Genomic DNA, 67,445 nt, shown 5'->3' with positions numbered 1-67,445 from the left:
CGGTCGGACGGCAAAGCGCAGGTGGATGGCGGCGGCTCGAGTAGAGAAGAGGGTTAAGAGAGAAGGAAATGCATCGGACGGATGAGGATGCACACATGAATCTCAAATAGTGGAATTTCTAGAAGAAAAAAGATTTCGCAAGATATATAGGATACCCGCTCTGGCTGTACTGGCGCAGTCCGTTGATCGCGCGGGCTGCCCACCCAGCCCAAGGAGTGGCCTCCTCCTCCTGGGCCGGGCCTATCAACCTAGCGTGCGCGCAGACCACGCACGCCACACACCACTTCTTCTCAGTCTCAAAAAAAAAAAAATCACAACGACTTCTTCTTCGTTTGAAAAAAAGAAACCCAACAGGTGCGGAGGTGCCCGTTCCAATTCGCCAATGCCCACCGCTACCATCCGGCGGCCGCCGCGCCGCCGTTCTAGCTCCGCCGTGGGGATGGTCGCCGGAGCCAAGGGGAAGGGGAAGGGGAGACTGCGAGCACAAGGAGAGGAAGAGCAAGGCCTGGACCACATCAGCGACCTTCCCGACGCCGTCCTCGGCGACATCGTCTCCCGCCTCCCCACCAAGGACGGCGCCCTCACGCAGGTCCTCTCCTCCCGGTGGCGCCGCATGTGGCTCTCCGCTCCCCTCAACTTGGACCTCCAGTTCCATCCCATCCCCCTCGGTGTGATCCCCCACATCCTCTCCTCGCATCGGGGCCCCGGCCGCCGCTTCTCCACCCCCGTGCCCTGCTACTACTACGAGGAGGAGGAGCTGAGAAACCTCTCCGCCGCGACCCTGGACGAGTGGCTCCTCTCCCCCGCCCTCGACAACCTCCAGGAGCTCCTCTTCGGCCACGAGATCCCGTGTCGGGATCGGGGGAATCCTCCGCCGCTGCCCACATCGGCACTCCGCTTCTCTCGCACTGTTCGCATTGCCACATTCCGTGTCTGCCGTTTCCCGGATGGAATCAATGTCCGCTTGCCACTTCTCCAGGAACTGGGCCTTTCAAGAGTCATCATCTCGGAGAGTTCTTTACAAGCCTTGCTTGCTGGCTGCCCTGTCCTGCAGAGCCTGATGCTAACTTACAATGACAGCTACTCTCGTGTCCGGATCGTGTCCCCTACGATCAGAAGTATTGATGTGGCATCAGGTTCAGGCTCGAGCGATCTCAGCCTGCAGCAACTCATCATTGAGGATGCTCCCTGCCTAGAGAGATTAGATCAGAAAGCTCATTTTAAATATGGCAAGGTAATGAACATCTTGGTGATCTCCGCGCCAAAATTGGTATTTTGGGACTCCTCTATGATGGCTATCCCAGACTTCAGATTGGCACCACCGTTTTTCAGGTACACGTCTCGTTCTCACTTGCATCTTCATTGGAATCCTCAGGTCTCTTTGAACACTTTGCTTCATCATGGTGTCAACCTTTGTATTTTCCCTCGCACTTTATCGTCATAGGAATCTCATGTTCCTTTGCTTCATCATGGCGTCAATCTTTGTATTTTGTTCTTAATTCAGGGGTTGCGCCTTGTTACCATGACAGCGGTGGTGCGCAGAGTGAAGGTCTTAGCTTTGTCGAATGCCAATCTTAGTTTGTATGTGGTTCTTAACATCATGAGATGTTTCCCCTGCTTGGAGAAGCTGAACATTCGTGTGAGTAAACTCACTTGTAATTCATTGTTCATCTGCATTAATTATTTTGTAGCTTGCTGTTGCATCAATACTTGTTCTAAAGTAGGTTGTCACTATTTTTATGTCTGTTTGACCTTTTCAGACATTACTGAAAGGGAAGAAAAATGTGTGGGGTCCTAAATGCCGAAATCTTATCAATATCCGTGACATTCACCTGAAGAAACTTCTGTTGACAAACTATGAAGGCTCTGAGTCACATGTTAACTTTGTCAAGTTCTTTGTATTGAAAGCCAGAGTGCTAGAGTCAATAAGGTTTGAGCTAGCATTTAGCCAAGTTACCAGTGGTTGGATTGAATGGCAGCGTAGGCTGCTTCAGTTTGAAAAGAGAGCTTCCAGGAGTGCACTTTTGGATTTTGTGTCTTGTAATAGTATGTGCAATACGAATTTGTGAACAGACAACCCCATTTCCAGGTATCATAACTGGTCCTGATTTCTTTCCATGGATTAAGGCGCTAGGCTATACTATTTTTCAAGCACTTATCGTCACATTTTGCAGTGTTTTGGTGTCTCTTGTTGTGGGTGCTTTCTTCTGCCTTCAGTATATCAACGCCACTGGAAACGTGTTCAGCATGAAAGGCATGAAGGCAAGGGCTCAAGGCTGTGGCATCCTGAAGATCAGGAGTTTGTTAGTTGGCCTTTTAGTTTGTTCTGATAGCTAAGAGATAGGATAGTTGTTGGTGGATTAGTTTCACTATTAGATTCGGTTTATTAGAGATTTGGTTTGTCTGTCATTGCTTGGAAGATAAGCTGCACCTGGATTGCTATTACATATAAACTGATGAATGTAATGGCTGAGGATATGCTGTGCCAAATCAATTGCATAGGTGCAATTTTGCCTTATCCAGACTTTTAGCTTGGGCTATTCTACGCTTCATTCAAATAATACATGATGAACAAGAGTACCCTGTCTTGCATAAATGCTAGCCTCTCTCTGGTCCACGCCTACCGAGTGGACTGTGGTGCTCTACTCATTAATCTCAGCGTTTGCACAGGGGAGAATGGATACTTGGATGCACACCGTTTGCACAAGCAAACTAGGCAATTGCAGACTCATTTGCTTGCCCATTGACACGTGGGCAAGAATTGTACTGTCTGTAAATCATCGAGGAGTTCCTGCCTCTTGCCGGGTTCGACGTCGAAAGGGGCCTGGCAATTCTGAAGTTTCAGTTATACAGAGTTGTTGTTGTCCTGTTTGTGTTTGGAGCACGCGAGCGAACAATTGCCATTTCTAACAATGTGCGGTATAATTGCACACATCTGACTTTACAAACATGGCGTGGGAGCGACTGAACATACCAAGATTACTAGTAGTACATACTATGTGGAGCTATGAATCTAAGACCGACTCCTAGACCAATGGAGTACAAAGCATGATCAAAAGTGTTATCCTACTGACCTACTCTCCACGGCTCATGGTTCTTCTTTATTTGTGATACAATCGCCGTCGTTTAGAACGCTCTTCATCTTCCCGCCACAATTGTCAGACTTTAGACCTGAGGAGAGACAGAAACGTGTTCAGTAGTACTCCAGGTCAAAACACGGAGCACTCGAGTCTTGAATCTTCCAAACCTTCGAATCGCCGATACGTCCAGATCGAGGCGGGGCAGCATGGTGTTGGCCTACGCGCAGTCAAGCTCTTCTTCCGGCGCCTGCAGTGGCGGCGGCGGCGGCTGCGTCACCGACCGAGAACCCACCCTTCCCGTGAGCACGGACAGGTTCACAGTCCACACTCCCGCCAAGAACACCAGGGACAGGATGGCGACGGCGCCGACCTTGTCCGTCGACACCTCCTCCTCCTCCGCCGCCGGCTCCTCCCGCACGACGGCGCGGACCACGTGCCCCGCGCAGAACACGACGGCGGTGAACCCGACCCACCGCAGCTCCCTTGCCGTGGCCGCGCGCCACTGCACGGCCAAGATCGCACGCGCAGGCGCGGTCGCGGCCGGGGAGAGAAGCACGGCGGCGCAGCCGAGGAGTAAGGCGACGAACAGTGCAAGGATGGGAACGAGTACGTACCCGCGGTCCACGGCCGCGGGCGCGGGGAAGAGCAGGAGCACGAGCGCGGACGCCGCGGCGAGCGTCACGAACGCCCCTGCCCGGCGCATGGCCGCCTCGGTCCACGCCATTGCGTTCCTTCTCCGGTGGCGTGGAGGCAGAGGAGAGGAGGATCTTGGGCTTGGGCGCTAGCTTCGCTTGTAGAGTAGGGCAGTAGGCTGCGGACCAAGACCAACCCCTACTATATGAGAGCACGAGGTGCCAAATCAGAAACCACCATATGGGAGCAGAGTACGCAACACGCAAACCGAATTTAACAAGAAGCCGTCGCGGTCGGCGACAGCTCCTCATCTCGTTGGATCACGGGCTGCCTCTCTCTTCGGACTGCGCAATAATGTTGCTGGCGTCGTCCCCTCATCACCACCTGCGCCGGCGTGCGGAGCCAAACTCCAACGCAATGGTCTCGCCGGGAAGCGCGCACTGCTGCGCTACTGCACTACTTCACCTTATTTTACGCAAAACGAGCCACTATAGCGAAACTGTTTTGGAAGCCGAGTCCAAGGGCTCGTTTAACAGGATTGTGGCTGAAACGACTCTGGTTTTAGCTTCTCTGGTGGAACAATTTTTTCTCTCCAGCTTATGTGGTTAGAAAAATGTTTTGCAAAACGGTTTCTCCTAAAAATTGAAAATGGGCAAAATGGGTAAAATATCTATAATACTTTTTTTTTCTTTTCTTCTTTTCCCCTGTCTTTCCTTCCCCTTCCCTCTTTCTTATCCATTTGACTCCAAAGGCAAAGCCACCCATCGCCCCTACCTTGCATGCTCCCCCACGCTGATGGTGCCCTCTAGCCGGTGGCGGTGCCCTCCAAGTCCACCTCGTCCCCCGAGTCACTGGCCCTCCAACCGGCGCTGCCTCCTTCCCCATGGCGGCGCCACCCTGCAGCGCGGCAACACCCTCTGACCTTGCCTCGTCCCCCATGTCGCCGGCGCCCTCCGAGCTGCCTACTCCCCCGCGCCGCCGGCGTCCTTCGGCCCCACCATGGAGGGGGCAAATCGGGGACTTTGCCCCGTGGATGAAATGGAGCTTCGGGGAGCTAGTTTTTTTTTGTCTCCATCGATTCACTCCAGAGAGTGGGAAATGCAGGGCTTCCGTCGTGGAGATATTTTGCTCACGCTTCTTTGGTAGGGCTTCGCCAGAATCCAATGGTGAGGCTGGTTGGGAAGCCCTGCCAAAGGGGACCTATAATGAACTAAAAGCTAGATGAAATTATTATTATTAGCTTCACCGACTTTAGCTTTACTGGTGAATCTATCGGAGAAGCCCTCCGAACGGTCCAAAAAATGAGATCCAAGCGAAGAATTTTCGGCTGGCCTGGCCTCATCTCGGAGGATTGCGACCGGCGGACAACCGATGAACAGCGCCTTATTCAAAGATGACGAGAATCATGGCTCTGGAAAGAAAATACGTCTGCGTCGTCGGCGACCCTAGGACCAACGCGGCGGCGGCGTACGACGGTACGAGGGCCACCTGAACTCTCGGCTCGGTAGTCGGTCACAGACTGTCTGCACTCGTTTCGTCAGTCACGTTGCTCACGTACATATTGCCATTTGGGTCGGCAAACTGTAAAAATTGCACTACTCACAGCAGCACCTACAAAAGCATCGAAACAGATGGTGCCAGCGGAAGAGAATAGCAGAGGGTACACTATTTCATCTCGTTTATAAAAAAAATCTTTTCTTCTTCTGGTAAACACAGATAAAAAGTATGATGCACAAGTACCCAAGTAGAAAGTACAAATTTCCTGTCCAACAACGACACAAAAGTCTAGCCTCACACCTTTCATTATCCTCTCGCCTAGTATTTATCAGCAAACGACATTGACAGAACCAGCTCCAAAGAGAGGCACAAGTGGGTTAGTACTCCCACATTATATAATCCATCCGTTTCAAATTGTAAGTCATCCTAACTTTCTTAGAAAGTCAAAAAATTCAAATTTGATCAATTTATATAATAAAATACTAACATTCATGGTTTCTTTATTAAATATATTTTCATAATATATCTATTGGTGCTATAAATCTTTATGATCCTTCTTATAATTTTGATCAAACATAAAATAGTTTGACTCTTCAATAAAATTAAAATAACTTACAATTTAGAACGAAAGAAGTATATACTAGCTTCTTTGCCCCTTCCAAACACGCTCCAGCAACGATGACGGATCGGCGGAAGAACCCATTGTAATCTACTACTTAGTAGCTGGAGAAATGCAATTTATGTAGGATTCAGCGCGCACGACGTGGATGGTTCAATTCAGTATCCATCTCGATGCGATGCATGCTTTGTCCAGAAATGAGGATCTCTTCCGAGTTGGACCACCGGCAGCTGGATCATTTCTTGGCCAGCCAGTCAAGTTGGCCTGCCCACGTTTTCCGACCTGTTCGCTTCAGCTTATTTAGCCGGCTTATCAGCCACCAAATAGTGTTTTTCTCTTAAAAAATCAGCCGTTTCAGCTTTTCAACCAGTTTATAAGCTGAAGCGAACAGGTTTTCGTTGCCGCCCGTGTATTTGAAGACTTGACTTTGGACGGGCGCACGAGTAGATACAAAGCGGTCTCTATCATCGATGATTCATCAGGACATCTTCCCGCGACACGTCAGAAGTGACAAGGACGCTGTCGCGTACATCATGTCTAGTGCTACGGGCAAGCAGAGGGACCGGCCTCTTCCCGGACAACATGAAGTGCAGTCCTTTTCGGCTTCTGGTGACGCGAGGCCCGCCGCCGGCGGCCCGCCGCCGGTCTGTGGTCCTAAACTCCGATGCACTCCTCGACTATAGGGCCAACTGAATGTGCGTTGCAGCAGCACCAAGGTCTCTAATTTCTCAAGAGCGCCTCTCAAGTTAAGTGCTGCGCGTATAACAGGACAACTCGCAGCAGGGACACAACGGGGGCAAAAAAGCGCAAGCATGGTCGGTGCATCTGCAGGGAATTCAAAGATCGCTGCCACTTGGACGGCTGACCCGCGGGGAAATTTCTTGGAGGACGCAGGACAGACACTCACACAGGCACGGCGACATCAGCGGCTCGGTCGGGCGGGGACTGCCCGGAAAATGGCCGCGGCAGCGCAGAGTCTCTGGCTGAGCCTGTCCGGTTTGATTCGTCTCCGTGGGTAACTCGGCCACTGCACTGGATTCTTGTCTGGTCGGGGAAGATCTCCTCCTCGGCTCCCCTCCCCAGTTGGGAGGCATGTTTAGTTCCCGACTTTGACACTATACAAAAAGAAGATTCTACATCACATCAAACTTGCGGTACATGTATGGAGTATTAAATGTAGACGAAATCAAAAACTAACTGCACAATTTTGTTGTACTTTGCGAGATGAATCTTTTGAGCCTAATTAGTCAATATTTAAACAATAATTTACAAATACAAACAAAACGCTACCGTGTACTACAGTGCTACAACAGTGATTTTGCATCTTTAAAATTGGGCAACTAAACAAGACCTTGGTTGAAGTACTGCAGGCTGTAGAGAATATTACCCCCAGAGGCCAAAGTCCTTGGCTCCTTGCGCGCCGGTGAAGTGGTTCCATTCCCGTCCTTGCCTCTACCGGTTGCTTCGTGAAAACTTCCAAAGGTGGGAGCACACACAAAAAAAAAGTTCCTCTGCAGGCAGTGCAAAAGTTCCTGCGGAACGTCGCACCTCGCTTCATTCGACATCTGGCGTTTCAGCATTGGTCCAAACTTGAGTTCTTTCTCTGCTCACATCATCGTATTTTCTTCTCCTTCTCCTTTTCCTTTTTCCCTTTTTTCAGGAGGTTGCACACGTGGGTACCACAAGTGGCGGGACGACCCTCACGAGCTCCGGCAAAGACAACATGGACCGGAGCGCAGTTTCCAAGGCAATTGCGCACCTGATACTCTCAACGGAGCTCGCATTCTTTCTGGTTCTGAACTTCTGATCCCGCTTTGCACATGGACCACGATGTACGCATGCAATTCGCCTCGTTTATAGGAAAATCCTTTGTTTGCAAACAAAACATGGATATATGCACACGCACGGCATGCATTACTACGTAGTAAGTACGTGCTCGCATACAAACCTCCATCGAACAAATTGTGAGCAAGCTCATCTGGTTACCCATTCGACATGGGCAAGAGCGGACGTGGCGGCGCAGTTTTAAAGTTTGCTCGCTCTTTCCGGACACCTTCGTCCGCGAAGGAAAAAGAAAAGAAAAGAAAAGAAAAGAATTCGAGAAGCAGATATCAACGCAACTTGCGTCAGACAGTACGAGCTGAAAATTAAATATCATGCACCACGTCGGCCGTTGTCAACTGTGCCTCCGAAATGCGACGTGTAGCTCTGTGTTTACAGCCGTCCAGCCACACCGCTGCTCGCCTGCAATTTCGTTGATCGGAATTCAGAATCAAATCTATGGCTCCGTTTCTTTTCGCTTATAAGCGGTTTATAGGTGAAAATAAGCAAGAATCTTGTCAAATATTTTGCTTATTTCTACCGATTCTCGCTCGTGGTAAGCTACTTTAGATATTTGAACTACGAGAAGTAAAAAGTAAAAAGTTAGAAGTGAGAAAATCTTCGCTTAGATTATAATCCAAACAATCCAAACTTGACTAGAAGAAACATATACAAACAGGACCTATATACCCCGTTCGTAGAGATTAGGGAACCTTGCGATGCGATATGACTTGAGAAGGACGGCCGGCTTGGCATTTCTGGGTGAAAGATACAGCGAGCTCATTGATAGAATGATAGTGCCAAACGGGCCTGCGTTCCTCAACGCTTTCAACGGGCACGGACCGGGAAACTGCCTACTACTGATAGTAGTATCATTGGAACGTTGCCATAACGACGTGCATTTCATCCGTCACCTCGTCGTCACCAAAAAAGAAGAGGAGATGATCTTGCAGCAGGTAAGCAGCAAGCACTGTCATCACGATTCACGAAAGGTCACTGTCCCCTGCATACTTTCTCAGAAGTTGGGATTTCCTTTCGAGCAGAGCCGTCACCGACCACCACAAGATTGCGGCCGGTCCGTTATGAACCTTTTGTTTTCCCCAATACTATAAGTAGGATGCGGACCCTCTGGTGTCGAACACGAAGGCCGAAAAAATTATGTTATCAGTGTCTTGCGCAGCTATTTAAAACACACACAACTAGCATATTATTAAAAAAAAACACCTTCCATGCTGTCAGCATTTCTTCAGAAAGGACAAGGGATTCGGTTGTGTTTTATTTTATTTCAGCATAAACGGGCATGCCAACAACGTTAAACTGAATACAACAGACTGGCTTGCATTATTGGAAGTTGGTAGAATATGCACAGTTACTAGATCGTGTATGAACTAGGGGCTATTTATGAACCTCAGCTTACAATTGAAAGTTGTGGGGCTTGATTGGTCGGTTGGTTTAAAAGGCGATTGATAAATTGAGCGCTTGATGAAAGTTGGATTGAAATGAACTCCAAAGTTCAGTCACGACCAACTTACTACCATACCAATACTGTACTGGGGTCTCATTCCAACAATATACTGTACAAAAGGGGGGAAATGCTGTACAGAGGATGCACAAAAGTGGTGGAACACTAGTTGTATCAAAGTAGTGCTACGATCCGTGGCTCCTGTTCTTTATTTATGATACAATCGCCATCTTTTCAGAACGCTAACAAGAGGCTCTTTCTTCGTCTCCCCGCCGCCGTCGTCAGGGCTGTGGAAAGAACGAAGAAATACGTTTAGTACGAGTACTACGTCTTCAGACTTGCACAGACTCAAGATAAGAAAAACGGAGTCATGGGATATTCCAAACCTTTGCATCAACAAGGGCACGTGCAGGCCAGGGCGCCATGGCGTTGACCTCGCCGCCGTCAAGCTCTTCCTCCGCCGCCGCCGGCCGCGGCGGTTGGGCACCCCTTCCCGTGACCATGGACAGGTACACTGCCCAAACGGCCGCCAAGAACATCAGGAAGAGGAGCAAATCCTTGACCTTGTTTAGCGACGTCTCCGCATACGCCGCCACCTCCGTCCGCACGTCGCCGGCCACGTAGCATTCCGTGCCTTTTCAACGATCGATACGATACGAATCATTTGCTCCCGGCCATACGACCCGACACGCACTGCGACGACGAAATGGACGCTCTTGTCAGGATTCAGGCATTCAGCACCGGTCCTGGTAGCCGTCTGTCGCCGGATGCACTCTCGCCCTGACCAAGCAGCGATCAGCCGAGCTAGCGCCGTTGTTCCGCGTAGGATTCCAGCCGGTACGATCCGGCCCTGACAAACGAAGACGGCCGCCGCCAGCTTCTCATCCCAGGGACAGCGCCACGAGGTCACATTACTTCAGTGCCGTGCAGAATCCTGGAAAAGGACGTTTCCAACCGCCGCGCCTGGCTATACGACTTTGCAAGTCAAGCGAACAATTTGCAAACAAGACTCGCCTGCCTGAAAATCCAAAGTATTCAGCAAGGGAATTTTCAGAGTTGTGATCGGAGCGAACGCGACCACGTGACGAGTGACACATGAACGGAGGAAAAAAGATGGTGCCGATCGAATTCCCGGTGGACAAGTCAACCAGGCATCCAGGCGGTGCAATTTCCCCACGATGAGGTGAGGTGAGGTGATGCCACCTTCGAATTCGTCCCCTCGACTTCTCGAGGTAAAAAGACTGACAAGATACGAACGCATATATGATGTGATGCGTTAGTGGAGCTACATACCCGTCCACACTCGCTAGTCGTTACTCGTCTGCAGTTGAGAGAATAAAATCTACGCGCTCGTTCAGAGATCGCACTGTCAGTTGCGGCATGACCCGGTTCAAGACGACGGCTTGGTTCCATTAGTTTTTTACGAAAACATGACGCTCGGCGATAACGACGGCTTGGTTCCCATGGCGAAGAAGACGCGGTAGAGACGGGCGAAGAGATAAGACGCGGCGAAGACGACGAGTAACGGCTTGGTTCCCATGGCCGTGCCACCGCGCAGCGAGGTCGCCTGGTCGCGTCGGACCGAGTGCCCACGCGCTCATCGCACGCCGCGACTCAGTACTACACTCTGCCATTGGGAGGGTACGGACAAACTTTTCGCATCCAAATCCAAATAATTGGTATCTACTCTTTACCCTCCCCAATCTTACCTGTATCCAATAAATAATTAATTTTGTATTACATATATATATATACATATCCAATTGATTAATTATACCCTCCCATTGTAATGGGTATATAATTTTCTAACCATACTTGAGCCTGCTAATAGGGCGGGGGCAAATGGGGATTTCGGGTCGGATTCTCGAGTGGGATTCATTTGCATGGGTAGTAATGGGTTTAGAGGCCAGCGGGTTAGGGTAAGGTGAGTCCGCTACATTTGCGGGTTGGGGGCGGGTTAGAACGGATCATTGTTGACCTCGCGTAGTGGGTTCTCACAGAGTCACGGGGGCACCTATCCTCTCGACTCTCGTCGCTGCACTCCCGCAAGGAGAAGGCTACAACGCCGCCCTCATCCCCTCCCTCCCACGCGAGGTCCTCCTCCAGTCCTCCACGGCCACATCGAGGTACTCCTCTTTCACCTCCCCTCTCCATATGCTCCTCCGCATCACCCCTTCCTCTTCTCCTTAACGGCTCACTTACTTCCTTTTCTTGCTAGATCTGTGTGCGTGTGTGTGTGGGGGGGGGGGGGGGGAGGTCCATAATGAGCGCCGAGGGCCGCTGAAAGAATTTGATGGCGTCTCCGGTACCAGGGAACGGTTGGGGCTCAGCGCCAAATTGATTTAGCGCATCTCGATATTGGCGATTAAGATGTAGACCTCGCTGCCAAATATTAGATTCATGATCCTCAAGAATTTTCTCTTGAGAAAGGTTAACTTGCCTCAACTCAGAGGTAACCTTCTGCTTAGCAACTAAATCTTTCACCTATGAGGTTACGGTCATCTTGGTTGTCTCAAGTTCCTTACAAACTTGTTGATAGCATTCCGCATCTTTCTCAATAGCCGCGCGACGATTTAGCAAAGCTTCTTCTTGATGTTGGTTTTGATTCACTAAGGTCTTAACCTCAAGAGAAAGATATTTATTGTTACTTTCCATCTGAGCAATCTAATCCTTCAATTTCTGATTCTCCGCTTTAAAGTCATCTTTTTCAATGCGAAGGTCTTCCATTTTATCAAAGACCTTCAGGCAACCAAGTTTCCTAGCAATAACACCTTTCATTGCATAGGTAGTCATCAAAGTGCAGAGTTCAAGACCATTGAAGCCCTGAATGATAGCTTCAAATTCTACGAGCAACAATTCCTAGAATTTAATAGTTGAATAAGGGTAAATTCGGTATGTAAAAGTCGGTTGGTCTCCCTATAAAAGGGGAGGCACCCCAAATGTTAAGGGTTCACATTTTTTGAAGAAATACAGGCCCTAGAGAGTTTGGTTTCCCACTCATGTGCTCTTTCCTTAAGTGTTTGGTGAAGAGCTCGCTCTGAACCAACACTGACAATCTTGCAAAAATAGGTGTATATCTTCTGCTCATCTGATTTACACTTCTCAAAAGTTTTAGGTTGTTACTGTTAGTGTTGGTTTCAATGATAGATTCTGGATATGCACTGTCAAATAGTCAACAGTTACCGCTATATGTGAACTGCACTATAATTTTACAGTAAGATAACTTCGTTAATATAATGGTTTACTATTGCATATGTAATTGATAGAGATAATTTTGTCACTATCTGTTACCTTGCATGTCATGGTATATGTAATTGACACTAAGATAACTTTGTTGCATATCATCATGGTATAATTAGTTGATAGTTGGCTGTGAGTCAGAATCGATATTTCGAGAAGCTCAAATGGATCCTAAATGTATATGATTAATTTCCAGTTGTTAGACATTGATATCCTATACTAGGTGGGTCTCTTGTTCTCAATGAACCGGACAACCGGTGTTGGACAAAAAATGATTTCTCACCTTTTACTGGACTGATTATTGCGGCAGTGCACTGACATGGTGTTTCGGTTTCAACTTTGAATCTTTTTTGCAATATTTCAGTAGAATATCTTAGTCAGCAATGTTACTTGGTTAGTATATAACATGTTGCCATCTTGATATGTTTGGCCTATTTGCTTGTGTTGGTTCAGTAACAGCAAATGTACTGATAGAGCCTACTTGCTTGTGTTGGTTCTAGTTGATATATTCACCGCTCGAAAGGTTTGACAGTAGCTCAAGATTTTGATGATATATTTGGAGGGTGTTTCGATCCTGAGCTAAAGTTTAGTCCGTGTCGCATCGAATATTCGGATGCTAATTAGGAGGACTAAACATGAGCTAATTACAAAACTAATTGCAAAACCCCTAGGATAAATCGCGAGACGAATCTATTAAATCTAATTAATCCATCATTAGCGAATGTTTACTGTAGCACCATATTGTCAAATCATGGACTAATTAGGCTTAATAGATTCGTCTCGCGATTTAGCCTAGGGGTTGTGAAATTGGTAATTAGCCTATGTTTAATACTCCTAATTAGTGTCCAAATATTCGATGTGATAGGGGCTAAACTTTAGCCTGGGGATCCAAACACACCCTTGGTCTATTGATACTTCCCATCCATTTACTTGCAGATTGCTTTTCATACATGTCTGGTTTTATGCTTAGTAAAATGCATGCTCAACCTGCTAGTGAACTAAACATGGATTTTTCTATTTTAACCCTTTTAAATCTAAATTTTTAATAATAACCTATACCGAGCTAAATTTTCAAAAACTAGCCTTTTGGTCGCACCCAAATATTTTGACGTGACAAATACTCGCACCATCTAGTTTGGTGTGACCGAATGCCACACTGGAACGGAGGCTGACATGGAAGAAGCTAGGTCCCTCAGTCGCGCCAAGCGTGATGGCGTGACTGCGTCCATGCAGATGCGCTAGCCGCTCGCTCTGTCCACTACTCTAGTCATAGTGTCAGTGTACCGGCACTAACTTCCAAGGCAAAAAGGCAGTGCCAATTGCCAAGTTCATGTGATGATGACCATGCAGTAGCACTAGTATCAATGAGGAAACAAAATGCTAGGCTCACTGTACGCATAGAGCTGTATCAAAGAAATTTTTTTTTTTTTGCATGTAGTCATGATAATATTAATGAGCAGTACTTTTCTTATAAACATATATATGTAGGAACTCTAAAGCTCAATATATTAATAAAATGACACCGTATGCTTATAAGTTATAAGTAAATATATAAGTATTTATTTTTTTACTTACCATATGGAGTAGTGTTATCTAAATTGCTTTGACTCCTGTCAAAAGATAAGTATAGCTTATTTTTTTTTTATCTTTGGATTGTCATACGCATGTGTTATGTCCGGCATCACCTTCCATCGACTTAGGTCCTGTTTGGATCCACCCACTAAAGTTTATCTAGCTAAAGTTTAGGAACTTTCTTTTTGTTAGCTAAAGTTTAGCTAGGGGTGTTTGGATCCTCCAGCTAAATGACAGTTGAAAAGGTATTTTTCTATTCTATCTCTCACTCCTACTTTAAATACTTTCCCTTCCGAGGGGCAGTTTAGTCTTTTATCACTTTAGATGGGTTCATAGCAGCTAAATTTAGATAAAAAAGTAAGTTGTACTTATCTCTTGACAGGAGTCAAAGCAATTTAGATAAAAAAATAAGCCGACAACTAGGCTCGGCGCCGAGAGCTTCTTCCATTCCAAGTAGCAGATTGGATTTGTTCGGTTATTTTGATATTTTGTAAGAGATTAGTTAGGAGATTTGCCCGCCAATGCCATTGGTTACACATACTGGTTAGAAAAAAAAAAGATCGACACTTCTCCCCGTGCCTGTTCATCTGTTCTACCACCCCCCCTTCCCTCCCTCTCGCAAACTCCGTTTCGTCTCCTCGGAACGAAGTTCGCCGTGCTGGCTCATGGTGCTCAACCCCATCACCGCCGTGGAGGTGGTCGTCTTGTGGCCGTTCACAGAGGACCCCGCCGAGGCCTTCCTCGCAATCATGACGGCCTCGCTCGCCGACCGGCGTGCCTCGCGGTTGCCACAAACAGGGTCGTCAAGTACTGTCGCACCACCGTTGGCAGGGACCGGGCTATGCTCCGCGCCCCGAGGTTCCGCTTCGACATGGCCTGCAGCAACCTCCTATCGGTCGGCGCCACGGTGTATCTCATGGATGACCGGAGGAAGCTCTGGCGCGCGGAACTCACCGCCGTGGAGCCTAAGGTCGAGGGCAGGGACATGGCTTTCGCGCTCCCACAGGGGGAGATCAGGTGGCGCCACTACTTTGTCGAGTCGCTCGGCCACGCCCTCCTCATGGTCTCGGACGATCACCACAAGCGCCTCCAGCTCTACAGGCTCAACTGGGACGCGAGGTGGTGGATGCGCATGCCCACGAGTGGCCTCAGTGATAATGTGTTGCTATTGGGCCGTGTGGGCTCCGCAGTCGTGCCGGCGTCGGCCGCCGCAGGCCACTTGCCTGGCATGGTTCTGGTGGTGTGCCAGCCATGGAGGTCGACGATCCTGCATATGGTCTTGAACTTTTGTGGTGGTGGAGGTGAGCAACCTTGGTTCTGGACGGAATCGCGGCTCGAAGCTGGACTGGATGATGATTAGTTGGTGATGAGGAAGACGATGCCGCAGCGGCCGGACCAGTTAATCATAGGTGACTTCTTTTGGTTCTTCCCCGCCATTGATCAGAGTGATTATTTGTTGGTGGCAAGATGGGTGTCTCCCAGACTTCTTCCTTTGATGTCAGGAAGCAGCACAAGCACAAGCCAGGTCGGGTTAGGTGTAGGATGACTGAGGTTAGCTTGAACTTGTTAAGTAGTTGTTTGTTCAGTACTGGTATAGCTAGTTGAAACATGTGCATCCTGGTTCTGCAAAAACGATTGAAAATGTGTAACATTTGACTTTTTATCTCGCAATCTGCGTTTGTTTTTTATTCTAATTTGCATGTGGTTAGTTTCAACCAAGAGCAAATCAATTCCAATTTAACATTTGGTGGAATGATATACTCCGCTCTGATGTCATTTAAGCGGGTGAAAAACTCCAGCAATTGGTCACTGTAGCCGTCGGGTACTGTAGCTCGCAAAAAAAAAATCCTAACCAAGGATAATAGAGACTATTTGCACCCGTTCCTATAATTTCTGGAGCTGGAGTTTGCATCGTTAGCTAAACACGTTCGTAGCTCCTATTTTTTTTTGGAGTCGTGGAGCGGAGCTAAAAAAGTAAAGTTGGTGGAGTGGAGTTATTTTTTTAGAGTGGAGAAGTCCCCAACATGCCCATAAGTTAAAATGATTGTCATTATATTCCAAGTAGCAATGGTCAAAAGGCTGCACGCCAGCTTCAAAAACCACTAATTAATCATGTGAGGAAAAACTAGACTTGCTAGTTAAAGCAGCCAAGAACTCCTGCAAGGCTAAGTTAATTAACCACTAATCCTAGAACTGTCCTGTTACCATGCATGCATCGGCCACATATCAAAAAGCATCTCAAGCACAATGAAAGTATTGATGAAGCACAGCGAAATAAAATATTGCTATGAATAGTAGAGCCACTGTTGCAAGAAACCGACATTCCACAATTCAAAAGCGAGATGCTGCTGATTCGCTTGGGCCCCTCGCGCTTTCACCCGTGTGCTGCTGATTCGCTGTGCCCATGTCACCATGTGTGTGGGACTGTGTGGGCGGTAGGGCAGCCGCGCTCCGCCCGCGGAGAGTACGCGCTGGGCGCCCCGGCCGGTTGGTTGGTTCGGTGGTTTCGCCGCGCGGGGCCGACGCGATCTAGAAGACGACGATGGTTGGCGCCCACATTCTCGCTTCACTTCCGGGAAACCGTGAAGCCCGTATCAGCGTCGGACGCAGGCGTATATGGAAACAAAAGGGAAGGCATTGCTGGCGCGGCTGCAGTAGCAGTGCCCACGTCCGTGGGAAAGGAACGTCCGTGTGCAGGAGCCTATGAATTCTCATGGAACTACTACTGCTCTGTATCCTCCATTCACTCGACAACGACTCGTCCAAGAGGAGCCTAAAAGTTTCCTCGTCCCTTCCAACCACCTTCCAGCACCGATATGATGATTCCGGAACATGTGCAGCACGTAGCCACGCACCGTATGACCGTACGTATGCCTACGTCCGCATTCCCCTCACGCTCGAGCGCCCGGTACTATGCCTTGTTTAGTTGCCCAATTCTGGACAACCAAAATTACTGTAGCAACACTGTAGCGTTTCGTTTGTATTTGTGAATTATTGTCCAAATATTGACTAATTAGGCTCAAAAGATTCGTCTCGCAAAGTACAACAAAACTGTGCAATTAGTTTTTGATTTCGTCTACATTCAGTACTTCATACATGTACCGTAAGTTTGATGTGATGGTGAATCTTCTTTTTGCATAGTGCTAAAGTTGGAATTTTGGAGTGAACTAAACATGACCCTAGTTACCTTCGAAAAGAAACCTTGCGAGAGGGGAGGCACATTGAACGAGAACAGTCGCTAGAAGAAGAAGCGAAACAGCGCCGGATTCAATCATTCCAAGACGGCAGGCATCAAAGCCACCAACCTGGAAACTGCATGCGAGTGGCGACAAGAAACACCTTTTAGCAACTTATTCCATTCACAACGGTCACCGCCGCTGCAAAGTTGCTCTGCAGACTGCAGGTAGGTCTTCTCGGAAGTTACGAGATGCTCAGTCTGACGGCTTTCAGGTTAATCACCAGTTATTTTTCCAGTCTGAACTCTGAAGGGTCTGAAAACTCACCAGGATCAAGATGTGCACAAATTAGCAGAGCGCCGTTCGCACTTTGTTGTACTCTTGTATTGCAGACAGGTCATATTTCCAGAGCCAATGCTCTTGAGCTCCCCTTGCTCTGAATAGTAGATTGGGTTTTCCATCCACTCGCAGCTTATCATACACTCTCTTTTTTTTTCTAGTAATTTTTCCACCGTGAATATCGACATGCTTTCTCAGAAGTTGCACGGTGCAAAATTTGGACCGGAAAAGAATCTGAAGTTTTTCTGGTCTGGTAGTTGTAGCAGTCAGTATCGTCCTGTAGACTGAAAACTCCAGCGGAGGTGTTCTGCTAGTCTGTTTGCCCCATGGCGAAGCGAAAGGGTGAAGCGAAGAGCTTTTCTTAAATAAATCGAAGCAGATCCATCTGAGGCCATGTTTAGTTACTCCCAACTTCCAACTTTGACACTATGCAAAAAGAAGATTCTCCATCACATCAAACTTGCGGTACATGCATGGAGTACTAAATGTAGATAAAATTAAAAAGTAATTGCACAGTTTTGTTGTACTTTGCGAGACGAATCTTTTGAGCCTAATTAGTCAATATTTGGACAATAATTCACAAATACAAACGAAACGCTACAGTGTGCTACAGTGCTGTAACAGTAATTTGGCACCTCCCAAATTCGCGAACTAAACAAGGCCTGACCCTGCCTGCCACGAAAACAGCAGTCACATGATTCCCCAAGGAATGAATATACACAAAGCAGACGGTTCTGACTAGTCCTGTCAGCATTTGGCGCTAGTTTAAATAAGTTTCCAGCGCCTGACAATTTAACAAGCCGAATTACCGAAACCTGCTGAGGGCGAATTACAAGGGATGATGCAGGAGTAAACAATTTGCACACGAGTGAATGGCGTTTGTTTTCTTGGTTTCATGCCATTTGGCGAGTTTGTTTGGGGGGCTTGCTGGCTTCATGTCATGTGGCTGCTGCCCCTCCTGCAAATGAGAAACTACCATTTTCCAAACACCATGCCAGTTTCAAGCTAGTAAGGATGCTGTAAGGAAGGATCCTTGCAATTCTTATGCAGGAGGTGTTCGGTGGTTATAGCTCCTGCAACCTGCATTATACTTGGAGCCTTGGAGGTCCAATCTGAATCTGAATGACCATGTCCCAGCATAGAGTTTCAGGGAAACATCATACCCCTGTGGTGCGATTTTGTTTTTATAAAGTAAAAAAAATGTCTTCCTCTTCAGCTTCAACTATTCTTTTGTTCTTCAGCATGCGATAAAAATTAACTCATGATTAATCCACTACAGAGATATATTAATGTTGCATTCCCACCATTTCTATCCTTGTAAAAAAAGAAAAACATCAAACTGGTTAAGGCGTTAATCAGCTAAAAATGGCAGTTTGTCTATGCATAGGAAGCATCAGAGAAGCATCCGGTCCCTGCAAAAAAGAAAAAAACGCCATTGTATGCACAAACAGAATTATCTCAGACATTTCTAACGGGACGACGTAAAACTTCCCGCCAATTTCCTTCTTCCACACCACCACCAGCTCCCAGCAATTATATAAAAACACGGCTTCGACGGCTTTGCGCGATCACCCGCGCACGCACTTCGAAACTTAGCTCCCAAATCCATCAGCGCCATCCGCCGCCCCCGCTATGCATCCGGGGCGCAACGGCCATGGGCGCCGCCGTGGCCGTGGCGCCGCCGACGCCGCCGGCTTCATCGTCACCGGGTTCGCCGCCGTATTCACCGCGGTGTCGTACCTCCTCACCGTCATAGTCGGCACCGGCATGGGGGACAACGACGCCGGTGGCAGCGGCGCTGTCGTCGTCTTCACCCCCGGCACCCAGTGCCAACTCATCCTGGCCTTCGCGGTCATGTCCGCCGGCCTGCTGCTGATCATGAACGGGATGCGGTTCCGCGACGCGCGGCCCCCCATCTTCGTCCGGCGCGTCGTGGACGCCGCCGCCGCCGTGCTCTGGAACGGCGGTGGTCCTGAAAGGCTTCTCCCGGTGCTGATCATACTCGTTTGCTCGGCTCTTGAAGCATGGTTTGACTTCTTCTGACGATGACGCCCAGCGAGATGCAGAGTTTCAGAACACAGTCTACCGGTACGTTGCCCTGCCAATAATAGGCAAGAGGTTAATCGGTTAGGAAATTAATAGGGCACTCCACTTCAAAAACACATCTTCAGTTCTTCACTCCACCAACTTTATCCTTTTGTAGCTTCACTCCACCAACTCTGGGAAAACATGAAGTTATTGTACATGTTTGGTTGGTTGCAGTGTTCCAGCTCCAACTCTGCAAAAACATGGAGTTGTTGTAGTGTTCCAGCTCTAGAAACCTAAAAATTTGCTGTGAATAGTCTATTTTACCTTTGTGAATGGTTCCGCATGTCAGTCTCCTCTTCTCCCCGTCCCATCCTCTGCTCGCGCTTGGGGACGTCCCTGTGGCGCTGCGGGAACTCGAGCCGCAGGCACCGCTGCCGCCGCCCGCCCCCATGCCGCCGCCGAGGCCCCCGAACCCGCCGCGCGGGCCACCGCCGAACGGCCAGTGCGCGCCGCCGCCGGGCCCCTGGTCTTTGCCTTCTTTCTGTTACCTGTGCAAGGTCGTCAGTGCAATGATTTATGCTCGCAAGCCTGAATGTTTATACCCAACAATTCGAAGTTTACTCGATAGAAAGGCACAGGAGATAAAGTCGTTAGCACACCAGGATCATCCAAGCCTGCAGACCGGAGATAGAGCGTTTCACCGCCAGCCATATCACGCATCTTCTCCGTGTCAATCAGCTCGCCGGCCCAAATCAAGCACCTCGTCATGCCGCCCTTCGTCCCGCTGCTGCTCAGATCAGCATAAGCGTACGCCACACACGAACAGTTCTTGGCGCACTCCGCCGCGCACTCCTCAGAAGTCCGGTTCCGGACGAGCACGAACTTGTCCGGCGATTTCATTTCCGGCAAGGCCAAGAAACCGTCACCGTCGCCGCACCGCAGCGCCTCCTTCCGCCGGCACCCTCGCGAGAACCTACCGCCGCTCCACTCCTCGGGGTTGGTAGGCTCGAAGCCGTCAAGGCACCTGCACGCCGTCGACCGTGAAGCCCATCCAGGGGGCGCGTCCCGTTCCAGACGAACACCTGGAGGGACGTGTCCGGGTCCGCGCCGTAGGTGAAGCTCCCCGGTGAGGGGTCGTCGGGGCCAGTGCGCGCCGCCGCGCGTTGACGACGATGGTGTCGGTGGGGTGGGCGAGCGCGGCCGCGGCGCGGGCCAGCAGCGCCCGCAGCGCACCGTGCGCCTTGGGGTTGGGGGCGGACCTCCTGAACCGCCGCGCGCACCACCACGGCGGTGGCGACGAGCGAGCCCAGGGAGCTCCAGCTCAGGGCCGCCCGTGGCTTCATGCCGTCGGTGGCAGCTCGCAACGTCAGGCCTGCATCTCTCTCTCCGGCCAGCAGCACCGGCGCGGCGCCCCCGCGGCCGGCCAAGCGGGGCAGCGGCGCTTGTTCCGGCCAGCTGCAGCGGCGCAACCTGCCGCCTGCGAAGCCCCGCGGCCTGCAGCCCCGGCGCGGCATGGGGCTCGGAGGCGGCGCCCGCAGCCATTTTCGCCGGAGATTGGGGCCGGAGGCGCCCAATCCACAGGCGGCGGTGCTAGTTCGAGGAGGAGGCGACGGGAGGATGGGAGGGGCCGACGGGAGAACAGCGCTGTTTTGTTTTCCGCGAAGCGGTACGTGCACGGTGGGTAGTTCTACGTGAGGTCAGTAACTCGTGTTTTTGAAACACTTTAAGGTACATAAGGGCTCCTTTGGCAGAGCTTCGGCTCCGACTCCACGCGCTTACCGAAGCACGGAGGAGTCGGAGCCACACCAAACGGCATCAATCGCGGAGCCGTTTTTTGGCACATTTGGGAGGAGCCGGAGCCGTTTTAAGCCCGCATGGTGGAGCCCAAAAAAGTGACTCCGCAGCTCCGGCTCCGGCTCCGGCTCCGCACGAGGAGCCCCTCGCGAGGAGCCCTGCCAAAGGAGCCCAATATGGATCTGGCCTTTAGCTTCAACTTTTTTCTGAAGCTAAAGTTGGTGGAGCTAGACGTGTTTGACTGCAAGTTTTTTAGAGTTGGTAGAGTGGAATTAATTTTCCTGCAGTGCAGTGCTACCAAACACCCCTTAATACCTTTGTGTTTTCATGCTTTTTTTTCCATGTGTGTATGAGTTTTTTTTTTTAATTTTGGGATTCATGGGCATGGTGTTTAGGGATGGCAATCGGGCAGGTATAGACCCAAGACCCGTGGGTTTCAGACCCGACGGGAGCAGGGGCGGGTCCAGAATCCGCCCCGTGGGTCTCGAGTTCAGGGCCCTGACAATTGGCGGGTGCGGGGGTGGGTTTTTTCTCCCCCCTCCCCGCGGGTGACCCTCGGAGCCTCGGCCCAAACAAATAGCCTAGCCCAACAACACAACCCTAGCTATATAACTTACTCTCCCACTCTCAGATCGGACTCTCCCTGTCTCCCTCTCAGTGTGCCGCACGCGGGCGCCCCCGTCTCCCTCGCCTAGTCCACCTCCGCCGCCGGGTGCCGGCCGCCCGCGCCCCTCGCCCCCTCATCCCGCTAGTCGCCCATGAGCGCCGCTAGGCCCAGGCGCTGGCCGTCCATGCCCCTCGCCAGTCGCCCCCTTCGCCTTGACTCCCGCGAGCGCCGCCGGACGCCCACGCCCTCACCCCCGGCGGACCCCCCGATGCTGAAGAGGCGGCGGGCAGCGGCGACAGACGCCGGGCGGAGCGCGAGGGCGGCGGCGAGCGCGGCCCCGAAGGAGGACGGCGCGACGAGGAGCTTCTTGACGAGGCCGGCTAGCGGAGCCCCTTGGAGGCCACGACCTCTTTCTCTTTCTTGGAGCATCGCCCGCGCCCCTCGGCGGCTTAGCCCCCTCACCCACGACGATAGCGGCACGGACCCCACGGCCACGGGCGGCAGGGCCGGGGGGCAACGCCGGCGACAGGGAGCCCGGCGGGGACGGGTCGGGTGTCGGAGGACCCGCTGGGTTTTGAGCACCCGCAATTTCGAGATCGGGGCAGGATTTCCACCGAATAGGATTTCAGGTTCGGGGCAGGTTTACAGTTCAGGTTTCGGGGTGGGTCCGCGGAAGCTTCACCTGGCTCCAGCCCGCCCGGTTGCCATCCCTGGTGGTGTTCTCTATTTGATCATTTTATAAGGTTTATTACTGTCAACAGAAGGGGCGTGCGAAATGCGCGAGATTTTTCCTAGTTGGCCAGTTTGCCCCCGGAATCAGCACCATCGTGTCTGATTGCACGGACCCACTTGTCAGTATCACAGTCAACAGAACGCTGGCTAGTGTATGCGGTGCTGACAAGTGGTTCCTGTAATCTAGATCTGATGCTACTTAAGTACTTGGGGGCAAACCGGCAAAGGCTCAAGGAAAGATTAACTGGGATTATTCAGACGCATTTTACATGTCTCTTCAATTTAATGGCAAACTTTATAAAAGGTCCAATTGGGGAATATCGCTAGGATATAAGGGCCATGATCCAAAGATAGAACACACAGGGTGAATAAATAAGTGTGTAAAAGCACATAAAAAAATAGGGGGCTTTAGGTAGTTCTTCCTCTAGTTTCTCCCTCTGCAACTACATCCTTTGGATAAAAGTGTACTGATGCTGGGCTTCTGGAGTCTGATTAAGCTACACCATTCTTTTGTTTTTCTTGCTCCTCCTTTTTTAGTGATGCTATATGTAAATGTAATCGCATGTTCTCTGTATAATATATTTGCATGTGAGAAGAGAAATCACTTGTCCAAAGAAATAATAAGTTGTGTCACTGTATCGCATGACATAATAAACAATGAACTGAATACAACAGACAGCAGCTGCAGCAGGTACGGATGACTCGGGGCTGTTTGGATCCTTTAGGCTTAAGTTTAGTCCGTGTCACATCGGATATTCGGATGCTAATTAGAAGGACTAAACATGAGCTAATTACAAAACTAATTGTAAAACCCCTAGGCTAAATCGCGAGACGAATCTATTAAGCCTAATTAATCCATCATTAGCGAATGTTTACTGTGACACCATATTGTCAAATTATGGACTAATTAGGCTTAATGGATTCATCTCGCGATTTAGCCTAGGGGTTGTGAAATTAGTTTTGTAATTAGCCTATGTTTAATACTACTAATTAGTGTCCAAACATTCGATGTGACATGGGCTAAAGTTTAACCCGGGGATCAAACAACCCCTACGGAGAGACTGTTCCAACATTCGGTGGTTTCTGTTTCGTCTGATGACTAGGCAGCGGCAGCTCGCGCGGCCTCGCGCGCCTTCCTGCAAATTTCTCAGGCACATTATCACTGCTTTCCCGGAAATCAAGTCTACAGTCCTGCGATGATCCTTGAATTATTGGATATGCCCAGCTATAGTGTCGATTGCATTATTGGTCTAGATGATATATGGACCGGAGTTCAGAGCTTGTTACCCTTTTGGCCTGCAATGAGTTCAGAGTTTCACTCGGCAGGCCGGCAGAAACAAAACTATCTACCGGGTAAACAAATTGGACGTTGCGTCGGCTCACCCATAAAATGTGTATTCGGAGACGCGAATCGACGCAATGCAAGTGTGAATAAAACTTCGACAGCAAGGGAAGTGTCGGAGAAGGGCTGCGCGGCATTCGTGACAGCAATTCGACGAACAGAGTACATCTTCCCAGATACTTCTCACTTCTCACAGCGGAAGTGCAATTTCCGTGCTGATTCTACGCAGCTGCACTCTCCCCCTGCTCGAGTATATATATGCAGGCGGTGCAGCCTCGATTGAACCCCAAGGCTGCGCTTCAGCAACCACCGCAAAAGGTCCCCGGCCCGTTCCCGAGCAGCGGCGGCGGCGGCGGCCGGAGGAAGGGTTCCAGTGCGGCAGTTCACTCCCGCCGGCGCCCACGCTCGTACCAGAAGGCCGCCGCGCCGACGCCTGCCAACGTTCCTACCAGGACGAGCACATGTACCGTGCAAGGAACGGGCGCGCCGACTTCGTCGCCACCGGGCTCGCCAACGTTATCACGGCCATGTCGTACCTCCTGTTCGTCGTCGTCACCGCCGGCCGAAACGACCCCGGGGGCACGCCGGTTGGCGCCGGCACGGTGTGGCAAGCCATCCTGGCGTTCGGGCTCATGTCCGCCGGCCTGCTGATGGTCACGTACGGCATGCGGGCTCCAGGCGCGCGGCCTCCGGTTCTCGTCCGCCGCGCCGCGGACGCCGCGGGCGCGGCTCTCTTGCACGCGGGCGGGCCTCAGAGGCTGATGCCCGTCGTGATCCTGCTCGTGCTGTCGTTTCTGGAAGCCTGGTTCGATTTCTTCTGACGACGACGCCCACCCTGCTGCAGGTGCAGAGTTCAGGCTTCAGGCTTCAAGAGCATGCATGTCGGTGAGTTCATCGAGCCGATTTTGCGAGCGATTTAAAAATATTAGGAAATTACCTAACGCCCCCTACTTTGAGGAGTATTTCCTCGTTTTCTTTTTCTGTGTCCTAGAGGGTTTTTGGGTTCTTTTAAAATCTCAAGAGTCAACGGAAGGGACATGTGATTTGCATTTGAGCTTTCCAAGTTGGTCACTTTGCCTTTGCCAAATCAATGCCATCGTCTCAGTTTGCGCGGACGGGCCCACTTGTCATGTGCCACAAAGAGCGTTGACAAGTTTAGGCCGGGCTAACATGTGGTGATATTCCTAAACCATACTGTACTACTAGGAGCAAAATTTTGAGAATGATTATGTGGGATAACTCAAACGCATTTTTACATGTCAGTTCTATCCAACGGACTTCATGAAAGTTCCAAATGGAGAATACCGCTGGAGTACAGGGGCCAATGATCCAGATATGGAATGTGTACAGGAGAGTGAACCAATCAGTGTATAGAACCACTTTCTAGTCTCCCTCTACATCCATCTGTCATGACCCTTTAATAAGACATGAAATTGCACTGATGCTGGGCCTCTGATTAAGATAGCATTCTTTTGTTTTTCCTTCCCTGTGTAGGGGATTCTGTGTGTAACCACATGTTCTGTAAAATATTTTTGCACGTGCGATCACTTCTTTGGAGGAATGTATTCACAAGCATGGCAGACAAAAGCCTTGTGTACACTTGAAATAAGGAAGGAATAACACGTAAACTTATTTCTATCCTTTCATTCCACCACCATAATAGGTTTCGTACACAAGATTGATCTACTCTGTCTACAACACAATTTTGCATTTGTGTTATTATATAGTGCCTCAGCACATATCAGAACAAATAAAATGCCAACAATCAAAAGAGAACCTATATGTATGAACCTAATCAAGATGTTCTCTCTGTGATTCTGTCTTCTTCCATATGACTGCACATGGACCCATGAACAAAAAATTTCAAGACTTTCTGTGGCTGTCTGCGATGTTTCTATGGTTAAGAACCAACTGTCTGAACTCTGAAGCCTACATGACTGCACATGGACCCATGAATCTGCATGATGAACCTATTAAACTCTGAATCAGGCTGATCCATATCCGTTTGGGTGGGCTTTCTGCCATTTCCACGCCTGGGAAAGGCTTTGGCCAAGATCAGTGTATTGAGCTGTCCAGTTGAGCTCCCTGTGGATTTTCGATGGGTCGCTGTATACCTCAGCATAATCTCCCGGTCTACGGTTAAGATATGAAACCTTGATGGAAGCTCCTGTTGCCATCTTGCAAGCTTCTACAAACTCCTTCACTGATCTACCTGATAAGACATGAAACACCATGTTCAGGAACAGGGGAAGGTATGATGTTAAATTAAAGGGCGTCTTGTGTGAAACTGTTGGTCTGGTTATTGATTTTTCAACAACCTTGTCCTGTGCCAACATTGTAGATTCCAACTTTGCCAGGCTGCGCTTTATCAAGAGCTTTGACATGGGCATCAACAAGATCTGTGACGTCGATATAGTCTCTAACGCAAGTTCCATCTGTAGTGGGGTAATCTTTTCCATGAACCTGAACGAGAAAACAAGCCATATATAGTCGTTATTAATGTGAAATTAATGAATGTGTCAACTTATACAGCTGAATGAGCATGTAGAGTACCTTTAGCCCTGGAACGATTCCCAAAGCTGCAGCAAAGCAAGCACCAGAAATCCGTCCATGCTCACGCAGCTCTGGCCTCGGAGCTTCTCCTAGCCGCCCCTCTGGGTCTGATCCAATCACGTTGAAGTATCTAATTTATAGGAAATGAGGATCAGGTTAGAATAATTCCATGGATTATATTCTATATAGGCTATGGAAAACCAACCTTAAGATCATGACAGCCATGTTTGATTTCTTTGACTTTGTGAAATCTAAGATGATGTCCTCTGCCATCTTCTTCGCTTTACCATATGGATTGATAGGATTCTGCATTGATTTAGAAAATAGTTAGAATCAGACTGATGACAGAATACATAAAGTTTAGAAAAGTAAAAGCTTGCATCGAGAGGCCAACCTGAGGAGTTGTTTCTACAATAGGCATCGTATCAGGTTCACCATATGTTGCACAAGTACTCGAGTAAATCAGAGTATTTACATTATGTGCCGCCATTGCTTCAAGCACTGTCAGTGTATTTGATGTTATGTTGTGGTAGTACCTGTAATATCAGTGTTAGAAGAGCATATGCATAGTATGATCAACATTTGCTATAGATAATTTCTGCAGAGGGCACTAATACCCAGAAAGTAGCACATGAAGGAGTTAAATGAGCATAGTGTTTCAAACTTCCACTGCATCCATTTAAATTATGGATGCATATTTGAGATGGACAACTTGCATGATCAATGAATTTTGACTTAACGCGTATTGTGGAAATAGATCGCCATATTTTGCAATTTTGTTCCTAGAACAAAAGAAAATAGGGGTTGTTTTGCTACATACATATAAGAAAATGCACTTGAACCATATAGGGCCAATATATGAAATATTTGAGCAATACTCCCTCCGTCCCAAATTATAGGTCGTTTTAGCTTTTTTAGATTCGTAGATTTTGCTAAGCATCTAGATATACGTTATGTCTAGATGCATACAAATGCTATGAACCTAGAAAACCCAAAACGACCTATAATTTGGGACGGAGGAAGTACAAGAAAACCAGGATATTAACGCCTAAATTAAGCCTTTACCTGAGTGGCTCTATTGTGCTCTCACCAACATAAGCAACAGCAGCAAAGTGCATTACAGCATCAAATGCATTCTCCGAAAATATTTTGTTCACCTGACTATTGGTTAAGTGCAAAACAGATCTCAGCTGTGCAGAAATGTAGACACACACAAAAAAAACAATAAGCTCAGACAAAGGATACAGCTTTGGCATCGCCTAAATCAGCATAAATAAATTGAAGCCTTCCAGGCTGTGGAAACAGCCGTTGCAGAACTCTTACAGCTCCCATGTTACCTCTGGAAAGATTATCCTGTAAAGATCAAATGCCGGAAGTTGGCATTACTATCAAATTCCAACAGTGAGGAATAGAAATGCAAGGTAGGTATAAGAATTTACCACAATGGTAACTCGGTAGTTGTCCTTAAGGAGACGAAGAGTAGCATGCGAGCCAATATACCCAGCCCCTCCTGTCACTAAGACATGGGTTACCCCAATTTCATGGCGAGAGAACTGCAGGACAAGTGAGTGCATTAACAAGATGCCTCCAGTTTGAGAGAGTAAAACTGCTAGTAAAGAACTGCAAACTGGTGAATTGGATGGAAATCTGAAATGCCTCTATGGAATTGTTGAAAATCTGAAACTGTACACCTCTGAAATAATTGTAACCATCAAGAACTAATGATGCATAAATGTATCTGGAAAATAGCCCTAGCACACTGGATTTAGAACAGCCAACATTAAACCATGAGAAAGAAGGCATCATTCATTGCACAAGTGTTTCTCCAATCATGATAATGGCAGTTCCCTGAAGAATTCATCGCATTAATGTTTTATGGAAACTAAACAGTGTACTTAAGTAGTCTCGAAGAAGGAATAATGATAAGTGCAAACTCAACAGCAAATGGTTAGGTGTGGAGAGATTCAACACACACCACACTGGTACCGCTGAAACTAGGCGACTGTTTCAGCACAATTATGCACATGACCGTGAGGGCAGCAGCTACGGCGATCTTCCCCGTGAAATTAGGCTTCCGTCTCGTATCAGTGAAGTCCATCCCTGCGAAAGAGACAGGGCAAATTTAAAAGGTGTGCAGGTAAACTCGTAATGGGCTGGCCCCAACTGCGGTCTGTGACCGAGAAAGATCAGCTAATTCGACTGGTACGCAACATCACTCATTTGAGGAACCAGTAGGTTTAGTATTAAATTCTGACGTTGAGCACACTGTCAAAACTAAATTTACATGATCAGATACTCCAGTAGATTTTTTTTTTGGTGGCAGTAAATTCCACTGCCAAACATTTGGTTCATAACTTATTCATTAAATTACATTTGCTGTTTAAAGCCAGATCAGTGGAATTAGAAGCAATAATGAATTAAAGAACAAAGAAGCAAAAAAAAAAGCAGGGACGGAATTGACGTACCTGGCAAGATCCAAGGCCTAGTGGTCCTAGCCTGGCTTCTACTCCTCGGGGTTGCTGGCATGTGAAGTCGGCTCCCAAGAATGAAACCAGCAAGAACTCGACCTCTCTCGTCTTACCTTGCAACCTGCATCACGCAACTTGCACCTGATTAAAAATCCGTCTCAAGATCAAACCAAAACTTTGCAAGTCGAAGTACCATCTCCACACACACGCGCGCGAAAAAACAAATCTCCGTCAACAGGTAGAGAAAGCACCAGCAGAAACCAACCGAGGATCAGTGTCCGCGAATAACGCGTTGGCAAGAACTCAGAATCCTGGACGGACGAAAAACTGAACGAACGACGAGAAGAACGGATCACGGAGAAGAGCCCACACCTCGCGGCCGCTCGCTCGCAGATCGACGACGGCAGGCGGAGGAAGGGAGAGGCCGGATTCAAGCGGCGATTCAGCCGCGCCGCAGCGAGATCGGTGCGCGTCCGCGAGCCGCGGAAACGGAGGGAGGCGGCCCAGGTGTCCAGGCCAAGATGGGGAGCGACGCGGTGCGGAGGAGGAGGAGGGGAAGGGGAGGGAGGTGGCAACAAAACTGAGGAGGAGCAGGTCGTCGGGGGGCGTTTCGACACTACCGGGTCATAATTAGCTTCTGGGTTTATTTATGTGGCAGTACCAGAATCTTTTTCGCTTTTTTTTATTTCTTCTTGAAGAATCTCTAATAAGCAATGTGCCGTGCTGGATTCTCGCGTATTTGTAAAAAGTTAAACCCCCTGTATCCCCTGTTTGAATTTCTTTTCCCTGACAACATTTCGTTGTGGGTCCCTCGTACAAGGGGTACGTCCTCGGCCAAACTCTTCTTGAATTTTCCCGGCAAAATCATAAATGTGACGAGTCCCCCGGCTGCTTTTCATTTGGTCAGATGATAAACTGGCTTTTTGCACCCATGTCCTGCCTAGTACTACCATTACACATAAATGTGTTATAAATCTCCACAGTCCACCACCAATTTTTGTACCGTAGAAAAAGGTAGCCCTGGCATGCTTCAGAAGGACACGAGGGGGAAAGCAACTTGGAATTGTGAATGTGAATCAGCTTTAAGTGCTTCCAAAGGACTTGAGTCTAGTAGATTAGATAGGGTAAACTGCGTTGCGAGCTTTGCACAGAACGGGTAGCTTGGCGGCGAGAAAGCGGCAAAGGTTTGTGCGAGTCAATGGCTCCCCCCAAATTCTTTCAACTCCGTGTTGCTCATGCCACGCGATTGGGAAGGTGGCTTCCCTTCACCTCCGCAACACGGGCTCCACGAGTTCTTTTCCGCTTCGGCAGCTTCGTCGCCTCGCCGACAGGGCCCGTCAGTGCAGTGAGGTGCGCTGCACTGCACCCTCCGACAACGCAGGATTCAGGGATCTGAGGCGCCCGTTTCTGCTCCAGCAGAACGGCACTGATCCCAAACCCAAATAATTTGGGAATCAGCAGCAGTGATCAGAGGGTCAGACGTCAGTATTTCTATTCCCCCGGTGAAAATAGAATAAAATTGAGGGCCCCGGTGAAAATAGAATAAAATTGAGGGTCTGTTTGTTTGAGTTGCAGCTTTTAAGTTTTTTAAAAAGCTGTTGCTGGATTTTTCTTCTGAAAAGATAATACTAGCTTTTAAAACATATGTTTAGATTTTTTTACTCAAAAAATTACGAAAAGCTAGATTTTTTAGCTTCCAGCTTTTCGGAAGCTACATGAGAAGTTTGTTATTTGTTTGATCTTCTAACTTTTCACGTTGAGAAGCTGCTAGAAAACTCAAACAAATAGGATTTGAATTCTGCTAGGGATAGAGTAAGTTATTTTTTCGAGAGAGAGGATGGTGAGAGAGCAAGTAAAAAACAGGCACCGGCTGGTTCAGGCTGCGGCCTGGTCAACGTCACTGTGCCCGAGATTGAGATCGTACCTAACAATTCCTAATCTGTACTAGTAGGCTACGACGCATCCATCCATTGTTTTTCTTTTGATTTTTTCTTCGTTTCCCTCGAGGCTACGATGCATCCATCCATTGTTTTTATTTTGATTTTTTTTCGTTTCCCTCGTTTTCTTTCTTTTTCCTTGTCTGCTTCTGGGAATCTTCCATCGCTGGAGAGGACTCGGCTGCTCGGCGTGACGACTAGGGCCATGTTTAGTTACTCCCAACTCCCAACTTTGACACTATGCAAAAAGAAGATTCCCCATCACATCAAACTTGCGGTACATGCATGGAGTACTAAATGTAGATGAAATTAAAAACTAATTGCACAGTTTTGTTGTACTTTGCGAGACGAATCTTTTGAGCCTAATTAGTCAATATTTGGACAATAATTCACAAATACAAACGAAACGCTACAGTGTGCTACAGTGCTGTAACAGTAATTTGGCACCTCCCAAATTCCCCAACTAAACACGGCCTAGATCGCACCCTGCCAAACCTAACGCCTCCTCTGAATTATTGGAGCGAGCACTGGGTCAGGTCAGTTTTGCGTGCGTTTGGTTTGGGAGGCTTGCAATCGGTGACAAAAATTTGGTCAGGACTCACTCAACACCGGTGAGCAGTGGCCCCCATGGCAATAGTGCTCCGGCACCTGCCTGCAAGCCTGAATGACATGGCAGCCAAGGCGAGGAGCTGAAATGAAGTGAGAGCTGCCCGAACCAGAGCTTTCATCTTCAGTAAGTAGGTATGGTTTTGGTGACAAGTAGCGCCCAGCTATTGGCTTTGCTAGTCGTGTTCGACGCCAGAAGAAAGCTGAATGGGATGGCCAAAACGAAATGATGTGAAAGAAACCAAAAGCCTGAGCTTTTACGCCCAATTGCAGCTGCCCGATGATCTGCCAGTGAGGAATGCTTTGTTGGCATCCCAGGGAAATGTTCAGCACATGTTCCTCAACGTGGACACAGTCCTGCAGCACATGCCCAGGATTCAAGTATAGGAACCTCAGCTTTGGACGTTAAAAAAAAAGATGGAAAATGGTGGGAAGAGAAATAAGCCTATCCTTGAGGTGATACTACAACCACTAGCTTCTCCATACTGGAGGCTCAACAATAATCCCAGTGTGGGAAACTGGAAAGGTTATCCTGTCACCAAATTCTCAGAGTCACAGTATTTGGAAAGAAAAAAATGGTGGATCTATTGAAATGGAGTACTGTACCGATCACTGTCCAGTGCAATACAGTTTTATTCCTGTACAAATAGTCGACTACACCAACTTTCATGGTCCCAACTTTCATGGTCCAGGTGTCCAAGGCATAGCACATGGTTGGCTAGTAGTACAATGTACACATTAGTCAGCCATTACTTAATGAGATGGTGCTATCAGACTACCACAACATCCTCATAAAGACTACCTAGACCAAAGGTCTGCCCTCGAATCAGAGTAATTCTGATTTCTGAAGGATATGTTGCTCTGTGAGCATATAAGTTGTTGTCCCCACTTCTCGGAATGTAATTTGAGAATGAATCCTTTGCAGCACCATTATACAGACTCAGGCAAGAATCCGGATTCGACAGCTTGGCCACACAGAACAACTGCACAAAATGCATGCTATACTCAGATGATAAATTGCAAAGTTTTTGCAAAGAATTATGCAATAAATATAACTTTTTTCCTAGCCTTTTCTACCTTTAAGGCTTTAACTCAGGGCTTTTCTCCTTTCTGTCAAACAGTGATACAGCAGTGTTGTTCTATGCAGCTGCTTCCTTACTGACCAGATTCTTTCCATGCTGTAAGTGGATAGCATCAAAACTGTAAGTGGATAGCCAGATTCAACATTTAACAATTCAACCTTAGACTATCTGAACGGATAGATATGTAATTTTCCACATAAAGTATTTAATTTCAAGACACAAACCTACAGAATCGAATAGATCTTTTGTCAGCCTCACATCATCCATACATTTCAGGTTGACATCCGTGAAAGCTAACACCAAACTATAATCATGTACTAGTTCTTATAGGCAGCATTCGTAGATGAATTTTGGTTTGTCTGATATCACTGACTCTTTCTGATATGGCTGCAATATGCAAAACCTGGCAAAATTTGAAGTTCTCCAGTCCCCACTCAGTTGTCTTCTTAGGTTGATAAAATCACCGACATGAAAACAATATTAGCACATGGATGTCAGAAGTTTTCTCCAAGTTCCCATTCGAGGAACAAAACCTTGGCCCACCATTTGCTTCAAGACAAGATGCGCATCATCTAAGCAGTCATCACTGCAGAGGCCATCGATCAGCAGCTTGTAGGATTGGAAGCTGGGCCTCACACTTTCTGTACTCATGACGCTAATCAGATTCTTGGCCTCCCCAAACTTTCCTGAACTGATGAGACCATCAAGAAGTACCTGATAAGTCCCTGAATTAGGATAGCACCCTTCAGACGTCATTGATTTGAACAGACCAAACGCCTCAGTCACTCTTTCCTCCTTGCAGAGACCAGAGATCAAAATATTGTACACAACTGTATCTGCGGCAATATCCTGCTTCTGCATTCTCTCAAACAACTCAAATGCTTTATCAACCTGACAGCGCTGGCAAAGGAAATGCATCAAAGTCGAGTAGGTCGTCACATTAGGCTGGCACCCCTGCTTTGGCATCTCATGCAGCAAAGACATTGCCTCATCAATCTTACCAAATTGGCACAAGCCCTTGACAAGAATATTGAAGGAGCAGGTGTCCAGTGTCACCCCAAGCCTGGGTGCGCTCGAGTATATCTCATGGACAACCTCATACTGCCGCTTACACACAAGCATGTGAAGAACATAATTAAATGTCTTTGTAGAAGGCCAACAATTATATCCAGGCATTGCAAAGAGCGTGTCGATGGCTTTCTGAGGATGTTCTGCCACATTGCCGTACATCTTGATCAGCCTGTAGAAGAACTCATCTGAAAACCTGAACTTTTCAGCTCTTGCCTTGGCCAGCAACTCCTCCACATCACTGAACCTCCTGGCGCAGGCCAGCTTGTCAATCATCAAGCTGTAGAGCGCCTCACTGGGCTTGTAGTCTCTTCGGTTGCACGCTTTATTGAACACACTGGTTATCAGGCCAGGATCCCTGATGTTGGCAAATATCTTGAGCACCTCGTTTGGGGCGAGCCAGTCCTTGTGGTCCAATCTGCCCATCCAGTAGCCATCGTCGCACACGATGGAGCGCAATCTCAAGAAAGGAGGCGCCGGGCGACGCGCTAAGGCTCTAGACATGATCTGCGGACAAGACGGTGAGAATCAGAAGCTTCAGGTTTCACGAGGGGAACGGTAAGAGGGAGCGTATAGGAGAGGTGAGGGGCGGAGGGGGAACAGAATACCTTTGCAAGAGGAAGGTCAGCTGTGCCGAAGACCCGCCCAGCGGCGAGAACTGAGGGGCCGAACCGGAGAGGAGAAACGGAGGCGGCGGCCGTCAACCGGCGGCGATGTGGCCAGTCGTAGGAAGAAGACGAAGCCAGGAAGGATGGTTGGGCCTTGTAGATTCACTCTCCAAGAAGGCCTGATGGGCTCTTACGAAGAAAGCCCAATTCTCCTGGATGTTGAACTTTAGAATATTTAAAACTTATCTGTAAGCCTTCCACAGAGTGACCGCGTGGCCTAATGGATAAGGCGCTCGCCTCCGGAGCGGGAGATTGTGGGTTCGAGTCCCATCGTGGTCGATGATTTGTATTTTTTTTCACCTTTTGTTTTTGGGAAGTTCCATCTCTGGTATTCTTCTTCTTTCTAATGAAAACCATATGGTTCGTACGAAGTTAGGTCTCTTTTTTTGCCCCCCTTTTAAGAGCGGGTGGAGAAGGAACTTGCACCAGCTGATGTGGTAATTCGTTAGTCTGGTATAACGATGAAATGCTGAGATATAACTAATAACTCCCACAGTACGTCTTTGCAGGAATTCAGGCAAATTAAAGAACAACATATATAGTACTAACATAAAAAGATGAGGGCTAAGCTGATAGGAGAAACTACAGTATTATAGGTTTCCTCTACCTGTTCATCAAGCGAACTAAGTCTCGTGAGGTCGTTATGCTTCTTACACTTACGTTCAACATTGTATAAGGAATTAGAATCGGAGATGGATGAGAAAGCAGTGAAGTCTCTCAGGCAGCCACGAACGGAAGGAGCAGTAACAACTCGAAGTCGATTTGGCAAATGGCAAGACGCAAGCTAGCGGAACAAGAAGTGGAGGAGTTATATTAACAATGGCCGTCGGATATTCGGATGCATGGGGATCTGATGATTCACTTACGTTGAAGTGCAAGATTTGCTGCTTTTACCATGTCTATAAAATAAGGTAGCTTCTCTTTCCAAACAATGCCAGGTCCCATGAGACCACCTGCGCTCGATACGTGTCATAGGCCCTAGCATTACATGATTTACATCAAAAGTTAACCTCAAAAAGGTCACAACCTGCTCTACATAAACACAGAGATTAGCTAGTAGGTGCTATGAATAATCGCGCTTCTTTTTTCCAAGATATCTGTGAGATCGTGACCCCTAGCCTTCTCATTTGCACACAGCCGCCACACTCGCTAATCATGGGCAATTAAAAGTCAAATACTAATGCACTGGGGAGGATAAGCACACTGGGGAATGGCCCATGACCTAATGCCATTACTCACCGTACCGTCCCGGAGTGCTGCGGAGGAGACGAGTGGGACTTCCAGTGCAGACCAATATATACTTGTTGACGAACCGATCGTATCCAACGTCACAACTGAAGTGGAGCTCATGGAAACCTTGTTAGTGACCTAGTGGTCTGGTGGATGATGCATGTTACGAACTGCGCGCATGTGAGAAATCGAGAGGGTTTGGGAGAAGGTGGGAGCAAAGCTAGTGTGGCGTGGCGGATGACTTGGAGGCGCGAGTTAAAGCGTGGATATTGATTTATACAAAAATAGAATAGGAGGTGATTAGGTTTGAGGTTTTTATCCAATGGATATGTCTAAGAAGATTTTAGTCACCAGCTTCCATGAAGGTGCATCCGTAGAATTTTTAGCGTAGAGTAACGCTCGTTTACTGATGCGGATCAATCCAAAGTCACAAGTGGGCTTATATAAATCTTTGTTATTCTCTTGTGGGTAATCCTAAGTAGTGGGTAGGTGGCGGTAAAAGAACGAAGGGTATTCTCTTGTGGGTTTTTCGTGTTCTTGAGAGTGGCTAAGGGACGAGGTGGGAGCAAAGCTAGCATGGCGTGGCGGAGGACTTCGAGATGTGAGTTAAAGAGTCGGAATTAATTTATAAAAAAAGAAGAGAGGTGTGATTAGTTATGAGGTTTTTGATTCAATAGATATGTATGAAAAATTAGTCACCTTCTCATGAGGTGCAGAAAAGAATTTCCAGTACGGAGTAACACTTGTTTTCTGATGCATATCGATCCAAAGTCACAGATGGACTTATAATTTTTGTTAATTACGCTCTTGTGGGTTACCGTAAATAGTGGGTAGGTGGTGGTAGAGCAAGCAATTGCAAGCATACCGAAAGGGTATTCTCCTGTGGGTTTTCCACGTTATTGAGGTTTCAGTGAGGAGTGGCCTAGGGATGTGAGGTGGGAGCAAAGCTACCATGGCGTGGCAGAGGACTTGGAGGTGCGATTTAAAGAGTGGGTGTTATTTTATACAAAACCGAAGAGAGGTGGCGATCGGTACATTTAAGAAAAATTTAGTCACCTTCTCAGGAGGTGCACCTATAGAATTTCCAGTACGGAGTAACACTTGGTTACGGATGCGGGTCAATGCAAAGTCACAAGTGGGGGTATATAAATCTCTGTTAGTGGGTGAATGTTGCACCGATTGAAATTTTTCGTTATCTTCTCCCACATTTTTCCAACCATATCGTGCACGCATGTATTCCACAAGAGTACACATAATCAGGCACGTGATCACACTATGTAAACAACACGGTTAGTGGGACTGTAACAAGGCACAAATAGATCCTGCGTAAGCCATTGGCAGCAGCATCGTGGAATGCCTACTCAAACTACACAGTGCAGTGAGCAGTGAGTGATGGTGAACCGTGGAGTAGAGCGTGCAAGCAGTCCACTACTCCGCAGTTACCTTTACGACAGTATAAATTGGTGCCCATGGCAAGTGTTGTAGAGCACAAGCAGCTCTCGATCACTTGCAAACATTGGCATAGCTAGCATAGACGAAGCCATGGCTTCCCGTGCCTTCGCTGCGCTGCTCACCGTGGTAGCATTTGTAGGCTTTGCTTCAGTTCCCCGTGCTCTGGCAACTGATCCGACCCAGCTCCAAGACTTCTGCGTTGCTGATAACAACAACCAAGGTGGTAAATATGTTATTATGACCTGCTTATATGTAGTCAAGTTTCCATACATGTACACTGTATTGCATCCTTCACAATTAACTAACGTACTCTTGAAGATGCATTTGTGAATTGTGTGATACGGTGACGTTGCTAACATGCATGCTCTGTGGACGTGGCAATACACGTGTGCGCAGTGTTGGTGAATGGGGTGGTGTGCAAGAACGCAAAGGTGGTGACGGCGAACGACTTCTTCTTCCACATAATGCCCCAGACCCCTAACGCGCAGGGATCGGGGGTTGCGGCGGTGGCGGTGGACAAGCTCCCGGGTCTGAACACGCTGGGCATCTCGCTGGCGCGCATCGACTTCGTCCCCGGCGGGCAGAACCCGCCGCACACGCACCCGCGGGGTTCCGAGATCCTGACCGTGATCCAGGGCACCCTGCTCGTGGGGTTCGTGACCTCCAACCAGCTGCTGAACAACACGCTCTTCACCAAGCAGCTGGTGGAGGGGGACGTGTTCGTGTTCCCGCAGGGGCTCATCCACTTCCAGCTCAACAACGGCAAGAGCCCCGCCGTGGCGATCGCGGCGCTGAGCAGCCAGAACCCCGGGACCATCACCATCGCCAACGCCGTGTTCGGGTCCAAGCCGCCCATCTCGGACTTGATCCTCGCCAAGGCGTTCATGCTCGAGAAGGACACCGTCGACTGGGTCCAGCAGGCGTTCGGCGCGGCCGCGGTCGGCGGCGGCGGCGGCATGCCGGGCGGCGGCGGATATCCCGGCGGTGGCTACCCCGGCGGCAACGGAACCGGCGGCGGGTACCCCGGCGGGCCAGGGTACCCGTAAGGCCGACGAGAGCACGCTGCATGAGTGCAGATGCTGATCAGGCCGGCCGTCATACAAGTATAGGCCGACCACACACGTAGTGTGTACTAAGCTATAGTATGTGCGCGCAATGCGCTTGTGTTGATCGAGGAGTAGTAGCTCTCGATCTGGTTGAATAATTTGTGGCGAAACCGCGCCACTGTACCACAAACTTTACTGTTGCATTCCCTCCATACGAAATAAACTAAAAGTTTCAGTGTCTCATCTTCTGCGTACACTACCTTTGCTTGTTGCGCGCGCCTATATGCTACGAGAGGAAGGATCGACCTCGAACCGGAGATGGGGTTCTCCGAGACCGTGTGTCCAGTACTCCAGTAGCAGCGTCAGGTTAACTGGAGGGTCGTTCTTATTTTGACAGAAAATGGACGCACAGAAACAAATTTACTCCCGGCCAAACATTACATATGCGACAAATGGGGATGAATTCAGGATCCACACTGTAAAGTTTATACAAGGCGCAGCATTATTCACGACTGGCCTGGCGTTGCTTTCAGAACCACAGCTTATTGTCTACACTCTACACATTTCCAATCTTCAGAAATGTCGCAGCTCCAGAGAGCAGAGAAAATTGCAGTAGCAACCCGATGCATTATATCAGTACACCACTGTTATAAGCCCAGTACTCGGTAGTGGTACATTCGATTTTTGATAATCCCATTAGCAAGGATTCCATGCTTTGTTGTCGAAGGCAATGCAGACTCCCAATGTAAGTAGCACTAACCAAGCTGTATATAGCTTCCTGCTCCGTTTGTTTCCTCTACCCACTCCTTCGAACTTGCAATGCTATGATCTTGACAAAACACCTTTGGAGCTGCCATTTAGAGAAGCAAGAAAGATAACATCAGGGATGTAAATGGTTCAGTACGAATACAAGGACAGAGCATATGTTTGTTAACTTTTTGCCCCAGGTATCCTCTACCAATGTCAGATACCAAGCAACAGTACAAAGTCAAACCACATATGAAGATGGGCGTGGTTCAAAATTGCTACAATATCAACAGATGGGAGCATTCTGAACAAACTTTGCATCAAGTGAAGACAAACCTGGGTACAGTGCCTTGACGGCGCAAGTCATATTCCGTTGCTTGTCGAAGGGCCCTAGCAAATGCTTTGAAACATGCCTCGATAATATGGTGTGAGTTTTTCCCAGCAAGCTTCAAAAGAAAAAAATGGAGCAGGATCAGGCAATCGAGGAGTAGGGTCATGCCAATTAGGTTAATTAACAAGGAAAAATCAACTATACAACCTATGATGCTCTTAATTGCTCACGACTGAAAATATACCACTGATCCAGCTGTTTTGAAGAGAATTTAATTTGGGAAATGAGCATACAGCAATATGTACCTGACGGATGTGAAGAGTCATCCCAGATGTATTCACCAGAGATTGGAAAAAGTGCTCAACCAGCTGGAACAAAAAATGAATAAATGAAACTTTTGCCTAACTTGACTGCAGGAGTGTACAAGACAAAGAATTGCATGACATTGATGATGACTCTCAAGTTATGCTTGAAGATTTCATAAAAAAGTATTTCTTTTTGAACATGGGAAGAGGTGGCTATCAAGGATGTTTATTTATGTCTGAGCATAAAGAAAATATCAACAGAATAGATGGCTGATAAATGATAAAAAGTTTGCAGATCTCACAAATTACCTGTGTATCATATGTGCCAACTCTCTGAGTAGGAATATCTAAACCGCAGCTTAAGTGAGGACGACCAGACAGATCCTGGATGCAGAGGGGGAAACAATGACCCATGAAGTCTCAATAAAGCACAGTTGGTTCAGCTTATCAAATGCGGTGGTTAAAGTTTGCGTATTCATACGACAAGTTAAAACATTGACAACATCACACTTGTGATTTGTCCAACAAAAAATAGCAAACAAACATATGGTAAGAGTAACATAACAGCAATTGTATTTGTTATTTTTATGTGATATATGAGTATGAAAAGCTTCAACAAAAAAAAAATTACCAGTCTGAAAGTTAGTGCTGAAGTGTAAAAAAAATGCATACGAATGAGTTTCTAGTACCAGCAGATGCTCATGAATATGTGGAGGTCCAAAAATAGAACTACGTGACTGAGCACTTTTTAAGTGTAGAGCACTAGAGCCAGGCATGAGTAACTCAGGTATATGCTCGCACAGCATTTGAGGCTTATGAATGCATAAATGACACATATATAGGCACGTCAGGTCTATGAAAAATTGCACATTCATAGTACGTAAGTTCAGCAACAGAATACGACTTACCAGTATAACCTCAACTGCTGCTTCATCGAGTGGTGCAGTAAAATGCCCAAATCGGTTAATCCCTTTTCGGTCACCAAGTGATTGAAGTAGTGCCTACATAGACAATCAGAGAAGATCATCTCACTGATTGTTGCCTATCTATGCCGATTGCATGAAACTAAACTACAGATGGTTCAGCATAAGCTATAAGGTATAAGTTGAAAATACAGTATGTTGGTGCAGTGTTAAATTAATAAAAAAGTTAGGAAAGAAAAATATATGGATATCCGAACCTCAAGTTAATAATGATCCCTACAGGTGCTTCTAAAGTAGAAATGTCAAGTTGAGAATGTTGTTGGAAAGTAACAATCACCGTTCCAATTGCCAAAGCAATGTCCTCGTTTGAGTGATGATCATCAATGTGTGTGTCACCTGTTGCCTTAACGTACACATCAAAGAGTCCATGTGATGCCAGTTGCTGAAAGTTTTAAACGCAAGAGTTAATGGCCAACTTTGACTGAAAAAGGCATACCTATCTAACATGAGTTAGAACTTTCCACTTTGAACCACGTGATATAAGTAGGATAGAATAGTAGGGCATTTAAAGACCAGAAACCTATTTAAAAATAAATTCTTAATAACGAAAATTCCTGAGATTTTTACACGGACTTTTGCATGCTAGCTTTGGTTGTATTTAGTATTTTTACAGTTACTCTATTTCTCTTCACAAGTGCTAGTCACCTATAGTGGTCATTTCTGTCATCTATGTGGAATAACCAGAGCCATACATCTCACTGATTACACTATTTGACAGGAGGAAGAGAAGTAGCACTCTTTCCATGTATCACATCAAACTAGGAAAAGGAAAATTGAAACAAGCATTTTGTGAAGTAATTGCTCGATAGCACAGTCCCAAGAGTGGTCACCTGCAACACGTGGTGCTCGAAAAGCCGTAGAGTTTTCCACACTGGGGTGCCTTTAGGTTCAATGGTAAAGTACATCACTTTCTCCTAATATGAATGCGCTACTGGCCTCTTAAACGTCTGAAGCTAGGAGCAGCACGCATAAAGGTTTTTCCTATAAGATGATGTTTCCACTTGCCCATTTTATGAATTTGGCCTAAGATTCTTTCCTGTTAACTAGGAGGTTTTGTTTCTCCCCTATTGCACAAAATAAGGCATGATTTTCTCATTCCCCTCATCCATGGATACTCAATCACAAAGAAAGCAACCATACACATGTTATGTCTGTACAGCTACCCCCAACTCTCTAATTACTGAGACAGCACGAGCAAACTATACTCACATCGAGCATGTGATCCAAGAACGGTATCCCTGTGCTACAGTCAGCAACACCAGTGCCATCAAGGTTGATCTTCACATGCACATTTGTCTCCTTGGTCACTCTCTTAACCTCTCCAATCCTAGAAGACCCTGAAGATTTTGATCTCAATCATAAACAAATGAACTTGAAATAAATAAAACTCATCGAAATAGCTACCAGAGGAGTACAGCATGAACGATGCAAGTGTTGAGCACAGCTGAAGAACAACGCACACACGACGCAGCGCAGAGAGAGAAAATTCCACTATCTAACACAGAAACCACCTGTGCAGTCTCCTGGCGCGGTCGGGGAGCCGTTGCCGCCGACGCCGGCGGCGGCCATAACAGGCGACGAGTCCCTGAGACGGAGCGAGAAACCGCGCGGCCTAGCGGGGAAAGCGGGGACCCGACCGCAACCCTTCCCCGAGGATTTGGGAACCGGGGAGGTCGGCGTGTAGGATAGACGGGCGGGAGAGGTTGAGACGAACTGCGGGGTGGTCATCGCCGGCGGCGGCGCCGCGACGGGATGCGCGGTGGAGTGGACGGCGGAGGTTGGGGGGGGGGGGGGGGGAGTTGGGGTGTGTGGACTGTTGCATTGGGCCTTGCTTGGGTGGTTTGACCACGCGCGCGCGGGCGGTTCGCTTGCTAGTTGGGCCGGCTTCCCGGGCCGCCTGAAGAAAATACTTTGCTGGGCCACCGCCTATTACTTTCGGGTACTTATTAATAATTTTAGGGTTTTTTTCCATTTAAGAAATCAAAACATTTCCTCAAATTAATACGTAAAGACATGATAATTACGCATAAATTGGTAAATTTTGAAATTTATAGCATGGGACATTGAAGAGCCTTTCGTCGTTAGAAAGATCACTACTGGCGTGCGTTTAGATGAGACAGCGAAATTAAGCATCCGCTTTTCCAATAGACCTGAACGCCACTTTCATTCATTTATCAAAGAGAAATAAAAATACTGTGGTATGGCTATGTGCAACTATTCTTGTTGGTGAATGATTACTCGGAACAGATATAGCAATCGATTAGCCCTGTTCATGATCTGTTTCCTGGTTTGTTTCCAAACCAACCTAAAAGGAATATGCTGGTCCGACTTGGCCTGGTTTTCTGTGGGTTACTAACAGCTGGGAAGTATCGCCGGTGCGGGTTGGGTTGGTTGGTTTGAACTGGTTTCCCTGAATCGATAACCCTCATGATTCTCATTAGCAAGCCGAATAGGAGCAGCGATGAGTCCTACTCCTACTTGTCCTTTGCCTCCCAGACGAGATGCCACAGCCTTTTCTTCTTCGTTTCTGGGTGCGAGGAAATTGAAGGCGAGGATAGAGATAGCCAGCCATTCAAGGTGCATTTATTGGAACAGTTGGAGCAAATTGACGCACACCACAGCACAAGAGATGAGGTAGCCAAAGGGATGGGAATTGGGTAGAAGAAGATTTCAATTCAATGGTGGATGGATGCTTGGATCAGCCGGGTTGATAAATGTGCATGTGTTTTGTTTCTTTGCAGGCCTAATAGGGGAGGCATAGGCACAGGATGGATGGATGGATTAGTGGTGGGCCCGGCCCCTAGCCTAACGCCTAACCCTCATTGAATCCCTAAAAACGACCCCTCCCCCATCATCTGCATAAATTTTTCAACTAGGAACCACTCTGCATTCATGGAACCATTTATTGCGCGGGCGTATTATTGAAGACTTGTACTTTCCCCCGACCCGCTGCTGCATGCCCCTCATCCTCTCTCGCACCAATAATCCTGTGAGGATTTGACACTACTGTTCAGTTCTGTGAAAACAGGGATCATCTTTCCTTTCCTTTCCTTGCGTTGCCATCATCAGCATGATTGCTAACCAAGATTTGTGCTGACTTGTATTAGTTTCAAACTTGAAGAGTTTGCATAGAGTTCGCAAAACCCATCCATGCATGGTCAGCATGACAGCATGGAGATGCAGATTGTTAACCCTAACTGTCAGAACACACTGTACCCTTCTTCTTGTGTTAGGTGACAATTAGAAGCAGTAGTGAAATACAATAACCGTTGCAGAGAAAATAGGATCCATCTCGCCGTACCAAAACTGCTACCACCAGTACATGCACGCACGCACGCACGCACGTTTGGTCCATCTGCTGCCGCAATTTCTTCCCCCAAAGCGCTACTAATACGCATCACGCCATGACAGTTTTGGGGCACAAGTACAGGGATTGACATTCGGGGCACCGTGAGTGAGATCGAAGATTTCGCTGGATTTAAATACTAGCAGCCCTTTGCATTGTACCCACGATTAACAGCACAGTTTGTACATTTGGGCAGGTACTGGAGACTAAGATGAGACAACTGCTGCAATGGTTCTCCAAATTTGTCGCTGATAGGTGCAGTATCTGCTTCCTAGGGCTCAAGTTAGCTCTGATTCCTGCACGTACTTATAGCAGTAATAGCTAGCATTTGATCGGTTGCATCTGCAACACGCCACTTGCAAACTGTTCTTCGGTCGCAGGTCAGACCGTCCTCGCTGATCCCTGCAAGGTCGATCGGTACGCTAACTACTGTTGCTTCAGAAACTGATACTGCAATCTGTACTGTCATCCAGTTATGGGATCAGCCGACCTCTGAACAATTTGCATAGAGCAGAAAGTCCATGCTGTCAGCTACTCTTCGTCCTAACCATCTATTGATTACGTATAGCTCTATATGCCTAGAGTCTCTAGAAAAACATTATACTCCATTCATGTTTGCAAGTTGACACATGGGAGGGTCACACAAACCTGTGGATTTTTTTTTATTTTTTTGCTCGGTTTATAGTTGAAGAGTCAAATCAGCATGGTTCCCTCCCTTTTTTCCTCGAGTCAGACTATTCATGCAATTGTTTGTTCAGGATTATGGTTGGCCAACAAGTTGACCGTATATGGGCATGGCCAGCATCCCATCATGTAAAATAAAATATTGTTTTTTTTCAAAGCCGCATAGTGGGATGGATATGTTTTTATTTCTCCACGGTCAACAGATATGTATTTAATATTAGAATAGGAACTCGATGCTCCACTTGACATTTTATTCTCTGCCTGTCTACCAGGCTCCGTCAGCAGCTTAATGGCGGTCAGAAGTTTAGACAGTCATATGACGCCTGCACAATCAAGGTTCATGGATGGATTGCATGGTGGGGGATCGAGAAAGGTGTGCTCACCCTGTCACGCCCCTGCCCCCACACACTTTGTTTAGTTAATGCCAGAGTTCCTGGGAAAACATCCATAAGAAAGATGGAGAACCATGTTTTTTTCCTGTTAGAGCTATGCAATTCAGGCACTAGACGGCACAGCCATGTACACATTCACGGGGATGCAAAATTGTGCAGCACACTGAATTGCAAGGAAGGCTTCGGTGGATAATGCTGTTCCTTTTCTTTCTCTTTAAGTATTTCAGCGTTTCTTAGAGAGAATTTATGCATTGGTTGCAATCTTGATATATCCGAATAAAAGCTCCTGTGGTTTGCCCTAAAAAATGTATGAGGGCTCGTTTAGAAAACTTGGTAGGAATGTAAAATAATTCAAAAACTATGGACATATTTCCAATAAATTCCTTTGGTTTTAGTTACAAGAATTAATGTGAGATGATATTCCATCAATTATTGTTATAGTTAAAGTTCTTCAAAATCGTTTAAAGATTTGTGAAACGAAATCTATTTATATCTGTCCTTTATAAAAAGCATGCATATAATACGACGCAATACTAGTAAAACTTTTATGAAGCTCGATCTTTTCCATTTCTAATACGTCCTACAAAGAAAATAAGTTGAGAGAGTACTAAACTACTAACTTACTCCTTGTGATTGCCGGTGGACACACCTTATGACAAATGCCCCACAAATCTCTTGTTTTCAAAGAAAAAAATACAAAATCAGACTCATGCCTTTTCGTAACAAAAGTTACTCCTAGATGCAAATTTTTAACTCCCGGAATTCCAAATTCCATAGGACTTCAGTACCCCAACACGGTTCATGTGTCCTACTCCCACTCCTGTAGGATCTAGTGCTGCCTTTTTATTCAAAAAGCTATATCGCCGATTACCAGCCGTTGAGCTACCAGAGACAGAAGATCCCGGGTGGGCACTTGCCCCCGCCATTAATGCGGAGATAACCAAAGGCCCTAACAATCCGTTCATTAATAAGTGCAATGCAAAGATGAAGACATTGATTGCATTGAATGAGCAATTGAACTCTTGGGTGTGAAGATTTAGGAAGCTACTTTTCCCATGACAATTCAGTCGCCGTTGCGTTAGTTAATGCGTTTGTTGTGGGTCATTTTACCTGGCCCCACACCCAAGGAAATGCAGCGAAATGGAGCACTCTGACCCAACTGTAAATGTTTATATTTAGGTCGAAATCATTCACAAATGGAAAAGAAAATCACACCCCACCTAATTATGGAGTAATAGGCTTGCCTTAGAGATAGAGTACAACAACAAAAAATTGTTATTGTTGGCAACCAGTATTAATGGACGGAGAATGATGCTTTTACTATAGAGAGTGCTTCAACTCTGTCCATACTAGCCATGTACTACAGCCAACAACCTCGATTTTTTGCATGGACAAAGTCGATCCGTTTAAAAGTTGCAAGAAGCGTGTTTAATCCAACTGCAATTAGAGAGACAAGTACAATTAAGAGAGCAGCTCGCTGGCTAAGCGTGCATATGGTTAAGTAGTTGCACATACATGGTGCGAACTGCATCCTACAAGACGAATGCATGATCGATCGAATCAGTCAAGGCGGCACGTCTTCACAGTCGTGTTGTTTTCCCCAGCTTAATTGCGTGCAAATGCAAAGAACATATTTCACGGGTTGCTGTTGCTGCCCATTAAAAGCCTTTCTATTCGGTGGTTATGGAAAACAATCCTCACCATCAATTCGTGACAAGATATGGGTGTGATTACTTTGTGGAGTAGGAGTACGTCTTTTTAATACGAAAAAGCTACGTACCCCAATTTCATTTCTTTCTTCCTAATCAATATAATCACCTACCGTTTGCTAGTGATGATATGATGGAGTAGTAGCATTGTCACCTCAATTGTGTTTATATTTTTCTATTCACACTTTTCCACTTGTATCTGCACATGTTGCCAGGGATAAATTAAACATAGAACACTGGCGATTGAATTATATTAAAGCTATAAATTAAAATGTCCTTTGATTTCACTACGTGGTGTAAACATTAACATCTTTGTTTTATTTGTAGCCGAATCATTTCTTTTTAAGTACAACCACATCTGTCGTGCCATCTTATAGATGAACTATAATTGCACAATGAATATAAAAATAAATACCATTCAAGTTTAGCACTCTCTCTCTTTGAAGAGCAAAGAACAAATAATTGCTATTACCTGTCCATTTTTTTTCCTTTGGTTAGTATTGCTATGGCTACAGCTTAAAGTATACTCCATATTTTGTATTTGCCAAAACCGAAACTACTCCACCCTTCATTTAAAAACCATCAGCCACCAAACCATATGGCGACAGTATGTAGCTGTAGTGACACTGGCTACTAGCCACTATTAAATGATATGGCCTGGCAATGCTGAATAATACTGTTATGAGGTGAACAATGGCGTATATGTTAATTGTATCTTTTATAGAAAATATGTAATTAGTCACTTGGTACACAGTTATTAGATGGAGAATGATGCATCTATCAAATATGGTTTTTAGAGGAAAAAAGTCCGAATAAGCCACACGGTATGCTGTCATGAGATGGGCACCACAGAAGTGTAGCTGTTACTAGATGATACGTAAAATCGACTGTGCTGATGCTGTGGGGGCGGGTCGCCATAATTGAGGGCCTTTGTTAGTAGATCCATAGGACAACGAAGTGGTATGCGATCTCCAGATGATATGGTGACACATGCAAATATAATCACCAATCTTTGACAGTATTAGCCACCAGATGATATGGCAACACAGTACGTAGCTGCAGTGACACTAGTTAGTAGCCAATATTAAATGATAGGCTAGTAGCCAATATTAAATGATATGGTCTGGCAATGTCGAATAATGTTGTTGTGAGGTGAACAATGGCGCAAATTTTAAATATGTCTTTTATAAAAAAAAATGGAATTGCTCGCTTGGTACACGGTAATGAGATGAATAATGGCGCATATGATTTTTATTAAAAAAAACACTGCATAAGCATCATGTTATTCCATGGTGAGATGAAAATGGGCGCATATATATGTTAAATCGGTTTTTCTTATATAATTATATGATGGTTAAACGGGCATCTCAAAAGGTTTAATGAAATGTGGCATGCCAAAATTCATGCCATGCATGAATTCAAGAATAAATGGAAACCCGTGTTTAAATAACTTCAAATCCATGCTAGTACTCAATTAATAGCCAATTGATGAATATAAATTGCCAACCATTTCCCAACAACGCCAATAAATAGCGCAGTCCTTCACAAGCATATTCATTGACCTCCCCTCCCTGACGCGCGGGGCCCAGGTGTCGGCCACGGCGGCGGCCTCCGGGATATATATAGGCGTGCCAACCCCACCGCTTCTCCTGCAGTCTGCAGAGCAAACGCGCAAACGAGGAAGAGAGGAGCCATTGCCACCGACCGCCGAGAAAGGAAACCGGGGAGGCCAGGAGGCCCGCTTGGGGATGGCGGCCGACGTGGGCTCTGTCGCAAGGCTGCTCCGCGGGGAGGCGGGGAAGAAGGCCGGGCCGCCGGAGATCGTGACGATGGATCTTCTGGGCGGCTGCGGCGGCGGCGGCGGTGCCGTGGAGGACGAGGTGGTGGACCTCGAGCTCTCGGTGCCTACCGGGTTTGAGCGACGGCTTGACCTCCTGGTTAGTTGATTCTGTCCTCTCTGTGGTTTATATGTTCCGTTGCTCTAGGTGATGTGATCCGCAAGGGTTGTTCACTTGTTCATGTGGTTGTTGCTCCAGAGTTTTACCCGAGGATTTTAAATTTTAGTGACCCGGTATTCTTATTTTCAATCTGGTCGTTTGCAAGAGGTAGAGATAGATGAGATTCCCTTTACCTCTCGTTCATGATAAGAACAACAATTGTTTTTTGTTTGTATTGTTCACATGAGATTTCCTTGGTTAAGCATGGTGGAATATGCACTGATCAATTTCCAGAAAGTATTTCTTCTGCAAAGTACTGAACCCAATCCTGTTGATTTTCTTGCAGTCCGGCAAGACGTTCTTGACTCCACGACACCCGAGCGTCCAAGACGGTCGTCACCATCATGATCTCAACCTGCCTCCCCCGGCCGTCGCGGCGGCAGCGCCAGCCGCCTCGACCGCGGTCTGCACCCTCGACATGGTCCGCTCCGCTCTCGAGCGCGCCGCCGCCGGGAGAGCTGCCGCCTCGCCGGCGACGTCATCCACATCGTCCGCGTCCACCTCGTCGTCCTCTTCCTCAGCGGGAAAGCGCAACCGGTCGCCGCCGACCACCGCGACCCCCGCGATGCGCGCCGCCGCATGCCCGTCCTGCCTCACCTACGTGCTCATCGCCGAGGCGGACCCCCGTTGCCCGCGTTGCGCGGCTAGGGTGCCACCGCTCGCCGGGAAGTCCGTCTCCACCGGCGCCGCCCCCGGGGACGGCAGCGGCAAGAAGCCGAGGATTGACCTGAATGCGGCAGCCGATGAGGCCGAGTGAATGGAGGAAGAGAGAGAAGCGGAAGCTGAAAAAAGAAATAGAAATCGGAAAATGTTGTTCTTCTAGGCAATATTTGTCTGACAGAATTGCCTGATTATAGTATTAGGGATCTATATTTGTAGAGTATGATCATAGGATCAAAACAGCTGGAGTAGAAGTTGGATTTTCTCTCAATTTAGTTTGTTCATTTATTCCTTCGTTTCTCTTAAAGTCTTATGTACAAAATAATAGTAGTTGTTTCTTAATTCCATTTTTGCTGGTTATACTGCTATTTTTACTACTAGTAATATTGTTTCTATTGTTTTGGACTTTGGATGCATAAAAATAAATATGTTAAGAGTACAAAATTGTGTGAGTTGTAGAATTATTTAAATTTGGAGAAGGGTAATCAATTTGGACTCGGTAATCCATATTAAATTATAGGATATTGTCTGGAATTCGCAGTTATAAGCGTAATTTTTCAAATAATATACGTGAGTGTCATACCATCTACAGTATGATGATAACACGCAACCTTAGTCCATAACAACTTTATTATCTTTCTTTTTTAAAACTTCAAATAAGTTGTCATTACTTTCCTTTTTTTATATTGTAACAAAATTCCGTTAATGATATAGACGAACCAATGTATTTTTTATGGAAAATCCACACATATCATTTTCATATGTCAAATCCTAACAATTTTGTGAGCATTGTGGTCAAACTTTTGCACTTCAATTGCTTGTGTTCTAAAACAAATCTACTAATTCACGACTTGAAAATTCTCCGGGCCATCTTTAATTTCTTAAACATTAACAATCTCATCTTTCCACTTAGGCGATTTGGTATGTTGTGAAAGATTCAGTCAAACTTATGGGAATTGCGTCTCAAAGAAAAGTTGGTGTGATAAAAGATCCACACACTTACCAACAAAAAAACTATACTTGGTCCAATCAATTAAATTTTGGAAATTTGATTCCAAAACCCCCAAGGATCCAATGAGATATCCTCGTATCTACACGGCGGACGTATCACAAGAAAGCATTAATGCATGAGATGGAAGGTTGCAATTAAGCTTGCTAGCGCACACACAGCAGCATGGTAATACGTGGCAGGAAAGCAAAGGCAGGCAATTAACATGGCCATTTAGCAGCAACAATAGACTGGCATTGGCGGCATTTGGCGAGTGCAGTTCAAGTAAAGCCAGGCACCACGCTCATCGATCCATCTGGTTAGTTGCCGCCCTCCCCGTAATCAATGCCCCGCTAATCCATGCAGATGGAGACGCGCCCCGGTCCATCCACGGGGGGTTTCGCCTAATTAATCACCACGTTAATGACGACTAGCGATGGCTAATCAGGTTCGATGCAGGGTTAGTTATTGCGGCCATAGCTCGAGGGGGCGCTCGCTGATTGGCGGCGGTTCAAACTGCGGACGAAGTCAGGCCGACTGCTGATGATGATGGGATTAAATTAACGACACGTTTATTTGCGTAGTGCAAGTTCATTTCGCGATAGCAGCGTCCACCTAATTGTGTGTGGTATTATTTTTTCCCCTGTTGAAGCTAGCTAGTACAATTAAATCGGGTTGGACTTGCAACCGTGGGTGCTAATCAGGCGAGGTTGTGTCAGGGAGACGCCGCTGGGCGCTGGCTGATTCAGGCCGTCCCTGGCCGACGGCCGCTGATGGCAGCGGATTAATTGCCCTGATGGCGTTGCGTCAGCAGGTGGCGGGGCGAGCGGGATTTTAATTTTAATTTGGCCTTCCACGTAGAGCACCCGGGGTTTGGACAATACTAGCTAGGCCTAGGGGGACGAAAACCTCGAGCTTTAATGCGTTCTGGCAGTACAAAGAGAGGTGATTCGATTAGATGAAGCGCCCCTGTCTCAACGAATCATTAACGTAGGAACAACGTGTGAGAAGCTTCTTGCCCCTGTGTGTGTGTGTGTGCGCGTGTGTTCAGATCGATGGTCAGGTCAGGTCAGGTCAGGTCCCTCAGCGGCATTTATGGGTGACGAGATTATTGTGCGCACCGCAATTTATTGTGCGCGCACCTACGTGCCTGCCTGGCGTCTGTCTCCCATATCAGCATGCCATCGTATCCGCAACCGCCTTGCATCGGATCGCTCATCCCCGCCGAGTTCGGCCGCGGCCGTGTGGTGGCTCTTGTACGCTTGTGTAGTAGGCAGGCCAGTGCTGAGTGCTCGCTCGCCTGACGAGTGACGATGCGCTGCTATCTCCAAGCCAAGCCAGGCAGTGCAGGAGCAGGGAGCTCCATTCCATGATGCCTCGAGTCTGAACAGCGGCAACAAGAGTTGATATGATCATAATTTTCGATCTTTTTTTTTGGCTCAGCACCGACGCTCGGAAGCAGAAAAAAAAAACCCGTGGGAATTCCTCGCACTGCCGGTGAAGTGAGCCAAGCGAGCGAGTCGCGGAGGGTTAGGCGGGGTCGTGGCCGCGCGGTGTGCCTTTCGGTGTGGGGAGAAGGCGGGCGGGGGCGGTGGCGCCGTGGCGGGCGCGTCGCGCGTGCGGTGCGGCGAAGCGAGGGGGCCGGCCCTACCCGGGAGTCGTCGGCGGAGGCGTGCGCCCGCGGCCCGCCTGCTCCCCCGATACGACGCGCGCGATCAAAGCGCTCGGCTTCCTCCTCCCCCTCCGTTTGGACTCGCATTGATGGCGGCGACGGAGACCGTCGAGGGACGGACGGCGACGGGAGTTAAGGAAGGGAGATCGAGGGGTTGCATGCAAATGCAACAGCCGCATCCGCAGCAACGCAAAGGCTCCGGTCGACGGGCGGGACGGACGACCCGTGGTAGGGACGGAACAGGAGGAGGCCGGGCAATTAATGGCGCCGATGACCGTCGACCCGCATTTACGACCACGTCCTTGTCGGGGTTAGGTGCCTGCACGCCACTCGTGTGCCTTCGGTTTGCCGTCTCCTCCTCGCACGCCTGCCTGCGGACGCACAACAGCAGAACAGGATCCTCCACACCAATGGGCAATGGCCACTGCACGGACGGCGGAGTATATATGGTCAGCTGCTGAGATCCAGTCTTTCGGTTCATCCATGGATGCAGGATGCGGAAATCGTTTGGTTTGGTTTGTCAGGGTTGTCGGCAGATTCAGGGCGGATGCCTCGAGGCATGAACCATGAAGCGCCCGCATTTTGCATGCTGGTGGTCGTTCTTGGAGGGACAGGCGAGACGGTTGCTCTCCCCTGCCGCTGCAGGAAGTTGGGAGATACGGGGAGCAGTGTGTCGTGTCATGCCCATGGTCCCAGGATAGATAGAACTCATGCCGAAATATGGAAGAAGAGACACGCGTTGCATGTGCTTGTTGGACCGCCAGCATCGTCGACCTGCCTGGCCTGACTTTTCACATCGCACGACGGAAGCTACGGTGATGGGCCTCTTGAGGATAATTCATTGCTGCATGAGCTGGCGCGGAGGCAACCAAAGCTCTAGCAAATTCTGTACTCTTGAAATTTGGGCTGGGCTCACATGGGCCATCGATCTTCAGTCATTTGGGCTTTCACAGACAAACCTGAAATTTGCGAAGTGTTCCATCATATTAACCTCAATTTTTTATCTGTTTTTTAACGTGTACTCCTATAAATAAATTCGAGCTACGAGCAACGCAGAATGAGCCAATTTGCTCCAATCGGCAACCTACCGGCACACTGCTTCTAGATTTCCTTTCATATACTATAGGCAGCCATTCCAGTCGTACCATTATATTATACATACACTGCAATCTGCTAACCAAAATTCAAATCTTACCGAATCTCATCCAATTTCATTGATCCAGCTGTAGCAACAGTTTTTTTTTTGAGAGAGGACAGTAGCAACACATAAAAATATGAAATCCTCTCAAGTCTGAACGGGCTTGTCATTTGTGCTTCCTCCTTCCTCCCACCGTCTGTTTGTTCAGGGCTGAAGTCAAGTGGTCTCTCTCCCTCTCTTCTGCTTCCAACTCCCGACCTGGCTCCCGTCGCGGCTGCACCAGCAACATGTAAGAAAAGAGGTAACATGGTTGCCTATCTTAGCACCATAGGTGTATGTTAATATAGGGACTAAAGCCCAAGAGATATACATGAGACTCATCATCGTATGTGATTCGGATTCTATTCTATACATCATCTATCTCTAACTCTATCAGGAACTGAACCATCTAACGATGACAAGAGTTTGAATCTGTTACAAGATATTATAACATCTTCCCTCAATCTAAACTCATTTTACAACTAAGATTTAGATTGCGTTTAAACTCTTCAAGCTTCCCAACTGGTAGCGCCTTGGTGAAGTCATCTGCAACCTGATCTTTAGTAGAAATAAACCTGACTTGCAATTGCTTTCTTATGACTCGTTCTCTAACAAAATGAAAATCAATTTCAATATGCTTTGCTTGAGCATGGAACACTAGATTTGCTGACAAGTAGGTGGCTCCTAAATTGTCACACATAGAATTTGTGGCTGCCGCAACTTAATGCCAAGTTCACCAAGCAAAGACTCCATCCAAATCAACTCTACTGTAGCATTTGCCGTAGATTTGTATTCCGCTTCTATACTTGATCTAGATACAGTAACCTATTTTCTAACACTCCACGACACAAGCTTTGATTCCAAAAATATTGCAAAGCCACCTGTAGATCTTCTATCATCAATATTACCTGCCCAATCTACATCAGAAAAGGCACTTAATAACATGGCGCTAGACCTTTCAATATTTAGCCCAATACTCATTGTATGTCGAACATATCTGAAAATCCTTTTAACAACTGTCTAGTGATCACTGGTAGGCACATGCAAAAATTGATACACTTTATTAACAGAGAAGGCCAAGTCAGGTCTAGTGAGCGTGAGATATTGCAATGCTCCAACTATACTTTTATACCTCGTACCATCTTCAACACTTAGCATCTGCCCTTCATGACTTGAGAGTTTCTCTATCACTGATAACAGTGTGAGAGATGCTTTACAATTTTTTATACCAACTCTAGCCAAGATCTCTTGCGCATACTTTTTTTGTGACAGCTACAAATCTTGACTATCTCGCATGACTTCAATTCCCAAGAAATAATGCAAGTCACCAAGATCTTTCAAGGTGAAATCTTTCTTTAAATCAAGCAGCAAAGATGTCACAACGTCACTAGATGAACTAGTGACAATAATATTATCCACATATATAAGCATATAAATAACAATTTCTGAATGTTGATAGATAAACAGGGAAGTATCAGACTTACATGCTGTAAAGCTAAGATTAATGAGTTTAGAACTTAATCTTGCATACCAGGCCCTTGGAGCTTGTTTCAAGCCATATATAGTTTTGTCAAGTCTTCGTACCATATTCAGACGATGATCATTCTCAAACCTAGGAGGCTGCTTCATATAAACCTCCTCTTTCAAAACACCATGCAAGAACGCATTTTGAACATCCAACTATCTTAAGCACCAATTTCTGGAAACAGCAATAGACAACACTAGTCTTACTGTAGCAATTTTAACAACCGGGCTGAACGTATCTTCATAATCAATGCCATATCGTTGCTTAAACCCTTTTGCTACCAAATATGCTTTATATCTATCAATTGTTCCATCTGCCTTCCTTTTAATCTTGTAAACCCATTTACAATCAATCAGGTTGCTTCCTTGCTTCGCTTCAACGAGATGCCAAGTCTGATTTTTCATTAACGCCATATACTCCTCATACATTGCCTTTTTCCACTTAGGATCTACTAGAGCTTCATGTAAGTTTTCTGATTCACCAGTAGCACAGAAATTTAGCCATCGAACTGTTCCATCAGTGAATTTCTTGGGCTTAACAATGCCATGTTGTGACTGTGTGTGTCATGGTGAAGATGGCTTCTCAGCTTGAATTCCCAAAGAAGGAGCATCTGATCCACCAAAATCCGTAGAAGATCCACCAGGCACAGCTGTCAATCTGTGTGCTGTAACAGGAGCGGACAGGCGATCGGTCGCAGGTGAAGGCAAGGGAGCAGCTGCGGCACGTGGTGAGGCGAGACTGGCAGTCATGGCCCGTGCTGAACTCGCGCGCGGAGACGTAGTCAAAGTGGATGTTGCCCCCTCAACCGTCGCGCTGCCGCTGGCTAGGACCGACGCAGGCGTATCCGCCCGGGTGTGCGTGCCGTCAGGAGCTGCAGGCGGATCCATGTGGGAGTGCGGGGGGGTCCGAGGAATCAGGAGCCAACGCAGCAACAGGGAAATCAACGCCTGGATCTGCTACTGCACTATTTTGTATCGTTTCAACACCGTTTTGCACCAAATTTTCTGCACCTGTATCCTGCTCATGATCAAATGTATCACTAGAGATATTAGTAGCATTAGTAATACAACTTACACCCCCTGGACTCAAGAGATGGTTTGGAAGAGGAACGATCTCTTTGCGAAGCTGAGCCCCAACATTGGGATGAAGCTGAACAAATGGGAAAACATCTTCGTCGAAAACTACATCCCTAAAGATGTAGATTCGACCCGTAAATATGTCTAGGCACTTGAACCCTTTGTGCGTGAAGCTGTAACAAGGGAAAGCACATCTTATGGAGCGAAAAGCGAGCTTGTGATTATTGTAAGGTCGAAGATTAGACCAGCAAGCACACCCAAATGTGCGAAGTGACGTGTAAGAGGGCTTTTCTTGTAGGAGACGCTCATGAGGTGTTTGGAAATTGATGACCTTGCTTGGAAGGAAATTTATGAGATAAGCGGCATTTAAGAACGCATGATCCCAATACTTCAAAGGCACAGATGCATTAGCAAGGAGAGTAAGACCAACTTCAACGGTGTGGCGATTCTTTCTTTCAGCGGCGCCATTCTGCTAATGCGCATGGGGACAAGAAACTTGGTGAGAAATACCAATGTGTTAGAAGAAAGAATTCAATTTTTCGTATTCTCCTCCCCAATCAAATTGCATAGCTTTAATTTTTCTACTGAATTTTCTCTCAACTAATTTCTGAAAGTCTTGAAAGACATCAGATTTTTTTCTTAATAAGATATATCTAAGTATATTTGCTAAAATCATCTATGAAGCTAACATAGTATGTGTGGCGTCCTGCAGACACAGGCGCCGATCCCCACATGTTTGAGAAGATCAAATCAAGGGGAAATTTGGAGATACTATGTGAAGTAGGATACAACAATTGATGGCTCTTGGTCAATTGATAAGAATCACATATGGAATCTGAATTTTTATTGCTATCATGTGGGAGACTATTTGAACTAAGAATTTTTTCTACAATAGGGAAAGCTGGATGACCAAGCCTACTATACCATCTAGATGTCGACGGCCTGCTAACTCTAAAAACTTGCTTGGCAGGATCTCCAAAGGACCACCGCGGCTCTAAAGGGTAAAGACCACCACGATATCTACCTCGATGCAGAATTTTCTTTGTATCCTGATCCTTAATAAGAAAGAAATTTGGATGAAATTCTAGGAAGACATCATTGTCTTTAGCAAGTTTGTGGACGGAAACAAGACTTTTGTTAGCAGTAGGAACATGAATAATATTTTTGAGATGTAAATCTTTACTAGTGGTATGTAAATTTGTATGACCAATATTACTAATTTTCATACCTGTGCGTTGTGTTTTTCATGGATCGTCATCTTCTCAAGTGTACCAGTGACATGATCAGAAACTCCACTGTCTACATACCAATTTGTGTCGTAGCCATAACCAGTGGTAGCTGCTCCTGATGTCTTATACTCTTGCTGCTTGCTCTTCATCTTCATCATATCTGTACCAACGCTTTGATGCATCATGTCCTCCCTTCTTGCAGATCTGGCATATGATCTTGACATTGCGGCCTCCTTGCTTGGGCGCATTATTTGGACCAAAATTCCCGCGGTTTTGATTTCCACCGCGGCCTCCATTGCTCCTGTCACAGCCACGATCGGTACCATGCCCGCGACCGCACCCTCTCCCAGCCAAATTAGCAGATGACCGGTACTATCCTCCTTCATGATGATACATCTCCAGGCGCATATCATAGGCTAAGAGCTGAGAGTATAATTCACTTAAAGAAACATATCTAACACAACCAAGCATCGAACGGATTATAATCAAAATTAAGGCTGTTGAGGATAAAGTGAGCCATCTCGTCGTCATCTATCATCTTGCCAACTGCAACCAACTCATCTTTGAAGGCGCACATCTTGGTGTAGTATTGTGATGAGGTCATGTTGCCCTTCTTAATTGTAGAGAGCATCATGCGTAGATTCGAGATCCTTGCCTTAGTAGAGTGCGCTGAGAACATTGCTTCAAGTGCCTCCCATGCTTCTGCCGAGGTGGTCGCCGTTGCTATTGAAGCCAGCGCCTCCTTTGTCAGGGAGTTCAGCAGATAGCTCAAAACTTGTTGATCTTTTGCAACCCACGAATCATAGTCGAGGTTGTGGACAATCTCCTTCGTCTTGTCCGTCATGGCTACTTCCGTAATTTTGGGTGGCTCAGGGATAGATTCATATAGAATCCCCATGAGTTGATCTCGTCGAATTGCCGGAAGAAATTAAACCTTCTACAGCAGGTAGTTGTCATGAGTCACCTTCCAAGAACCGGCGCCGGTGCAACAACAGTAGATGATGATACCATGGCTGTGAGAAATTTGAATGTTTATGGAAGAGGATGCTCTAATTACTAGAGAAAATGTGTTTACCTATCTTAGCTCACCACGGGTACATGTTAATATAGGGACTAAATCAAAGACACAGACACAAGACTCATCATCGTACGCGGTCTATACATCATCTGTCTCTAGCTTAGCTCTATTAGGAACCGAACCATCTAACAATGACAAGAGTTCGAATCTGCTACAAGATACTCTAACACAGCAGCCTGGCAGCCATGGTGGAGAGGCGGCAGCGGAGGAAGCCGCTGGTGCTCGCCTCCACGCAGGCGCTGCTCGACTCGCTCCCGGGGGACCGCCCGCCGCCGCCGCCGCAGGAGCCGGTGCGCCTCCGGGCCGGCGTCCTCCGCTTCCCCTCCGGAGGAGGCGGCGCCGAGTTCGGGGAGCTCGCCTCGTTCGTCGCCCTCCCCGCGCCCGCGCTCCGACGGCTCGCGGTCGTCACCGGCACGCCGGTACGTCGTCCCCTGATTTCAATTCGGCCGAAGACGCAATTCATTTGTTGCGAATTGGAGAGCGGTGCTGGGAAATTCGATCCGCTAGGGTCCTCTTTCAGGAAACTACTCTTGACTGCTTTCAGGAGGAGATCGGGTCTCATGGATTTTGGTTGCTCATAGAACGAGAAAACTCTACTTGATTAATTTTGATCACGAATTGGATGGGATTGGTGATAGACTGCTAGATACTCGAAATGAGCTCCAATAGTTGATAACTGTAACAAACAGGACTTCTAGGACATCACAGCTACACAAACTGACCATTCTGGGCGTGCATTTGTGTTTCGATCAGGATGCTATGCGCTTGCTTCACTGATCTACTTAATTTAATGGATACAAACTTTTAAGCTTTAATGGTGAATTAGTATGAGTGTTATGTATTAAACTCTGCTAGGTGCTTTGAGGAGTGAATAGGGTCTTGTGGAATTTGTTTTTTCATTAAATAGAAGGCTGTCCTTGTGAATTTTGGTGATGAATTACATGGGAATTAGTGATTTCTGTACCCAGATTTGGGATGGGTGCGATGGGCAATATGTTTATAGCATCGCAGCTGCTAAGATTAACCATTGTGCTCATAAGGTTGTATATTGATCAGTGACTTAGCAAGTTAATCTCTGATATAATCTATGTGCAATTCTGTTTAAGCTTAGATAGTAAATTGGTACTGTGTAGGATTCTCTTCTGTTGAATAGGTGCAACGGACGATTTGTTTAGACCATTGCAGCTGCAAAAACTAACCATTGTGGCCATATCTCATTCAGTAGATGGTAAATTGGTTATGTGTGGGATTCTCTTCTGTTGATATTAGTAAAATAATATGCAGCTATTGATCTGCAGGTACTTGTCAAGAATGCTGACAATAATGTTGGGAGGATTGTTAAAGCGTTATTATTTGACCACCCATCCCTTGATGAGTCCGGGACAGAGCAGACTGATCACGTGGCCTGTGCCTCTCCTCATGGTCATGCAGGTCATGCAATGGGCATCTTACCTTGTCGCTCGTTTCCTGCTACTGGTTTTGCATCTGTGAATGAAGATGCTGCTTATGTCAGCCCACTTTTGGCATTCAACTTGGGATTGCATATTTCTTGCCTCAATCTTCTAATTCAAAGAGGAGGGGAGCCTTTCAAGTTTTGTTCTCAAGTTGAAGAGCCTCATGCTGCTTCCAGTGCTAGGAGTGATATTTCCCTTCTCTTAGATCTTCTTCCATGCCCTCAAGTTCCTAAATATGCTTTGCATGTACGGGTTTCAGTTGTGAGGATTCCTGAATGTGGTGTGCTTGCTTCTTTAAATATAAATTCGTCTGTTGGAGGAAGTGACTACCAAGACATGGTAGATCAAGCTTTGAACGAGTATTTTAAGTTTGATAGGTTCCTAGCAAGAGGGGATGTCTTTTGCATACAGAACAATTGGAATTGTGGTGCGAGCTCCTGTCTAGCATGCAATAAGCAGGTTGATAATCTGCATCCTCATAATGTGATCTACTTTAAGGTAAATTACCTATTTTTCATACTTCAAAAGCACTATAATCCATAAATACATCAGATGATATTGAACTCTTAGCTTACACTTAGCTGCATTTGCTCATAATTGTATAAAAGTTCTTATTTGTTAATATTTTAAATTGCTAGGTGACCAGCATGGAACCATCAGATGAACCTATTCTTCGTGTTAATTGCAATCAGACAGCCCTTGTTCTTGGGGGAGCTGCTTCTGCTGCAATCCCCCCTTACTCCTTCTTTTCTGCTTCTGGTGATTCAGTTCCTTTGCATGGCGAAATAGTGGAGCATTTTGCCTCTATAATTGCCCCAGCATTATGCCCTTCAGATATTTTACCAAAAATCAAGTTCTCCACTTTTATATATGGCCCTTCAGGTTAGTGCACTTCAATGATAGTTTGGTTAAATTTATTTCTAAAGATTACTACTCTATTTTTTTCAATTAAACCTGCGCCCCCAAAAATGGTTGGTTAACAGGATGTGGAAAGCGCACAGTGGTCAGGCATGTTGCTAACCATCTTGGTCTGCATGTGGTTGAGTGTAGCTGTCATGATCTAATGACATCTTCAGAAAGTGGGGCACCTGTTGCACTTGCAACTGCCTTCAAAGAAGCTCGGAAGTACTTGCCTTTTTCTATTCTCTGCTGTTGAAGCTTATTCCTGTTTTCAGTTATGAAAATGCCATCCTCTCTGTTCTTTATTTTCTTATGTAGAATGCATTACATTTATCTACTGTCAGGTGATTTTGTTTATCTCTTTGACATTTATTTTATTGAATAACTTTCTTTGTGAAGGTATTCCCCTTGTATAATACTTCTTCGCCACTTTGATGCAATTGGGAATTCATCCTCCAATGAAGGCCCACAATCTGAGCAATCTGGGATTGCGTCGAACATTGAATCTGTTATTAAGCAGTACACTGGACAATGTTGGGTTGCTAAGGACTCAATGCCAGGAAGATATGTAAATGGGAGCTCAGTAAGTCTTGATTCATCTTACTATTAACAAGATCTAATGATTTAAGACCATGTATACATCACATTTCTTATTATAGTTGTCTTTCTTGCAGTACCTCGTGGAGCCTGAATGTGTAAGCTCTCTTCAGATTATACTAGTTGCAACTGCAGACAGTTCGGAAGGAATGCAACAGTCAATTAGGCGATGTTTCCGCCATGAGATTGACATGAAGACTATGAATGAAGAGCATAGAAACAAACTGATATCTGAGACACTTCAAGGCATTGCAACAGTTGGTGATGAGGTACCTTTTAGTCATTTTTCAGCCCAAAACCTTGTTTCCCCTCTTTCAATGCATCTCCTGCTTATGCATTTTCATTTTTCAGAGTATTGATGACAAGTTTGTAAAAGATTTAGCAGCACAAACGTCAGGATTCATGCCCAGGGACATACTTGCGCTGATTGCTGATGCTGGTGTGTCCTTTGCACATAAAATTGCAGCAGAGAAAGATAGCAAAGAATTCAGCAATCATGAGGATATCCTTCCAGAAAGCTCTTCTGCCACTCAAAATGAGGAAAAACATTTCTGCAAAGAACATATTATGTCTTCCTTGGAACGAGCCAAGAAAAGGAATCGTGCTGCACTGGGCACACCCAAAGTAAGCATTTTAATTTTATCTTTGAGGACCATTAGTAGACTGCCCATGAATTGCTTATAGCTGATTCCTCTACAACTTGATTTGTTTTTTAGGTTCCCAACGTCAAATGGGAGGATGTTGGTGGGCTAGAGGAAGTGAAAAAGGTTATTCTAGATACTATTCAGGTAAATTGACTTGATTCAGCTGTAAATATCAACAACACCAATATTGCGTGCTCTTATGGATGATAATGAGATTTGTCCGCAGAAGTTTCCGCACTACTGACTGGTCAATTTTGGAGGATATTGACCTCATTTTACATGATATTTCAGTTGCCTCTGATGTACAAGCACCTCTTTTCTTCTAAATTGCGCAAGCGATCAGGTGTCCTGCTATATGGACCTCCAGGAACAGGGAAGGTAGGTTTAAAGGGTTTTGTACTTAAATTGAATTGATTTTTTTTTCATTTTTACCTACCAATAGACAAGTGCATCCAAAGGCACTATGATATGGGGTCACTAAAATGATTGCTACTTGGACTTTTAGACCTTATTGGCGAAAGCAGTAGCAACTGAATGCTCATTGAACTTTATTAGCGTGAAAGGTCCTGAACTGATAAACATGTATGTTGGAGAATCAGAGAAGAATGTACGGGACATTTTCGAGAAGGTATGAAAAATCAGAGACATATAATTGTTATAAAAATGCATAGATTTTAATATTTCCAATTTTTCACTGTCAATCTCAGGCTAGATCTGCACGCCCATGTGTCATTTTCTTTGATGAGCTTGATTCCCTTGCTCCAGCTCGAGGATCCTCGGCAGATTCTGGTGGTGTTATGGACAGAGTTGTTTCCCAGGTATAATTAACTTCGTTACTGAGGCGGCAACACTTTCCTCATAAGTTTTCTGTTAAAAATGCTGGTTCAATCTTGCCTCACTTCCCCTTTTTTTGTGTTTACTAGTTACTTGTGGAGATAGATGGGTTGAGCGATAACAGCCAGGTAGTTTCCTCCACCATGCTATACTTGTATTTACCTGCCATGAAGGATGCTTGACATGTTGGGAATTTTTCCCAAATTGTTTGTAGGACCTTTTCATCATTGGGGCTACAAATAGGCCTGACCTTCTTGATTCTGCTCTTCTTCGCCCTGGCCGGTTTGATAAGCTTCTTTATGTTGGTGTGAATACTGATGCATCATACAGGGAAAGGTTGTCACTTGCAGTTTTCAATTGGTCTATTTCTGATTCGTGGCAATCGTGATCTCAGTGTAATTGGTATATGCAGGATCCTTAAAGCACAGACGCGCAAGTATAAACTCCACAAGAATGTTTCTCTTTTGTCAGTTGCTCAGCGTTGTCCTCCAAACTTTACTGGTGCCGATATTTATGCACTGTGTGCGGATGCATGGTTTCATGCAGCAAAGCGATCGGTGAGTATTTCTGCTCCCTGCTTTTCCACATTGGATTTTTCATAGCTTTGCTCTGTTGAACTTACATGTGGTATTTTCCAGGTTAAAACATTTGAAACTGATACTTCAAGAAGTAATGATGCCAGCGCTGAAGAGGTCATTGTTGAGATTGATGATTTTATGACGGTAAAACTCCGAACCATTTTGAGTAAGCACAGTAATATTATGTGGTTGCATGTTTAGGGGAAAAAAAAGTGTTACTGTTACTGCACAGGTGTTGGGAGATATCTCACCATCACTATCGCTGGAGGAGCTTCAGAACTACGAGCTGTTGAGGCAGAAGATTGAAGGGCCTTCTAGATGATGACTAACAGTAATATTTTATTTCCCATTGATGAATTTGTCCCACTAGAGACTCCCCCAAGGTTCACACTCTTAAACTGTTAGCATTTCATAAACTTCCATCTCTCTTTTTTTTCTCTTAATTACTGTAAATCCATTTACAATTACAGTGCCTGTTTTCACAGATTGGTGCCATGACAATAAGTGCCACCGCTGATGAATTTGGACATTTTTCCGGTTCCACCACCAAGTGCCGGATGGCAGATTTTTTCCAGTTACATCTTGGTAGCGGCATCTGCTCATTCGGTTAATTAGTATATACATCAGACCAAGTTCTTTTTTTTTTGAAGAGAGGCTGCCTTTATTCTTATATTATCTGGGCTTCATCGAGATGATGACAAATGATGTAAATCAACTTTGTACAATTACATTTGCCACTGTACTTTGTACTTGAGATAAAACGACAATGTATAGCATGATCGATCATCAAAGCTATCCCTGGAACATACGCTCATACGCTGATGCTAGTGATTTTTATACACATTCAGTCATCTGCCCAAGTATGATCGATCTGCAACACAAGTCCATACAAAGACTGGTCTACGCTGAATCAACAATTTGTTTGAACCATTTTCCTGGGAAGCTCCTTGCCGGTGGCAGCCATTGAAAGTTTGCTTTCTTGCGGTGATGGTAATGACTTGTTCTTGCTTTGCTCGTCATTTGAATGTCAAGCAGTGATAATCACTTTCTTTCTCATGATACAAACACAACATGCGCAACACCAGGTACACTTGGCTTGGCAGGAGGGCATCGCCTAACTCCTTGGTATTTTTATTATTTTTTTGAAACGGAAGTTTAAAGAAAAATGTCTGAAATTTCAAGCACTCTGCTGTTGCAGAATTGTCTAACACTGGAGTGGCGCCAATGATTATTGATTTACTACCCACGGGTAGGCAGCACTATGGCGCATTAAACTTGTTTTTGATTTCCAGTTGATCTTTGTTTCCTATTCTGAAGGCGGCATTCTTTTTCCGAAAATCTTGTTTATGATTTTAGGACCGAAAAGCAGTGTCCGTGTGTTTTTTGGGCCGATGGTCCCACCGGTTGTTCAAGACGAAAGGCGACATCTAACAGAATTATTACACGCTTTAGAAATACTTCCACGTGGTATGACATGGCACGGTCTCCCAAATTACGCTTTGACCATTAATTTATTTTATTTTATGTTATTTATGGTTATAAATTTATAATTATTGGAGAAGTACATTTGATTACAAATCCAACCATTTCAGGTTTACATCATAAAAATAAAAAGATATTGGTTAATTATTGGTTAAAAATAGCAAAGTTTGAACCTTGGTACGCGTGTACGCCTTGTAAACACAAAAGGAGGGGTAGTTAAGACAGTGGAGTACTCTGTATGTGCGATGCATGGTTGGAGAAGGTAATTTTTCTAACGTCTTGGCTATGGCTACTTAAACATCACCTCTAGTCCAATCGAATTTATTGTGATTGTGACATTAATTGTACTAAATTCTCATGAGTAAATACATAACACCAAAAGTCACCCAGGCACATACTATTTCTTCTTTTATTCCATGATTCTTCATTGGGTTACTCGCCTTAGCAAACTCTTATGGATGAGCCCTTGATGTTCCTGCTGGCGGTGCTGGTGGTGGAACGGTCCACGCTAAGGAAAAAAGGTAAATAATATTATATTGATTTACTCAATGTAACTAATAGTACATGGATTTTTATAGGGGAAAAAATGATAGTATAAGATACTTACTTCCACATTTGGTTCCAACTGGCAATGGATGTCCACAATCTCTTGCAACACGAACAAGTTTAAAGGAGCTTATTTCTCTTATCTCTTCCTCGGTAAGGATACCACAGATACAAACCATGTCAGATACAGCAACCGTGCGGCAACATTTGTTGCCTAGAAGCGGAGGAAGATAACGAGTACCAAATTTAATGTGTTTCATGCACCCATACTTAACCGATTCTTTCTCAGGATAACAATTCTTCTCACCCCAAGCTTGATTGTCTACAAGCATGGTAAAAACTAAAACATAGACAAGGGCTCGAAGGATCCCTTCTATAGCCATCATGCACTAGTATGGTGTTGATGTTTCTAGGACCAAGTGCTTCCTTTTTGGTAGCCTGCAAATGTTGAATATTGATCTTATGTATACCGTGCTTACACTTTGCACTTCTATTTATAGCCAAGAGACCGATGCTCACAACAAAATTAATGATGAAGATTCTATGTTTTGATGGCACCACATCAAAACACCGAGTCATTAAAGCACAATATAAATGTTTAGAAATCCTAACTAGGAATACAACATTAGAACATGAATAGAGAAAACATAAGATAATGCTATGAAATCTTGGAATCGATAGGCGTACAAGACTGATACGACTCCTTTTATTTTGATATACTTCCAAGATACAACGCTCTTTTTAAACAATCTTCACACCTTTTTTTTAAACAATCTTCATACCAATAGGATGGCATCAAAACACCGAGTCATAATGCATAGAATAGATCTTTAGAAATCCTTATTACTACATACGTTACACAAGATTTTGAATGACATGAAAAATTAATGTTAAGAAATCTTGGAACCCATTATCTAAAAAAAGAAATCTTGGAACCGATAGGCAGGTAATTAATACATACTATTTTTTATTTTGATATATGTTAATATGAATACACATTCTAGGTTTAATCAGATCTTTGCCATTATAAGAATGACGCTTTTCAAAGTATCACCGAAGCCTAATATAAACTTAGTCAAACGAACTGACGACACTCGACCATGGAAACACCTCTCGGCTGAGTTTGAAAAGGATGATACCCTACGCAGGATGTTCCAACTGTCCATACGTGTTGACTTGGGAGATGGTAACCTTGCACTCTTCTGGGAGGATGTTTGGCTCAAAGACCTCTCTCCATGCATCCTAGCACCGGACCTCTGTCACATGGTGCAGCCAACCATACGAAGAAACAGAACTGTCGCCGAGGCCCTTGCTGATAAAAGATGGATACGAGACGTTGCCGGATGAGCTACAGTGACGGCACTAACACAGTATGTGCACCTGTGGCATGCACTATCCAACGTTCAGTTGCAACCCGGAACTGAAGATCGTGTGTCTTGGCGCTGGGAAAGCTCTGGCATCTATTCCACGAGCTCCGCATACCGAGTTTTCTTCATTGGATCGATGGAATGGCCGGAATACAAGTCCATCTGACGGGCTTGGGCTCCCCTTAAAGTCAAATTCTTCACCTGGCTGGCTGTTAGAGACTGGCTTTGGACAGCTGCGCGGCGCAAACGACATGGACTGCAAAACTCGGATGAGTGTACACTATGCGGCCAACCATCCGAATCTGCTACTCATCTCTTTGTGCGATGCAGCTATGCCCAGCAGGTCTGGTTTTAGTTAGACCAGCAGCTTGGTATTCCCGCTGTACAGCCAATGTTGCATACATCATTGCTCCAATGGTGGACGCAGAAAAGGAGCAACCTGGCAAGACAAAAGGTTAAAGGCTTCGACACCACTCTCATGCTGGTCTCCTAGGCGATATGGAAGGAGCGGAACAACAGGAATTTTGCCAGGAGACAGGAACAATCGCCTCAACAACTTCTCGCCGTGATACAGGAGGAAGCAGCAAACTGATTTGCTGCAGGAGCACAATGCCTGGCGATGGCTGGTTGGAACTTCAGAGCAGGTGTTTCATAGCACCTACGTGAACAATTTGGAGTTGCTAACAGATAGGTGGAGTGTATGTTTAATAATGTAAACATTATCAACTCAAATCCGTGCGCGTGCGCCCGGTGAATTGCCCGCGTTGTAACTAAACATCTATTTTTTCCTCTTAATTGAATGATACGTAGATCTCCTGCGTATTCTAGAAAAAAATATAAACTTAGGTAGGTGCTATCGTGATTGTGCCAGGTTTCAAATCATACCACTTTGTACGCTTGGGAGACACCTTTGGATGCATTTTTGACATACTGTATTTGGATGAATTCTGGCCGCCCTCTCTTGCTTAGAACGGTGATGTTTTGCGTAATTAATTGAGATCAAATGATCTTGCATTTTGTAGGTTGGTCTCCTTTCTGGCATCTTGGTTTGCGACCTGCTCCAGCAGGATGGTCCTAGGTTCAATTTCATCC

The 67,445-nt window shown here is 46.3% G+C and overlaps 9 protein-coding genes, 1 non-coding gene and 1 pseudogene across 16 annotated transcripts; 7 read left to right on the top strand and 4 right to left on the bottom strand.

Moving 5' to 3' along the window:
* Positions 1-360: 360 nt before the first annotated feature.
* LOC101771576 (F-box/FBD/LRR-repeat protein At1g16930) lies at positions 361-2,567 on the top strand. Its single transcript, XM_022828714.1, has 4 exons — positions 361-1,332; positions 1,505-1,639; positions 1,761-2,089; positions 2,175-2,567. Exons 1-2 carry the CDS (start codon positions 383-385, stop codon positions 1,524-1,526), a joined length of 972 nt encoding a protein of 323 aa, XP_022684449.1. The 5' UTR covers positions 361-382; the 3' UTR covers positions 1,527-1,639; positions 1,761-2,089; positions 2,175-2,567.
* A 308-nt stretch (positions 2,568-2,875) lies between these two features.
* On the bottom strand, positions 2,876-3,930 carry LOC101758039. The gene is made up of 2 exons (XM_004976769.2): positions 3,248-3,930; positions 2,876-3,171 (listed from the first exon to the last, which is right to left on the bottom strand). Exon 1 carries the CDS (start codon positions 3,802-3,804, stop codon positions 3,298-3,300), a length of 507 nt encoding a protein of 168 aa, XP_004976826.1. The 5' UTR covers positions 3,805-3,930; the 3' UTR covers positions 2,876-3,171; positions 3,248-3,297.
* A 10,659-nt stretch (positions 3,931-14,589) lies between these two features.
* On the top strand, positions 14,590-15,470 carry LOC101771175 (annotated as a pseudogene).
* Positions 15,471-24,251: 8,781 nt separating this feature from the next.
* Positions 24,252-25,384, top strand: LOC105914857. The gene is made up of 2 exons (XM_012847913.2): positions 24,252-25,117; positions 25,206-25,384. Exon 1 carries the CDS (start codon positions 24,404-24,406, stop codon positions 24,761-24,763), a length of 360 nt encoding a protein of 119 aa, XP_012703367.1. The 5' UTR covers positions 24,252-24,403; the 3' UTR covers positions 24,764-25,117; positions 25,206-25,384.
* A 175-nt stretch (positions 25,385-25,559) lies between these two features.
* LOC101757634 (probable UDP-arabinose 4-epimerase 2) lies at positions 25,560-29,584 on the bottom strand. 3 transcript variants are annotated; one of them, XM_012847912.2, is made up of 11 exons: positions 29,336-29,584; positions 28,961-29,104; positions 28,471-28,595; positions 27,935-28,048; positions 27,741-27,848; positions 27,561-27,652; positions 26,890-27,031; positions 26,701-26,801; positions 26,496-26,625; positions 26,261-26,405; positions 25,560-26,154 (listed from the first exon to the last, which is right to left on the bottom strand). In XM_012847912.2, exons 2-11 carry the CDS (start codon positions 29,019-29,021, stop codon positions 25,928-25,930), a joined length of 1,245 nt encoding a protein of 414 aa, XP_012703366.1. In that variant the 5' UTR covers positions 29,022-29,104; positions 29,336-29,584; the 3' UTR covers positions 25,560-25,927. The 3 variants fall into 3 exon arrangements, with proteins under 3 accessions (XP_012703366.1, XP_004976825.1, XP_022684177.1); XM_004976768.4 differs by having other exon boundaries at positions 28,961-29,084; positions 29,336-29,583; XM_022828442.1 differs by lacking the exon at positions 29,336-29,584 and adding an exon at positions 29,229-29,251 and having other exon boundaries at positions 28,961-29,084.
* A 2,482-nt stretch (positions 29,585-32,066) lies between these two features.
* LOC101757240 (pentatricopeptide repeat-containing protein At3g14580, mitochondrial) lies at positions 32,067-34,410 on the bottom strand. Of its 5 annotated transcripts, none has more exons than XM_022828137.1 (4): positions 34,265-34,410; positions 32,813-34,163; positions 32,584-32,684; positions 32,067-32,505 (listed from the first exon to the last, which is right to left on the bottom strand). In XM_022828137.1, the coding sequence occupies exon 2, from the start codon at positions 34,158-34,160 to the stop codon at positions 33,069-33,071; it is 1,092 nt and encodes a 363-aa protein (XP_022683872.1). In that variant the 5' UTR covers positions 34,161-34,163; positions 34,265-34,410; the 3' UTR covers positions 32,067-32,505; positions 32,584-32,684; positions 32,813-33,068. The 5 variants fall into 5 exon arrangements, with proteins under 5 accessions (XP_022683872.1, XP_004976824.1, XP_022683871.1 ...); XM_004976767.4 differs by having other exon boundaries at positions 32,067-32,489; XM_022828136.1 differs by having other exon boundaries at positions 32,067-32,489; positions 32,817-34,163.
* Positions 34,411-34,530: 120 nt separating this feature from the next.
* On the top strand, positions 34,531-34,603 carry TRNAR-CCG. Its single transcript has one exon. It is a non-coding gene; the product is annotated as a tRNA-Arg (tRNA).
* A 2,449-nt stretch (positions 34,604-37,052) lies between these two features.
* Positions 37,053-38,295, top strand: LOC101756827 (germin-like protein 4-1). Its single transcript, XM_004976766.1, has 2 exons — positions 37,053-37,226; positions 37,403-38,295. The coding sequence occupies exons 1-2, from the start codon at positions 37,097-37,099 to the stop codon at positions 38,050-38,052; spliced, it is 780 nt and encodes a 259-aa protein (XP_004976823.1). The 5' UTR covers positions 37,053-37,096; the 3' UTR covers positions 38,053-38,295.
* Positions 38,296-38,453: 158 nt separating this feature from the next.
* LOC101756426 (imidazoleglycerol-phosphate dehydratase) lies at positions 38,454-42,209 on the bottom strand. Its single transcript, XM_004976765.3, has 8 exons — positions 41,930-42,209; positions 41,628-41,755; positions 40,696-40,800; positions 40,344-40,436; positions 39,745-39,819; positions 39,436-39,498; positions 39,136-39,245; positions 38,454-38,902 (listed from the first exon to the last, which is right to left on the bottom strand). Exons 1-8 carry the CDS (start codon positions 42,144-42,146, stop codon positions 38,875-38,877), a joined length of 819 nt encoding a protein of 272 aa, XP_004976822.1. The 5' UTR covers positions 42,147-42,209; the 3' UTR covers positions 38,454-38,874.
* A 5,997-nt stretch (positions 42,210-48,206) lies between these two features.
* Positions 48,207-49,601, top strand: LOC101756023. Its single transcript, XM_004976764.3, has 2 exons — positions 48,207-48,486; positions 48,833-49,601. Exons 1-2 carry the CDS (start codon positions 48,298-48,300, stop codon positions 49,301-49,303), a joined length of 660 nt encoding a protein of 219 aa, XP_004976821.1. The 5' UTR covers positions 48,207-48,297; the 3' UTR covers positions 49,304-49,601.
* An 8,462-nt stretch (positions 49,602-58,063) lies between these two features.
* On the top strand, positions 58,064-63,772 carry LOC101755486 (peroxisome biogenesis protein 6). The gene is made up of 17 exons (XM_012847876.3): positions 58,064-58,370; positions 59,250-59,903; positions 60,044-60,287; positions 60,389-60,530; positions 60,705-60,888; positions 60,980-61,171; positions 61,254-61,526; positions 61,619-61,690; positions 61,838-61,924; positions 62,052-62,174; positions 62,254-62,364; positions 62,470-62,508; positions 62,595-62,716; positions 62,793-62,937; positions 63,019-63,102; positions 63,191-63,341; positions 63,444-63,772. The coding sequence occupies exons 1-16, from the start codon at positions 58,137-58,139 to the stop codon at positions 63,278-63,280; spliced, it is 2,796 nt and encodes a 931-aa protein (XP_012703330.1). The 5' UTR covers positions 58,064-58,136; the 3' UTR covers positions 63,281-63,341; positions 63,444-63,772.
* Positions 63,773-67,445: the final 3,673 nt, after the last annotated feature.

Source organism: Setaria italica, chromosome VII, assembly GCF_000263155.2.
Source record: "Setaria italica strain Yugu1 chromosome VII, Setaria_italica_v2.0, whole genome shotgun sequence".
NCBI classification, from domain to species: domain Eukaryota; kingdom Viridiplantae; phylum Streptophyta; class Magnoliopsida; order Poales; family Poaceae; genus Setaria; species Setaria italica.
Note: the sequence above shows the minus strand (reverse complement) of the source record. Positions and strands in the feature narration are given on the sequence as shown.

What these genes read in the sequence shown, in the direction of transcription:
- LOC101771576 (XM_022828714.1), top strand. Translation starts at nt 383, where the DNA reads ATGCCCACCGCTACCATCCGGCGGCCGCCGCGCCGCCGTTCTAGCTCC. An exon ending in TTGGCACCACCGTTTTTCAG is followed by an intron (nt 1,333 to 1,504) that starts GTACACGTCTCG and finishes TTCTTAATTCAG; the next exon opens with GGGTTGCGCCTTGTTACCAT.
- LOC101757240 (XM_022828135.1), bottom strand. Translation starts at nt 34,160, where the DNA reads ATGTCTAGAGCCTTAGCGCGTCGCCCGGCGCCTCCTTTCTTGAGATTG.
- LOC101757634 (XM_012847912.2), bottom strand. Translation starts at nt 29,021, where the DNA reads ATGCCAGCAACCCCGAGGAGTAGAAGCCAGGCTAGGACCACTAGGCCT. An exon ending in TAGGCCTTGGATCTTGCCAG is followed by an intron (nt 28,596 to 28,960) that starts GTACGTCAATTC and finishes TCTCTTTCGCAG; the next exon opens with GGATGGACTTCACTGATACG. An exon ending in GAATCGTTCCAGGGCTAAAG is followed by an intron (nt 26,406 to 26,495) that starts GTACTCTACATG and finishes TTTCTCGTTCAG; the next exon opens with GTTCATGGAAAAGATTACCC.
- LOC101756827 (XM_004976766.1), top strand. Translation starts at nt 37,097, where the DNA reads ATGGCTTCCCGTGCCTTCGCTGCGCTGCTCACCGTGGTAGCATTTGTA. An exon ending in TGCTGATAACAACAACCAAG is followed by an intron (nt 37,227 to 37,402) that starts GTGGTAAATATG and finishes ACGTGTGCGCAG; the next exon opens with TGTTGGTGAATGGGGTGGTG.
- LOC101756023 (XM_004976764.3), top strand. Translation starts at nt 48,298, where the DNA reads ATGGCGGCCGACGTGGGCTCTGTCGCAAGGCTGCTCCGCGGGGAGGCG. An exon ending in AGCGACGGCTTGACCTCCTG is followed by an intron (nt 48,487 to 48,832) that starts GTTAGTTGATTC and finishes ATTTTCTTGCAG; the next exon opens with TCCGGCAAGACGTTCTTGAC.
- LOC101755486 (XM_012847876.3), top strand. Translation starts at nt 58,137, where the DNA reads ATGGTGGAGAGGCGGCAGCGGAGGAAGCCGCTGGTGCTCGCCTCCACG. An exon ending in GCCTTCAAAGAAGCTCGGAA is followed by an intron (nt 60,531 to 60,704) that starts GTACTTGCCTTT and finishes TTCTTTGTGAAG; the next exon opens with GTATTCCCCTTGTATAATAC. An exon ending in CTGCACTGGGCACACCCAAA is followed by an intron (nt 61,527 to 61,618) that starts GTAAGCATTTTA and finishes TTTGTTTTTTAG; the next exon opens with GTTCCCAACGTCAAATGGGA.
- LOC101758039 (XM_004976769.2), bottom strand. Translation starts at nt 3,804, where the DNA reads ATGGCGTGGACCGAGGCGGCCATGCGCCGGGCAGGGGCGTTCGTGACG.
- LOC105914857 (XM_012847913.2), top strand. Translation starts at nt 24,404, where the DNA reads ATGTACCGTGCAAGGAACGGGCGCGCCGACTTCGTCGCCACCGGGCTC.
- LOC101756426 (XM_004976765.3), bottom strand. Translation starts at nt 42,146, where the DNA reads ATGACCACCCCGCAGTTCGTCTCAACCTCTCCCGCCCGTCTATCCTAC. An exon ending in TTGCTTTGGCAATTGGAACG is followed by an intron (nt 40,437 to 40,695) that starts GTGATTGTTACT and finishes TTGTCTATGTAG; the next exon opens with GCACTACTTCAATCACTTGG. An exon ending in TTGGCACATATGATACACAG is followed by an intron (nt 39,499 to 39,744) that starts GTAATTTGTGAG and finishes TTTTTGTTCCAG; the next exon opens with CTGGTTGAGCACTTTTTCCA.